Raw genomic sequence first — 70,111 nt, 5'->3', positions numbered from 1 at the left:
TCATTTCTTCGAAGGCTTGGCCGACACTTTCTTCTGCTTGCTCGATGTGCTCTTGCTGGCTGGCTTCTTGGCTGGCTTGACTGGCTGGTGGAGGATTTCTTGGCAGATGATTTAGTTGACTTGGAGGGAGTTTTCTTGGCAGCTTTCTTGGGTGACTTCTTCGGCGCGGGCTTTTGGCTTTCTTCACCATTTTGGCTTTCTTGGCTTTGTCTGCAATCTTTGCTTTCTTGGCTTTCTCGGCTTTCATTTCCCGTTCCTTCTTGGCCTTGATTCTCTCCTTCTCCTTAGCTGCCTTAGCCTTGCGGCAGCTTTCTCCTTGGTGCTGTCAATCTTGAACGTACCGGCGGCTCCCTTACCCTTGGTGCGGATAAGTTCACCTTCTCTACACCAGAGTTGAGAGCATTGCGGATGCTTTTGGCCTTCTTTTCGACGTCTACCCCACAGTTTTCCTGGAGGTACTTCTTGATGGCTTGAGAAAGAGGCGCCGCCTTTGCCCCCTAGAGTGGCAATGGCTTCCTTCACCAACTTGAGAAGGGACGGAGATTTGGTGCTGCAGCAGAGGTAGACATGATTTTGTCACGAGATTTGCTGTTGAACAATCGAGCAGATGCTGAAACTGGAAGACGAGTAATGGCCTCACAGAAAAATTTTGGCCGCCTTTTAACGATACGCTGCGGTCGCGGCGCGGACGCACAACAATGCCCATTCATGATCATGCAAGCCCAACCAGCCGAGGAGCGGTGGCCCTTTCTCGGCATTTCCTCTTATTTTGTGTTTGACATTCCAAGTGTTTTGATTCCTTATTTATGCAGGGGTATTTTCTAGAGTTTGAAACTGATCCAAGCGGCTACTACGTGATTTGATCTTTCCACTGATATAAAATTGTACGTGATTAGTAAAAGCCATATGATATAAATCGGCGTTTTAGACGTGTGGGGCCGCACTTCGCCGCTGACCGGTAATTTTGTATTTTATCGGTTTAGCTGATTCAGTTTTGTTTCCTTCAGCGATATTTCTAGAGTTTGAAGCGGGGCCATCTTATTGTGGGTGATTCTCTCTTTCTAACCGACGACAGGCCCTCACAAAAATGTAATTAATCGTTAAATACTACACGAACTTTGCCGAAATAGGACTGTCAACGATAGTTGACCGTTATAGCGCCCTCAACACTCTTACGGCGGGCGATGCTGCTTGCCTCGGTTTCTTTCCGCGCTGATTCAAAACATTCAGCCCTACCATGGACAAATTATTGGTTTATATTATTAAGGTGAATTGTTGATCTGAAGTTGTTGAATTCACTTTCACGTTATGCCCACCCACCATGATTCTGCAACCACTCTTTTTACCCGCTTACTACGCTTTTTTTTTTTTTTTTTTTGGTGGCGGGGGGTGGGGGGGGGGTTTCTCTCTATCTCTCTCTGGGTTTTATTTAAATATTTATTTTTTGGTGAGGAGGGGCTTAATACGAAACAATTAAAAAAGGAACACTTGAAAATTGTAATCATGACAAATAAAAAATATATAAACATTTCAAAGTGCAGGAAAGGACTATCTCTTTTGTAAAAATGTTGTGGCTCTGAAAAGAGCCGTTTTGGTTTGAGTTTGTGATTCGATGATTCATTTCTTCGAAGGCTTGGCCGACACTTTCTTCTGCTTGCTCGATGTGCTCTTGCTGGCTGGCTTCTTGGCTGGCTTGGCTGGCTTGGTGGAGGATTTCTTGGCAGATGATTTAGTTGACTTGGAGGGAGTTTTCTTGGCAGCTTTCTTGGGTGACTTCTTCGGCGCGGGCTTTTTGGCTTTCTCACCATTTTGGCTTTCTTGGCTTTGTCTGCAATCTTTGCTTTCTTGGCTTTCTCGGCTTTCATTTCCCGTTCCTTCTTGGCCTTGATTCTCTCCTTCTCCTTAGCTGCCTTAGCCTTGGCGGCAGCTTTCTCCTTGGTGCTGTCAATCTTGAACGTACCGGCGGCTCCCTTACCCTTGGTGCGGATAAGTTCACCCTTCTCTACACCAGAGTTGAGAGCATTGCGGATGCTTTTGGCCTTCTTTTCGACGTCTACCCCACAGTTTTCCTGGAGGTACTTCTTGATGGCTTGAGAAGAGGCGCCGCCTTTGCCCCCTAGAGTGGCAATGGCTTCCTTCACCAACTTGAGAAGGGACGGAGATTTGGTTGCTGCAGCAGAGGTAGACATGATTTGTCACGAGATTTGCTGTTGAACAATCGAGCAGATGCTGAAACTGGAAGACGAGTAATGGCCTCACAGAAAATTTTGGCCGCCTTTTAACGATACGCTGCGGTCGCGGCGCGGACGCACAACAATGCCCATTCATGATCATGCAAGCCCAACCAGCCGAGGAGCGGTGGCCCGTTTCTCGGCATTTCCTCTTATTTTGTGTTTGACATTCCAAGTGTTTTGATTCCTTATTTATTGCAGGGGTATTTCTAGAGTTTGAAACTGATCCAAGCGGCTACTACGTGATTTGATCTTTCCACTGATATAAAATTGTACGTGATTAGTAAAAGCCATATGATATAAATCGGCGTTTATGACGTGTGGGCACTTCGCCGCTGACCGGTAATTTTGTATTTTATCGGTTTAGCTGATTTCAGTTTTGTTTCCTTCAGCGATATTTCTAGAGTTTGAAGCGGGGCCATCTTATTGTGGGTGATTCTCTTCTTTCTACCGACGACAGGCCCTCACAAAAATGTAAATTAATCGTTAAATACTACACGAACTTTGCCGAAATAGGACTGTCAACGATAGTTTGACCGTTATAGCGCCCTCAACACTCTTACGGCGGGCGATGCTGCTTGCCTCGGTTTCTTTCCGCGCTGATTCAAAACATTCAGCCCTACCATGGACAAATTATTGGTTTATATTATTAAGGTGAATTGTTGATCTGAAGTTGTTGAATTCACTTTCACGTTATGCCCACCCACCATGATTCTGCAACCACTCTTTTTACCCGCTTACTACGCTTTTTTTGTTTTGTTTTTTTTTGGTGGCGGGGGGTGGGGGGGTTCTCTCTATCTCTCTCTGGTTTTATTTAAATATTTATTTTTTGGTGAGGAGGGCTTAATACGAAACAATTAAAAAAGGAACACTTGAAAATTGTAATCATGACAAATAAAAAATATATAAACATTTCAAAGTGCAGGAAAGGACTATCTCTTTTGTAAAAATGTTGTGGCTCTGAAAAGAGCCGTTTTGGTTTGAGTTTGTTGATTCGATGATTCATTTCTTCGAAGGCTTGGCCGACACTTTCTTCTGCTTGCTCGATGTGCTTCTGCTGGCTGGCTTCTTGGCTTGGCTGGCTTGGTGGAGGATTTCTTGGCAGATGATTTAGTTGACTTGGAGGGAGTTTCTTGGCAGCTTTCTTGGGTGACTTCTTCGGCGCGGGCTTTTTGGCTTTCTTCACCATTTTGGCTTTCTTGGCTTTGTCTGCAATCTTTGCTTTCTTGGCTTTCTCGGCTTTCATTTCCCGTTCCTTCTTGGCCTTGATTCTCTCCTTCTCCTTAGCTGCCTTAGCCTTGGCGGCAGCTTTCTCCTTGGTGCTGTCAATCTTGAACGTACCGGCGGCTCCCTTACCCTTGGTGCGGATAAGTTCACCCTTCTCTACACCAGAGTTGAGAGCATTGCGGATGCTTTTGGCCTTCTTTTCGACGTCTACCCCACAGTTTTCCTGGAGGTACTTCTTGATGGCTTGAGAAGAGGCGCCGCCTTTGCCCCCTAGAGTGGCAATGGCTTCCTTCACCAACTTGAGAAGGGACGGAGATTTGGTTGCTGCAGCAGAGGTAGACATGATTTTGTCACGAGATTTGCTGTTGAACAATCGAGCAGATGCTGAAACTGGAAGACGAGTAATGGCCTCACAGAAAATTTTGGCCGCCTTTTAACGATACGCTGCGGTCGCGGCGCGGACGCACAACAATGCCCATTCATGATCATGCAAGCCCAACCAGCCGAGGAGCGGTGGCCCGTTTCTCGGCATTTCCTCTTATTTTGTGTTTGACATTCCAAGTGTTTTGATTCCTTATTTATTGCAGGGGTATTTCTAGAGTTTGAAACTGATCCAAGCGGCTACTACGTGATTTGATCTTTCCACTGATATAAAATTGTACGTGATTAGTAAAAGCCATATGATATAAATCGGCGTTTATGACGTGTGGGCACTTCGCCGCTGACCGGTAATTTTGTATTTTATCGGTTTAGCTGATTTCAGTTTTGTTTCCTTCAGCGATATTTCTAGAGTTTGAAGCGGGGCCATCTTATTGTGGGTGATTCTCTCTTTCTACCGACGACAGGCCCTCACAAAAATGTAAATTAATCGTTAAATACTACACGAACTTTGCCGAAATAGGACTGTCAACGATAGTTGACCGTTATAGTGCCCTCAACACTCTTACGGCGGGCGATGCTGCTTGCCTCGGTTTCTTTCCGCGCTGATTCAAAACATTCAGCCCTACCATGGACAAATTATTGGTTTATATTATTAAGGTGAATTGTTGATCTGAAGTTGTTGAATTCACTTTCACGTTATGCCCACCCACCATGATTCTGCAACCACTCTTTTTACCCGCTTACTACGCTTTTTTTTGTTTTTTTTTTTTTGGTGGCGGGGGGTGGGGGGGTTCTCTCTATCTCTCTCTGGGTTTTATTTAAATATTTTTTTGGTGAGGAGGGGCTTAATACGAAACAATTAAAAAAGGAACACTTGAAAATTGTAATCATGACAAATAAAAATATATAAAACATTTCAAAGTGCAGGAAAGGACTATCTCTTTTGTAAAAATGTTGTGGCTCTGAAAAGAGCCGTTTTGGTTTGAGTTTGTTGATTCGATGATTCATTTCTTCGAAGGCTTGGCCGACACTTTCTTCTGCTTGCTCGATGTGCTCTTGCTGGCTGGCTTCTTGGCTGGCTTGGCTGGCTTGGTGGAGGATTTCTTGGCAGATGATTTAGTTGACTTGGAGGAGTTTTCTTGGCAGCTTTCTTGGGTGACTTCTTCGCGGGCTTTTTGGCTTTCTTCACCATTTTGGCTTTCTTGGCTTTGTCTGCAATCTTTGCTTTCTTGGCTTTCTCGGCTTTCATTTCCCGTTCCTTCTTGGCCTTGATTCTCTCCTTCTCCTTAGCTGCCTTAGCCTTGGCGGCAGCTTTCTCCTTGGTGCTGTCAATCTTGAACGTACCGGCGGCTCCCTTACCCTTGGTGCGGATAAGTTCACCCTTCTCTACACCAGAGTTGAGAGCATTGCGGATGCTTTTGGCCTTCTTTTCGACGTCTACCCCACAGTTTTCCTGGAGGTACTTCTTGATGGCTTGAGAAGAGGCGCCGCCTTTGCCCCCTAGAGTGGCAATGGCTTCCTTCACCAACTTGAGAAGGGACGGAGATTTGGTTGCTGCAGCAGAGGTAGACATGATTTTGTCACGAGATTTGCTGTTGAACAATCGAGCAGATGCTGAAACTGGAAGACGAGTAATGGCCTCACAGAAAATTTTGGCCGCCTTTTAACGATACGCTGCGGTCGCGGCGCGGACGCACAACAATGCCCATTCATGATCATGCAAGCCCAACCAGCCGAGGAGCGGTGGCCCGTTTCTCGGCATTTCCTCTTATTTTGTGTTTGACATTCCAAGTGTTTTGATTCCTTATTTATTGCAGGGGTATTTCTAGAGTTTGAAACTGATCCAAGCGGCTACTACGTGATTTGATCTTTCCACTGATATAAAATTGTACGTGATTAGTAAAAGCCATATGATATAAATCGGCGTTTATGACGTGTGGGCACTTCGCCGCTGACCGGTAATTTTGTATTTTATCGGTTTAGCTGATTTCAGTTTTTGTTTCCTTCAGCGATATTTCTAGAGTTTGAAGCGGGGCCATCTTATTGTGGGTGATTCTCTCTTTCTACCGACGACAGGCCCTCACAAAAATGTAAATTAATCGTTAAATACTACACGAACTTTGCCGAAATAGGACTGTCAACGATAGTTGACCGTTATAGCGCCCTCAACACTCTTACGGCGGGCGATGCTGCTTGCCTCGGTTTCTTTCCGCGCTGATTCAAAACATTCAGCCCTACCATGGACAAATTATTGGTTTATATTATTAAGGTGAATTGTTGATCTGAAGTTGTTGAATTCACTTTCACGTTATGCCCACCACCATGATTCTGCAACCACTCTTTTTACCCGCTTACTACGCTTTTTTTGTTTGTTTTTTTTTTTGGTGGCGGGGGGTGGGGGGGGGGGTCTCTCTCTCTCTGGTTTAATCTATCTCTCTGGGTTTTATTTAAATATTTATTTTTTGGTGAGGAGGGGCTTAATACGAAACAATTAAAAAAGGAACACTTGAAAATTGTAATCATGACAAATAAAAAATATATAAAAATTTCAAAGTGCAGGAAAGGACTATCTCTTTTGTAAAAATGTTGTGGCTCTGAAAGAGCCGTTTTGGTTTGAGTTTGTTGATTCGATGATTCATTTCTTCGAAGGCTTGGCCGACACTTTCTTCTGCTTGCTCGATGTGCTCTTGCTGGCTGGCTTCTTGGCTGGCTTGGCTGGCTTGGTGGAGGATTTCTTGGCAGATGATTTAGTTGACTTGGAGGGAGTTTTCTTGGCAGCTTTCTTGGGTGACTTCTTCGGCGCGGGCTTTTTGGCTTTCTTCACCATTTTGGCTTTCTTGGCTTTGTCTGCAATCTTTGCTTTCTTGGCTTTCTCGGCTTTCATTTCCCGTTCCTTCTTGGCCTTGATTCTCTCCTTCTCCTTAGCTGCCTTAGCCTTGGCGGCAGCTTTCTCCTTGGTGCTGTCAATCTTGAACGTACCGGCGGCTCCCTTACCCTTGGTGCGGATAAGTTCACCCTTCTCTACACCAGAGTTGAGAGCATTGCGGATGCTTTTGGCCTTCTTTTCGACGTCTACCCCACAGTTTTCCTGGAGGTACTTCTTGATGGCTTGAGAAGAGGCGCCGCCTTTGCCCCCTAGAGTGGCAATGGCTTCCTTCACCAACTTGAGAAGGGACGGAGATTTGGTTGCTGCAGCAGAGGTAGACATGATTTTGTCACGAGATTTGCTGTTGAACAATCGAGCAGATGCTGAAACTGGAAGACGAGTAATGGCCTCACAGAAAATTTTGGCCGCCTTTTAACGATACGCTGCGGTCGCGGCGCGGACGCACAACAATGCCCATTCATGATCATGCAAGCCCAACCAGCCGAGGAGCGGTGGCCCGTTTCTCGGCATTTCCTCTTATTTTGTGTTTGACATTCCAAGTGTTTTGATTCCTTATTTATTGCAGGGGTATTTCTAGAGTTTGAAACTGATCCAAGCGGCTACTACGTGATTTGATCTTTCCACTGATATAAAATTGTACGTGATTAGTAAAAGCCATATGATATAAATCGGCGTTTATGACGTGTGGGCACTTCGCCGCTGACCGGTAATTTTGTATTTTATCGGTTTAGCTGATTTCAGTTTTGTTTCCTTCAGCGATATTTCTAGAGTTTGAAGCGGGGCCATCTTATTGTGGGTGATTCTCTCTTTCTACCGACGACAGGCCCTCACAAAAATGTAAATTAATCGTTAAATACTACACGAACTTTGCCGAAATAGGACTGTCAACGATAGTTGACCGTTATAGCGCCCTCAACACTCTTACGGCGGGCGATGCTGCTTGCCTCGGTTTCTTTCCGCGCTGATTCAAAACATTCAGCCCTACCATGGACAAATTATTGGTTTATATTATTAAGGTGAATTGTTGATCTGAAGTTGTTGAATTCACTTTCACGTTATGCCCACCCACCATGATTCTGCAACCACTCTTTTTACCCGCTTACTACGCTTTTTTTGTTTTTTGTTTTTTTTTGGTGGCGGGGGGTGGGGGGGTTCTCTCTATCTCTCTCTGGGTTTTATTTAAATATTTATTTTTTGGTGAGGAGGGGCTTAATACGAAACAATTAAAAAAGGAACACTTGAAAATTGTAATCATGACAAATAAAAAATATATAAACATTTCAAAGTGCAGGAAAGGACTATCTCTTTTGTAAAAATGTTGTGGCTCTGAAAAGAGCCGTTTTGGTTTGAGTTTGTTGATTCGATGATTCATTTCTTCGAAGGCTTGGCCGACACTTTCTTCTGCTTGCTCGATGTGCTCTTGCTGGCTGGCTTCTTGGCTGGCTTGGCTGGCTTGGTGGAGGATTTCTTGGCAGATGATTTAGTTGACTTGGAGGGAGTTTTCTTGGCAGCTTTCTTGGGTGACTTCTTCGGCGCGGGCTTTTTGGCTTTCTTCACCATTTTGGCTTTCTTGGCTTTGTCTGCAATCTTTGCTTTCTTGGCTTTCTCGGCTTTCATTTCCCGTTCCTTCTTGGCCTTGATTCTCTCCTTCTCCTTAGCTGCCTTAGCCTTGGCGGCAGCTTTCTCCTTGGTGCTGTCAATCTTGAACGTACCGGCGGCTCCCTTACCCTTGGTGCGGATAAGTTCACCCTTCTCTACACCAGAGTTGAGAGCATTGCGGATGCTTTTGGCCTTCTTTTCGACGTCTACCCCACAGTTTTCCTGGAGGTACTTCTTGATGGCTTGAGAAGAGGCGCCGCCTTTGCCCCCTAGAGTGGCAATGGCTTCCTTCACCAACTTGAGAAGGGACGGAGATTTGGTTGCTGCAGCAGAGGTAGACATGATTTTGTCACGAGATTTGCTGTTGAACAATCGAGCAGATGCTGAAACTGGAAGACGAGTAATGGCCTCACAGAAAATTTTGGCCGCCTTTTAACGATACGCTGCGGTCGCGGCGCGGACGCACAACAATGCCCATTCATGATCATGCAAGCCCAACCAGCCGAGGAGCGGTGGCCCGTTTCTCGGCATTTCCTCTTATTTTGTGTTTGACATTCCAAGTGTTTTGATTCCTTATTTATTGCAGGGGTATTTCTAGAGTTTGAAACTGATCCAAGCGGCTACTACGTGATTTGATCTTTCCACTGATATAAAATTGTACGTGATTAGTAAAAGCCATATGATATAAATCGGCGTTTATGACGTGTGGGCACTTCGCCGCTGACCGGTAATTTTGTATTTTATCGGTTTAGCTGATTTCAGTTTTGTTTCCTTCAGCGATATTTCTAGAGTTTGAAGCGGGGCCATCTTATTGTGGGTGATTCTCTCTTTCTACCGACGACAGGCCCTCACAAAAATGTAAATTAATCGTTAAATACTACACGAACTTTGCCGAAATAGGACTGTCAACGATAGTTGACCGTTATAGTGCCCTCAACACTCTTACGGCGGGCGATGCTGCTTGCCTCGGTTTCTTTCCGCGCTGATTCAAAACATTCAGCCCTACCATGGACAAATTATTGGTTTATATTATTAAGGTGAATTGTTGATCTGAAGTTGTTGAATTCACTTTCACGTTATGCCCACCCACCATGATTCTGCAACCACTCTTTTTACCCGCTTACTACGCTTTTTTTGTTTTTTTTTTTTTGGTGGCGGGGGGTGGGGGGGGTTCTCTCTATCTCTCTCTGGGTTTTATTTAAATATTTATTTTTTGGTGAGGAGGGGCTTAATACGAAACAATTAAAAAAGGAACACTTGAAAATTGTAATCATGACAAATAAAAAATATATAAAAATTTCAAAGTGCAGGAAAGGACTATCTCTTTTGTAAAAATGTTGTGGCTCTGAAAAGAGCCGTTTTGGTTTGAGTTTGTTGATTCGATGATTCATTTCTTCGAAGGCTTGGCCGACACTTTCTTCTGCTTGCTCGATGTGCTCTTGCTGGCTGGCTTCTTGGCTGGCTTGGCTGGCTTGGTGGAGGATTTCTTGGCAGATGATTTAGTTGACTTGGAGGGAGTTTTCTTGGCAGCTTTCTTGGGTGACTTCTTCGGCGCGGGCTTTTTGGCTTTCTTCACCATTTTGGCTTTCTTGGCTTTGTCTGCAATCTTTGCTTTCTTGGCTTTCTCGGCTTTCATTTCCCGTTCCTTCTTGGCCTTGATTCTCTCCTTCTCCTTAGCTGCCTTAGCCTTGGCGGCAGCTTTCTCCTTGGTGCTGTCAATCTTGAACGTACCGGCGGCTCCCTTACCCTTGGTGCGGATAAGTTCACCCTTCTCTACACCAGAGTTGAGAGCATTGCGGATGCTTTTGGCCTTCTTTTCGACGTCTACCCCACAGTTTTCCTGGAGGTACTTCTTGATGGCTTGAGAAGAGGCGCCGCCTTTGCCCCCTAGAGTGGCAATGGCTTCCTTCACCAACTTGAGAAGGGACGGAGATTTGGTTGCTGCAGCAGAGGTAGACATGATTTTGTCACGAGATTTGCTGTTGAACAATCGAGCAGATGCTGAAACTGGAAGACGAGTAATGGCCTCACAGAAAATTTTGGCCGCCTTTTAACGATACGCTGCGGTCGCGGCGCGGACGCACAACAATGCCCATTCATGATCATGCAAGCCCAACCAGCCGAGGAGCGGTGGCCCGTTTCTCGGCATTTCCTCTTATTTTGTGTTTGACATTCCAAGTGTTTTGATTCCTTATTTATTGCAGGGGTATTTCTAGAGTTTGAAACTGATCCAAGCGGCTACTACGTGATTTGATCTTTCCACTGATATAAAATTGTACGTGATTAGTAAAAGCCATATGATATAAATCGGCGTTTATGACGTGTGGGCACTTCGCCGCTGACCGGTAATTTTGTATTTTATCGGTTTAGCTGATTTCAGTTTTGTTTCCTTCAGCGATATTTCTAGAGTTTGAAGCGGGGCCATCTTATTGTGGGTGATTCTCTCTTTCTACCGACGACAGGCCCTCACAAAAATGTAAATTAATCGTTAAATACTACACGAACTTTGCCGAAATAGGACTGTCAACGATAGTTGACCGTTATAGCGCCCTCAACACTCTTACGGCGGGCGATGCTGCTTGCCTCGGTTTCTTTCCGCGCTGATTCAAAACATTCAGCCCTACCATGGACAAATTATTGGTTTATATTATTAAGGTGAATTGTTGATCTGAAGTTGTTGAATTCACTTTCACGTTATGCCCACCCACCATGATTCTGCAACCACTCTTTTTACCCGCTTACTACGCTTTTTTTTTTTTTTTTTTTTTTTGGGGGGGGGGGTGGGGGGGGGTTCTCTCTATCTCTCTCTGGGTTTTATTTAAATATTTATTTTTTGGTGAGGAGGGGCTTAATACGAAACAATTAAAAAAGGAACACTTGAAAATTGTAATCATGACAAATAAAAAATATATAAACATTTCAAAGTGCAGGAAAGGACTATCTCTTTTGTAAAAATGTTGTGGCTCTGAAAAGAGCCGTTTTGGTTTGAGTTTGTTGATTCGATGATTCATTTCTTCGAAGGCTTGGCCGACACTTTCTTCTGCTTGCTCGATGTGCTCCTGGCTTGGCTGGCTTGGCTCTTGGCTGGCTTGGCTGGCTTGGTGGAGGATTTCTTGGCAGCTTTCTTGGGTGACTTCTTCGGCGCGGGCTTTTTGGCTTTCTTCACCATTTTGGCTTTCTTGGCTTTGTCTGCAATCTTTGCTTTCTTGGCTTTCTCGGCTTTCATTTCCCGTTCCTTCTTGGCCTTGATTCTCTCCTTCTCCTTAGCTGCCTTAGCCTTGGCGGCAGCTTTCTCCTTGGTGCTGTCAATCTTGAACGTACCGGCGGCTCCCTTACCCTTGGTGCGGATAAGTTCACCCTTCTCTACACCAGAGTTGAGAGCATTGCGGATGCTTTTGGCCTTCTTTTCGACGTCTACCCCACAGTTTTCCTGGAGGTACTTCTTGATGGCTTGAGAAGAGGCGCCGCCTTTGCCCCCTAGAGTGGCAATGGCTTCCTTCACCAACTTGAGAAGGGACGGAGATTTGGTTGCTGCAGCAGAGGTAGACATGATTTTGTCACGAGATTTGCTGTTGAACAATCGAGCAGATGCTGAAACTGGAAGACGAGTAATGGCCTCACAGAAAATTTTGGCCGCCTTTTAACGATACGCTGCGGTCGCGGCGCGGACGCACAACAATGCCCATTCATGATCATGCAAGCCCAACCAGCCGAGGAGCGGTGGCCCGTTTCTCGGCATTTCCTCTTATTTTGTGTTTGACATTCCAAGTGTTTTGATTCCTTATTTATTGCAGGGGTATTTCTAGAGTTTGAAACTGATCCAAGCGGCTACTACGTGATTTGATCTTTCCACTGATATAAAATTGTACGTGATTAGTAAAAGCCATATGATATAAATCGGCGTTTATGACGTGTGGGCACTTCGCCGCTGACCGGTAATTTTGTATTTTATCGGTTTAGCTGATTTCAGTTTTGTTTCCTTCAGCGATATTTCTAGAGTTTGAAGCGGGGCCATCTTATTGTGGGTGATTCTCTCTTTCTACCGACGACAGGCCCTCACAAAAATGTAAATTAATCGTTAAATACTACACGAACTTTGCCGAAATAGGACTGTCAACGATAGTTGACCGTTATAGCGCCCTCAACACTCTTACGGCGGGCGATGCTGCTTGCCTCGGTTTCTTTCCGCGCTGATTCAAAACATTCAGCCCTACCATGGACAAATTATTGGTTTATATTATTAAGGTGAATTGTTGATCTGAAGTTGTTGAATTCACTTTCACGTTATGCCCACCCACCATGATTCTGCAACCACTCTTTTTACCCGCTTACTACGCTTTTTTTTTTTTTTTTTTTTTGGTGGCGGGGGGTGGGGGGGTTCTCTCTATCTCTCTCTGGGTTTTATTTAAATATTTATTTTTTGGTGAGGAGGGGCTTAATACGAAACAATTAAAAAAGGAACACTTGAAAATTGTAATCATGACAAATAAAAATATATAAACATTTCAAAGTGCAGGAAAGGACTATCTCTTTTGTAAAAATGTTGTGGCTCTGAAAAGAGCCGTTTTGGTTTGAGTTTGTTGATTCGATGATTCATTTCTTCGAAGGCTTGGCCGACACTTTCTTCTGCTTGCTCGATGTGCTCTTGCTGGCTGGCTTCTTGGCTGGCTTGGCTGGCTTGGTGGAGGATTTCTTGGCAGATGATTTAGTTGACTTGGAGGGAGTTTTCTTGGCAGCTTTCTTGGGTGACTTCTTCGGCGCGGGCTTTTTGGCTTTCTTCACCATTTTGGCTTTCTTGGCTTTGTCTGCAATCTTTGCTTTCTTGGCTTTCTCGGCTTTCATTTCCCGTTCCTTCTTGGCCTTGATTCTCTCCTTCTCCTTAGCTGCCTTAGCCTTGGCGGCAGCTTTCTCCTTGGTGCTGTCAATCTTGAACGTACCGGCGGCTCCCTTACCCTTGGTGCGGATAAGTTCACCCTTCTCTACACCAGAGTTGAGAGCATTGCGGATGCTTTTGGCCTTCTTTTCGACGTCTACCCCACAGTTTTCCTGGAGGTACTTCTTGATGGCTTGAGAAGAGGCGCCGCCTTTGCCCCTAGAGTGGCAATGGCTTCCTTCACCAACTTGAGAAGGGACGGAGATTTGGTTGCTGCAGCAGAGGTAGACATGATTTTGTCACGAGATTTGCTGTTGAACAATCGAGCAGATGCTGAAACTGGAAGACGAGTAATGGCCTCACAGAAAATTTTGGCCGCCTTTTAACGATACGCTGCGGTCGCGGCGCGGACGCACAACAATGCCCATTCATGATCATGCAAGCCCAACCAGCCGAGGAGCGGTGGCCCGTTTCTCGGCATTTCCTCTTATTTTGTGTTTGACATTCCAAGTGTTTTGATTCCTTATTTATTGCAGGGGTATTTCTAGAGTTTGAAACTGATCCAAGCGGCTACTACGTGATTTGATCTTTCCACTGATATAAAATTGTACGTGATTAGTAAAAGCCATATGATATAAATCGGCGTTTATGACGTGTGGGCACTTCGCCGCTGACCGGTAATTTTGTATTTTATCGGTTTAGCTGATTTCAGTTTTGTTTCCTTCAGCGATATTTCTAGAGTTTGAAGCGGGGCCATCTTATTGTGGGTGATTCTCTCTTTCTACCGACGACAGGCCCTCACAAAAATGTAAATTAATCGTTAAATACTACACGAACTTTGCCGAAATAGGACTGTCAACGATAGTTGACCGTTATAGCGCCCTCAACACTCTTACGGCGGGCGATGCTGCTTGCCTCGGTTTCTTTCCGCGCTGATTCAAAACATTCAGCCCTACCATGGACAAATTATTGGTTTATATTATTAAGGTGAATTGTTGATCTGAAGTTGTTGAATTCACTTTCACGTTATGCCCACCCACCATGATTCTGCAACCACTCTTTTTACCCGCTTACTACGCTTTTTTTGTTTGTTTTTTTTTGGTGGCGGGGGGTGGGGGGGTTCTCTCTATCTCTCTCTGGGTTTTATTTAAATATTTATTTTTTGGTGAGGAGGGGCTTAATACGAAACAATTAAAAAAGGAACACTTGAAAATTGTAATCATGACAAATAAAAAATATATAAACATTTCAAAGTGCAGGAAAGGACTATCTCTTTTGTAAAAATGTTGTGGCTCTGAAAAGAGCCGTTTTGGTTTGAGTTTGTTGATTCGATGATTCATTTCTTCGAAGGCTTGGCCGACACTTTCTTCTGCTTGCTCGATGTGCTCTTGCTGGCTGGCTTCTTGGCTGGCTTGGCTGGCTTGGTGGAGGATTTCTTGGCAGATGATTTAGTTGACTTGGAGGGAGTTTTCTTGGCAGCTTTCTTGGGTGACTTCTTCGGCGCGGGCTTTTTGGCTTTCTTCACCATTTTGGCTTTCTTGGCTTTGTCTGCAATCTTTGCTTTCTTGGCTTTCTCGGCTTTCATTTCCCGTTCCTTCTTGGCCTTGATTCTCTCCTTCTCCTTAGCTGCCTTAGCCTTGGCGGCAGCTTTCTCCTTGGTGCTGTCAATCTTGAACGTACCGGCGGCTCCCTTACCCTTGGTGCGGATAAGTTCACCCTTCTCTACACCAGAGTTGAGAGCATTGCGGATGCTTTTGGCCTTCTTTTCGACGTCTACCCCACAGTTTTCCTGGAGGTACTTCTTGATGGCTTGAGAAGAGGCGCCGCCTTTGCCCCCTAGAGTGGCAATGGCTTCCTTCACCAACTTGAGAAGGGACGGAGATTTGGTTGCTGCAGCAGAGGTAGACATGATTTTGTCACGAGATTTGCTGTTGAACAATCGAGCAGATGCTGAAACTGGAAGACGAGTAATGGCCTCACAGAAAATTTTGGCCGCCTTTTAACGATACGCTGCGGTCGCGGCGCGGACGCACAACAATGCCCATTCATGATCATGCAAGCCCAACCAGCCGAGGAGCGGTGGCCCGTTTCTCGGCATTTCCTCTTATTTTGTGTTTGACATTCCAAGTGTTTTGATTCCTTATTTATTGCAGGGGTATTTCTAGAGTTTGAAACTGATCCAAGCGGCTACTACGTGATTTGATCTTTCCACTGATATAAAATTGTACGTGATTAGTAAAAGCCATATGATATAAATCGGCGTTTATGACGTGTGGGCACTTCGCCGCTGACCGGTAATTTTGTATTTTATCGGTTTAGCTGATTTCAGTTTTGTTTCCTTCAGCGATATTTCTAGAGTTTGAAGCGGGGCCATCTTATTGTGGGTGATTCTCTCTTTCTACCGACGACAGGCCCTCACAAAAATGTAAATTAATCGTTAAATACTACACGAACTTTGCCGAAATAGGACTGTCAACGATAGTTGACCGTTATAGCGCCCTCAACACTCTTACGGCGGGCGATGCTGCTTGCCTCGGTTTCTTTCCGCGCTGATTCAAAACATTCAGCCCTACCATGGACAAATTATTGGTTTATATTATTAAGGTGAATTGTTGATCTGAAGTTGTTGAATTCACTTTCACGTTATGCCCACCCACCATGATTCTGCAACCACTCTTTTTACCCGCTTACTACGCTTTTTTTTTTTTTTTTTTTTGGTGGCGGGGGGTGGGGGGTTCTCTCTATCTCTCTCTGGGTTTTATTTAAATATTTATTTTTTGGTGAGGAGGGGCTTAATACGAAACAATTAAAAAAGGAACACTTGAAAATTGTAATCATGACAAATAAAAAATATATAAACATTTCAAAGTGCAGGAAAGGACTATCTCTTTTGTAAAAATGTTGTGGCTCTGAAAAGAGCCGTTTTGGTTTGAGTTTGTTGATTCGATGATTCATTTCTTCGAAGGCTTGGCCGACACTTTCTTCTGCTTGCTCGATGTGCTCTTGCTGGCTGGCTTCTTGGCTGGCTTGGCTGGCTTGGTGGAGGATTTCTTGGCAGATGATTTAGTTGACTTGGAGGGAGTTTTCTTGGCAGCTTTCTTGGGTGACTTCTTCGGCGCGGGCTTTTTGGCTTTCTTCACCATTTTGGCTTTCTTGGCTTTGTCTGCAATCTTTGCTTTCTTGGCTTTCTCGGCTTTCATTTCCCGTTCCTTCTTGGCCTTGATTCTCTCCTTCTCCTTAGCTTCCTTAGCCTTGGCGGCAGCTTTCTCCTTGGTGCTGTCAATCTTGAACGTACCGGCGGCTCCCTTACCCTTGGTGCGGATAAGTTCACCTTTCTCTACACCAGAGTTGAGAGCATTGCGGATGCTTTTGGCCTTCTTTTCGACGTCTACCCCACAGTTTTCCTGGAGGTACTTCTTGATGGCTTGAGAAGAGGCGCCGCCTTTGCCCCCTAGAGTGGCAATGACTTCCTTCACCAACTTGAGAAGGGACGGAGATTTGGTTGCTGCAGCAGAGGTAGACATGATTTTGTCACGAGATTTGCTGTTGAACAATCGAGCAGATGCTGAAACTGGAAGACGAGTAATGGCCTCACAGAAAATTTTGGCCGCCTTTTAACGAAACGCTGCGGTCGCGGCGCGGACGCACAACAATGCCCATTCATGATCATGCAAGCCCAACCAGCCGAGGAGCGGTGGCCCGTTTCTCGGCATTTCCTCTTATTTTGTGTTTGACATTCCAAGTGTTTTGATTCCTTATTTATTGCAGGGGTATTTCTAGAGTTTGAAACTGATCCAAGCGGCTACTACGTGATTTGATCTTTCCACTGATATAAAATTGTACGTGATTAGTAAAAGCCATATGATATAAATCGGCGTTTATGACGTGTGGGCACTTCGCCGCTGACCGGTAATTTTGTATTTTATCGGTTTAGCTGATTTCAGTTTTGTTTCCTTCAGCGATATTTCTAGAGTTTGAAGCGGGGCCATCTTATTGTGGGTGATTCTCTCTTTCTACCGACGACAGGCCCTCACAAAAATGTAAATTAATCGTTAAATACTACACGAACTTTGCCGAAATAGGACTGTCAACGATAGTTGACCGTTATAGCGCCCTCAACACTCTTACGGCGGGCGATGCTGCTTGCCTCGGTTTCTTTCCGCGCTGATTCAAAACATTCAGCCCTACCATGGACAAATTATTGGTTTATATTATTAAGGTGAATTGTTGATCTGAAGTTGTTGAATTCACTTTCACGTTATGCCCACCCACCATGATTCTGCAACCACTCTTTTTACCCGCTTACTACGCTTTTTTTGTTTTTTTTTTTTTTTGGTGGCGGGGGGTGGGGGGTTCTCTCTATCTCTCTCTGGGTTTTATTTAAATATTTATTTTTTGGTGAGGAGGGGCTTAATACGAAACAATTAAAAAAGGAACACTTGAAAATTGTAATCATGACAAATAAAAAATATATAAACATTTCAAAGTGCAGGAAAGGACTATCTCTTTTGTAAAAATGTTGTGGCTCTGAAAAGAGCCGTTTTGGTTTGAGTTTGTTGATTCGATGATTCATTTCTTCGAAGGCTTGGCCGACACTTTCTTCTGCTTGCTCGATGTGCTCTTGCTGGCTGGCTTCTTGGCTGGCTTGGCTGGCTTGGTGGAGGATTTCTTGGCAGATGATTTAGTTGACTTGGAGGGAGTTTTCTTGGCAGCTTTCTTGGGTGACTTCTTCGGCGCGGGCTTTTTGGCTTTCTTCACCATTTTGGCTTTCTTGGCTTTGTCTGCAATCTTTGCTTTCTTGGCTTTCTCGGCTTTCATTTCCCGTTCCTTCTTGGCCTTGATTCTCTCCTTCTCCTTAGCTGCCTTAGCCTTGGCGGCAGCTTTCTCCTTGGTGCTGTCAATCTTGAACGTACCGGCGGCTCCCTTACCCTTGGTGCGGATAAGTTCACCCTTCTCTACACCAGAGTTGAGAGCATTGCGGATGCTTTTGGCCTTCTTTTCGACGTCTACCCCACAGTTTTCCTGGAGGTACTTCTTGATGGCTTGAGAAGAGGCGCCGCCTTTGCCCCCTAGAGTGGCAATGGCTTCCTTCACCAACTTGAGAAGGGACGGAGATTTGGTTGCTGCAGCAGAGGTAGACATGATTTTGTCACGAGATTTGCTGTTGAACAATCGAGCAGATGCTGAAACTGGAAGACGAGTAATGGCCTCACAGAAAATTTTGGCCGCCTTTTAACGATACGCTGCGGTCGCGGCGCGGACGCACAACAATGCCCATTCATGATCATGCAAGCCCAACCAGCCGAGGAGCGGTGGCCCGTTTCTCGGCATTTCCTCTTATTTTGTGTTTGACATTCCAAGTGTTTTGATTCCTTATTTATTGCAGGGGTATTTCTAGAGTTTGAAACTGATCCAAGCGGCTACTACGTGATTTGATCTTTCCACTGATATAAAATTGTACGTGATTAGTAAAAGCCATATGATATAAATCGGCGTTTATGACGTGTGGGCACTTCGCCGCTGACCGGTAATTTTGTATTTTATCGGTTTAGCTGATTTCAGTTTTGTTTCCTTCAGCGATATTTCTAGAGTTTGAAGCGGGGCCATCTTATTGTGGGTGATTCTCTCTTTCTACCGACGACAGGCCCTCACAAAAATGTAAATTAATCGTTAAATACTACACGAACTTTGCCGAAATAGGACTGTCAACGATAGTTGACCGTTATAGCGCCCTCAACACTCTTACGGCGGGCGATGCTGCTTGCCTCGGTTTCTTTCCGCGCTGATTCAAAACATTCAGCCCTACCATGGACAAATTATTGGTTTATATTATTAAGGTGAATTGTTGATCTGAAGTTGTTGAATTCACTTTCACGTTATGCCCACCCACCATGATTCTGCAACCACTCTTTTTACCCGCTTACTACGCTTTTTTTTTTTTTTTGGTGGCGGGGGGTGGGGGGGTTCTCTCTATCTCTCTCTGGGTTTTATTTAAATATTTATTTTTTGGTGAGGAGGGGCTTAATACGAAACAATTAAAAAAGGAACACTTGAAAATTGTAATCATGACAAATAAAAAATATATAAACATTTCAAAGTGCAGGAAAGGACTATCTCTTTTGTAAAAATGTTGTGGCTCTGAAAAGAGCCGTTTTGGTTTGAGTTTGTTGATTCGATGATTCATTTCTTCGAAGGCTTGGCCGACACTTTCTTCTGCTTGCTCGATGTGCTCTTGCTGGCTGGCTTCTTGGCTGGCTTGGCTGGCTTGGTGGAGGATTTCTTGGCAGATGATTTAGTTGACTTGGAGGGAGTTTTCTTGGCAGCTTTCTTGGGTGACTTCTTCGGCGCGGGCTTTTTGGCTTTCTTCACCATTTTGGCTTTCTTGGCTTTGTCTGCAATCTTTGCTTTCTTGGCTTTCTCGGCTTTCATTTCCCGTTCCTTCTTGGCCTTGATTCTCTCCTTCTCCTTAGCTGCCTTAGCCTTGGCGGCAGCTTTCTCCTTGGTGCTGTCAATCTTGAACGTACCGGCGGCTCCCTTACCCTTGGTGCGGATAAGTTCACCCTTCTCTACACCAGAGTTGAGAGCATTGCGGATGCTTTTGGCCTTCTTTTCGACGTCTACCCCACAGTTTTCCTGGAGGTACTTCTTGATGGCTTGAGAAGAGGCGCCGCCTTTGCCCCCTAGAGTGGCAATGGCTTCCTTCACCAACTTGAGAAGGGACGGAGATTTGGTTGCTGCAGCAGAGGTAGACATGATTTTGTCACGAGATTTGCTGTTGAACAATCGAGCAGATGCTGAAACTGGAAGACGAGTAATGGCCTCACAGAAAATTTTGGCCGCCTTTTAACGATACGCTGCGGTCGCGGCGCGGACGCACAACAATGCCCATTCATGATCATGCAAGCCCAACCAGCCGAGGAGCGGTGGCCCGTTTCTCGGCATTTCCTCTTATTTTGTGTTTGACATTCCAAGTGTTTTGATTCCTTATTTATTGCAGGGGTATTTCTAGAGTTTGAAACTGATCCAAGCGGCTACTACGTGATTTGATCTTTCCACTGATATAAAATTGTACGTGATTAGTAAAAGCCATATGATATAAATCGGCGTTTATGACGTGTGGGCACTTCGCCGCTGACCGGTAATTTTGTATTTTATCGGTTTAGCTGATTTCAGTTTTGTTTCCTTCAGCGATATTTCTAGAGTTTGAAGCGGGGCCATCTTATTGTGGGTGATTCTCTCTTTCTACCGACGACAGGCCCTCACAAAAATGTAAATTAATCGTTAAATACTACACGAACTTTGCCGAAATAGGACTGTCAACGATAGTTGACCGTTATAGCGCCCTCAACACTCTTACGGCGGGCGATGCTGCTTGCCTCGGTTTCTTTCCGCGCTGATTCAAAACATTCAGCCCTACCATGGACAAATTATTGGTTTATATTATTAAGGTGAATTGTTGATCTGAAGTTGTTGAATTCACTTTCACGTTATGCCCACCCACCATGATTCTGCAACCACTCTTTTTACCCGCTTACTACGCTTTTTTTGTTTTGTTTTTGGTGGCGGGGGGTGGGGGGGTTCTCTCTATCTCTCTCTGGGTTTTATTTAAATATTTATTTTTTGGTGAGGAGGGGCTTAATACGAAACAATTAAAAAAGGAACACTTGAAAATTGTAATCATGACAAATAAAAAATATATAAACATTTCAAAGTGCAGGAAAGGACTATCTCTTTTGTAAAAATGTTGTGGCTCTGAAAAGAGCCGTTTTGGTTTGAGTTTGTTGATTCGATGATTCATTTCTTCGAAGGCTTGGCCGACACTTTCTTCTGCTTGCTCGATGTGCTCTTGCTGGCTGGCTTCTTGGCTGGCTTGGCTGGCTTGGTGGAGGATTTCTTGGCAGATGATTTAGTTGACTTGGAGGGAGTTTTCTTGGCAGCTTTCTTGGGTGACTTCTTCGGCGCGGGCTTTTTGGCTTTCTTCACCATTTTGGCTTTCTTGGCTTTGTCTGCAATCTTTGCTTTCTTGGCTTTCTCGGCTTTCATTTCCCGTTCCTTCTTGGCCTTGATTCTCTCCTTCTCCTTAGCTGCCTTAGCCTTGGCGGCAGCTTTCTCCTTGGTGCTGTCAATCTTGAACGTACCGGCGGCTCCCTTACCCTTGGTGCGGATAAGTTCACCCTTCTCTACACCAGAGTTGAGAGCATTGCGGATGCTTTTGGCCTTCTTTTCGACGTCTACCCCACAGTTTTCCTGGAGGTACTTCTTGATGGCTTGAGAAGAGGCGCCGCCTTTGCCCCCTAGAGTGGCAATGGCTTCCTTCACCAACTTGAGAAGGGACGGAGATTTGGTTGCTGCAGCAGAGGTAGACATGATTTTGTCACGAGATTTGCTGTTGAACAATCGAGCAGATGCTGAAACTGGAAGACGAGTAATGGCCTCACAGAAAATTTTGGCCGCCTTTTAACGATACGCTGCGGTCGCGGCGCGGACGCACAACAATGCCCATTCATGATCATGCAAGCCCAACCAGCCGAGGAGCGGTGGCCCGTTTCTCGGCATTTCCTCTTATTTTGTGTTTGACATTCCAAGTGTTTTGATTCCTTATTTATTGCAGGGGTATTTCTAGAGTTTGAAACTGATCCAAGCGGCTACTACGTGATTTGATCTTTCCACTGATATAAAATTGTACGTGATTAGTAAAAGCCATATGATATAAATCGGCGTTTATGACGTGTGGGCACTTCGCCGCTGACCGGTAATTTTGTATTTTATCGGTTTAGCTGATTTCAGTTTTGTTTCCTTCAGCGATATTTCTAGAGTTTGAAGCGGGGCCATCTTATTGTGGGTGATTCTCTCTTTCTACCGACGACAGGCCCTCACAAAAATGTAAATTAATCGTTAAATACTACACGAACTTTGCCGAAATAGGACTGTCAACGATAGTTGACCGTTATAGCGCCCTCAACACTCTTACGGCGGGCGATGCTGCTTGCCTCGGTTTCTTTCCGCGCTGATTCAAAACATTCAGCCCTACCATGGACAAATTATTGGTTTATATTATTAAGGTGAATTGTTGATCTGAAGTTGTTGAATTCACTTTCACGTTATGCCCACCCACCATGATTCTGCAACCACTCTTTTTACCCGCTTACTACGCTTTTTTTTTTTTTTTTTTTTTGGTGGCGGGGGGTGGGGGGGTTCTCTCTATCTCTCTCTGGGTTTTATTTAAATATTTATTTTTTGGTGAGGAGGGGCTTAATACGAAACAATTAAAAAAGGAACACTTGAAAATTGTAATCATGACAAATAAAAAATATATAAAAATTTCAAAGTGCAGGAAAGGACTATCTCTTTTGTAAAAATGTTGTGGCTCTGAAAAGAGCCGTTTTGGTTTGAGTTTGTTGATTCGATGATTCATTTCTTCGAAGGCTTGGCCGACACTTTCTTCTGCTTGCTCGATGTGCTCTTGCTGGCTGGCTTCTTGGCTGGCTTGGCTGGCTTGGTGGAGGATTTCTTGGCAGATGATTTAGTTGACTTGGAGGGAGTTTTCTTGGCAGCTTTCTTGGGTGACTTCTTCGGCGCGGGCTTTTTGGCTTTCTTCACCATTTTGGCTTTCTTGGCTTTGTCTGCAATCTTTGCTTTCTTGGCTTTCTCGGCTTTCATTTCCCGTTCCTTCTTGGCCTTGATTCTCTCCTTCTCCTTAGCTGCCTTAGCCTTGGCGGCAGCTTTCTCCTTGGTGCTGTCAATCTTGAACGTACCGGCGGCTCCCTTACCCTTGGTGCGGATAAGTTCACCCTTCTCTACACCAGAGTTGAGAGCATTGCGGATGCTTTTGGCCTTCTTTTCGACGTCTACCCCACAGTTTTCCTGGAGGTACTTCTTGATGGCTTGAGAAGAGGCGCCGCCTTTGCCCCCTAGAGTGGCAATGGCTTCCTTCACCAACTTGAGAAGGGACGGAGATTTGGTTGCTGCAGCAGAGGTAGACATGATTTTGTCACGAGATTTGCTGTTGAACAATCGAGCAGATGCTGAAACTGGAAGACGAGTAATGGCCTCACAGAAAATTTTGGCCGCCTTTTAACGATACGCTGCGGTCGCGGCGCGGACGCACAACAATGCCCATTCATGATCATGCAAGCCCAACCAGCCGAGGAGCGGTGGCCCGTTTCTCGGCATTTCCTCTTATTTTGTGTTTGACATTCCAAGTGTTTTGATTCCTTATTTATTGCAGGGGTATTTCTAGAGTTTGAAACTGATCCAAGCGGCTACTACGTGATTTGATCTTTCCACTGATATAAAATTGTACGTGATTAGTAAAAGCCATATGATATAAATCGGCGTTTATGACGTGTGGGCACTTCGCCGCTGACCGGTAATTTTGTATTTTATCGGTTTAGCTGATTTCAGTTTTGTTTCCTTCAGCGATATTTCTAGAGTTTGAAGCGGGGCCATCTTATTGTGGGTGATTCTCTCTTTCTACCGACGACAGGCCCTCACAAAAATGTAAATTAATCGTTAAATACTACACGAACTTTGCCGAAATAGGACTGTCAACGATAGTTGACCGTTATAGCGCCCTCAACACTCTTACGGCGGGCGATGCTGCTTGCCTCGGTTTCTTTCCGCGCTGATTCAAAACATTCAGCCCTACCATGGACAAATTATTGGTTTATATTATTAAGGTGAATTGTTGATCTGAAGTTGTTGAATTCACTTTCACGTTATGCCCACCCACCATGATTCTGCAACCACTCTTTTTACCCGCTTACTACGCTTTTTTTTTTTTTTTTTTTTTTTGGTGGCGGGGGGTGGGGGGGTTCTCTCTATCTCTCTCTGGGTTTTATTTAAATATTTATTTTTTGGTGAGGAGGGGCTTAATACGAAACAATTAAAAAAGGAACACTTGAAAATTGTAATCATGACAAATAAAAAATATATAAAAATTTCAAAGTGCAGGAAAGGACTATCTCTTTTGTAAAAATGTTGTGGCTCTGAAAAGAGCCGTTTTGGTTTGAGTTTGTTGATTCGATGATTCATTTCTTCGAAGGCTTGGCCGACACTTTCTTCTGCTTGCTCGATGTGCTCTTGCTGGCTGGCTTCTTGGCTGGCTTGGCTGGCTTGGTGGAGGATTTCTTGGCAGATGATTTAGTTGACTTGGAGGGAGTTTTCTTGGCAGCTTTCTTGGGTGACTTCTTCGGCGCGGGCTTTTTGGCTTTCTTCACCATTTTGGCTTTCTTGGCTTTGTCTGCAATCTTTGCTTTCTTGGCTTTCTCGGCTTTCATTTCCCGTTCCTTCTTGGCCTTGATTCTCTCCTTCTCCTTAGCTGCCTTAGCCTTGGCGGCAGCTTTCTCCTTGGTGCTGTCAATCTTGAACGTACCGGCGGCTCCCTTACCCTTGGTGCGGATAAGTTCACCCTTCTCTACACCAGAGTTGAGAGCATTGCGGATGCTTTTGGCCTTCTTTTCGACGTCTACCCCACAGTTTTCCTGGAGGTACTTCTTGATGGCTTGAGAAGAGGCGCCGCCTTTGCCCCCTAGAGTGGCAATGGCTTCCTTCACCAACTTGAGAAGGGACGGAGATTTGGTTGCTGCAGCAGAGGTAGACATGATTTTGTCACGAGATTTGCTGTTGAACAATCGAGCAGATGCTGAAACTGGAAGACGAGTAATGGCCTCACAGAAAATTTTGGCCGCCTTTTAACGATACGCTGCGGTCGCGGCGCGGACGCACAACAATGCCCATTCATGATCATGCAAGCCCAACCAGCCGAGGAGCGGTGGCCCGTTTCTCGGCATTTCCTCTTATTTTGTGTTTGACATTCCAAGTGTTTTGATTCCTTATTTATTGCAGGGGTATTTCTAGAGTTTGAAACTGATCCAAGCGGCTACTACGTGATTTGATCTTTCCACTGATATAAAATTGTACGTGATTAGTAAAAGCCATATGATATAAATCGGCGTTTATGACGTGTGGGCACTTCGCCGCTGACCGGTAATTTTGTATTTTATCGGTTTAGCTGATTTCAGTTTTGTTTCCTTCAGCGATATTTCTAGAGTTTGAAGCGGGGCCATCTTATTGTGGGTGATTCTCTCTTTCTACCGACGACAGGCCCTCACAAAAATGTAAATTAATCGTTAAATACTACACGAACTTTGCCGAAATAGGACTGTCAACGATAGTTGACCGTTATAGCGCCCTCAACACTCTTACGGCGGGCGATGCTGCTTGCCTCGGTTTCTTTCCGCGCTGATTCAAAACATTCAGCCCTACCATGGACAAATTATTGGTTTATATTATTAAGGTGAATTGTTGATCTGAAGTTGTTGAATTCACTTTCACGTTATGCCCACCCACCATGATTCTGCAACCACTCTTTTTACCCGCTTACTACGCTTTTTTTTTTTTTTTTTTTTTTGGGGGGGGGGTGGGGGGGTCTCTCTCTATCTCTCTCTGGGTTTTATTTAAATATTTATTTTTTGGTGAGGAGGGGCTTAATACGAAACAATTAAAAAAGGAACACTTGAAAATTGTAATCATGACAAATAAAAAATATATAAACATTTCAAAGTGCAGGAAAGGACTATCTCTTTTGTAAAAATGTTGTGGCTCTGAAAAGAGCCGTTTTGGTTTGAGTTTGTTGATTCGATGATTCATTTCTTCGAAGGCTTGGCCGACACTTTCTTCTGCTTGCTCGATGTGCTCTTGCTGGCTGGCTTCTTGGCTGGCTTGGCTGGCTTGGTGGAGGATTTCTTGGCAGATGATTTAGTTGACTTGGAGGGAGTTTTCTTGGCAGCTTTCTTGGGTGACTTCTTCGGCGCGGGCTTTTTGGCTTTCTTCACCATTTTGGCTTTCTTGGCTTTGTCTGCAATCTTTGCTTTCTTGGCTTTCTCGGCTTTCATTTCCCGTTCCTTCTTGGCCTTGATTCTCTCCTTCTCCTTAGCTGCCTTAGCCTTGGCGGCAGCTTTCTCCTTGGTGCTGTCAATCTTGAACGTACCGGCGGCTCCCTTACCCTTGGTGCGGATAAGTTCACCCTTCTCTACACCAGAGTTGAGAGCATTGCGGATGCTTTTGGCCTTCTTTTCGACGTCTACCCCACAGTTTTCCTGGAGGTACTTCTTGATGGCTTGAGAAGAGGCGCCGCCTTTGCCCCCTAGAGTGGCAATGGCTTCCTTCACCAACTTGAGAAGGGACGGAGATTTGGTTGCTGCAGCAGAGGTAGACATGATTTTGTCACGAGATTTGCTGTTGAACAATCGAGCAGATGCTGAAACTGGAAGACGAGTAATGGCCTCACAGAAAATTTTGGCCGCCTTTTAACGATACGCTGCGGTCGCGGCGCGGACGCACAACAATGCCCATTCATGATCATGCAAGCCCAACCAGCCGAGGAGCGGTGGCCCGTTTCTCGGCATTTCCTCTTATTTTGTGTTTGACATTCCAAGTGTTTTGATTCCTTATTTATTGCAGGGGTATTTCTAGAGTTTGAAACTGATCCAAGCGGCTACTACGTGATTTGATCTTTCCACTGATATAAAATTGTACGTGATTAGTAAAAGCCATATGATATAAATCGGCGTTTATGACGTGTGGGCACTTCGCCGCTGACCGGTAATTTTGTATTTTATCGGTTTAGCTGATTTCAGTTTTGTTTCCTTCAGCGATATTTCTAGAGTTTGAAGCGGGGCCATCTTATTGTGGGTGATTCTCTCTTTCTACCGACGACAGGCCCTCACAAAAATGTAAATTAATCGTTAAATACTACACGAACTTTGCCGAAATAGGACTGTCAACGATAGTTGACCGTTATAGCGCCCTCAACACTCTTACGGCGGGCGATGCTGCTTGCCTCGGTTTCTTTCCGCGCTGATTCAAAACATTCAGCCCTACCATGGACAAATTATTGGTTTATATTATTAAGGTGAATTGTTGATCTGAAGTTGTTGAATTCACTTTCACGTTATGCCCACCCACCATGATTCTGCAACCACTCTTTTTACCCGCTTACTACGCTTTTTTTTTTTTTTTTTTTTTTTGGTGGCGGGGGGTGGGGGGGTTCTCTCTATCTCTCTCTGGGTTTTATTTAAATATTTATTTTTGGTGAGGAGGGGCTTAATACGAAACAATTAAAAAAGGAACACTTGGAAATTGTAATCATGACAAATAAAAAATATATAAACATTTCAAAGTGCAGGAAAGGACTATCTCTTTTGTAAAAATGTTGTGGCTCTGAAAAGAGCCGTTTTGGTTTGAGTTTGTTGATTCGATGATTCATTTCTTCGAAGGCTTGGCCGACACTTTCTTCTGCTTGCTCGATGTGCTCTTGCTGGCTGGCTTCTTGGCTGGCTTGGCTGGCTTGGTGGAGGATTTCTTGGCAGATGATTTAGTTGACTTGGAGGGAGTTTTCTTGGCAGCTTTCTTGGGTGACTTCTTCGGCGCGGGCTTTTTGGCTTTCTTCACCATTTTGGCTTTCTTGGCTTTGTCTGCAATCTTTGCTTTCTTGGCTTTCTCGGCTTTCATTTCCCGTTCCTTCTTGGCCTTGATTCTCTCCTTCTCCTTAGCTGCCTTAGCCTTGGCGGCAGCTTTCTCCTTGGTGCTGTCAATCTTGAACGTACCGGCGGCTCCCTTACCCTTGGTGCGGATAAGTTCACCCTTCTCTACACCAGAGTTGAGAGCATTGCGGATGCTTTTGGCCTTCTTTTCGACGTCTACCCCACAGTTTTCCTGGAGGTACTTCTTGATGGCTTGAGAAGAGGCGCCGCCTTTGCCCCCTAGAGTGGCAATGGCTTCCTTCACCAACTTGAGAAGGGACGGAGATTTGGTTGCTGCAGCAGAGGTAGACATGATTTTGTCACGAGATTTGCTGTTGAACAATCGAGCAGATGCTGAAACTGGAAGACGAGTAATGGCCTCACAGAAAATTTTGGCCGCCTTTTAACGATACGCTGCGGTCGCGGCGCGGACGCACAACAATGCCCATTCATGATCATGCAAGCCCAACCAGCCGAGGAGCGGTGGCCCGTTTCTCGGCATTTCCTCTTATTTTGTGTTTGACATTCCAAGTGTTTTGATTCCTTATTTATTGCAGGGGTATTTCTAGAGTTTGAAACTGATCCAAGCGGCTACTACGTGATTTGATCTTTCCACTGATATAAAATTGTACGTGATTAGTAAAAGCCATATGATATAAATCGGCGTTTATGACGTGTGGGCACTTCGCCGCTGACCGGTAATTTTGTATTTTATCGGTTTAGCTGATTTCAGTTTTGTTTCCTTCAGCGATATTTCTAGAGTTTGAAGCGGGGCCATCTTATTGTGGGTGATTCTCTCTTTCTACCGACGACAGGCCCTCACAAAAATGTAAATTAATCGTTAAATACTACACGAACTTTGCCGAAATAGGACTGTCAACGATAGTTGACCGTTATAGCGCCCTCAACACTCTTACGGCGGCCGATGCTGCTTGCCTCGGTTTCTTTCCGCGCTGATTCAAAACATTCAGCCCTACCATGGACAAATTATTGGTTTATATTATTAAGGTGAATTGTTGATCTGAAGTTGTTGAATTCACTTTCACGTTATGCCCACCACCATGATTCTGCAACCACTCTTTTTACCCGCTTACTACGCTTTTTTTTTTTTTTTTTTTTGGTGGCGGGGGGTGGGGGGGGGGGGGGTTCTCTCTATCTCTCTCTGGGTTTTATTTAAATATTTATTTTTTGGTGAGGAGGGGCTTAATACGAAACAATTAAAAAAGGAACACTTGAAAATTGTAATCATGACAAATAAAAAATATATAAAAATTTCAAAGTGCAGGAAAGGACTATCTCTTTTGTAAAAATGTTGTGGCTCTGAAAAGAGCCGTTTTGGTTTGAGTCTGTTGATTCGATGATTCATTTCTTCGAAGGCTTGGCCGACACTTTCTTCTGCTTGCTCGATGTGCTCTTGCTGGCTGGCTTCTTGGCTGGCTTGGCTGGCTTGGTGGAGGATTTCTTGGCAGATGATTTAGTTGACCTGGAGTGAGTTTTCTTGGCAGCTTTCTTGGGTGACTTCTTCGGCGCGGGCTTTTTGGCTTTCTTCACCATTTTGGCTTTCTTGGCTTTGTCTGCAATCTTTGCTTTCTTGGCTTTCTCGGCTTTCATTTCCCGTTCCTTCTTGGCCTTGATTCTCTCCTTCTCCTTAGCTGCCTTAGCCTTGGCGGCAGCTTTCTCCTTGGTGCTGTCAATCTTGAACGTACCGGCGGCTCCCTTACCCTTGGTGCGGATAAGTTCACCCTTCTCTACACCAGAGTTGAGAGCATTGCGGATGCTGTTGGCCTTCTTTTCGACGTCTACCCCACAGTTTTCCTGGAGGTACTTCTTGATGGCTTGAGAAGAGGCGCCGCCTTTGCCCCCTAGAGTGGCAATGGCTTCCTTCACCAACTTGAGAAGGGACGGAGATTTGGTTGCTGCAGCAGAGGTAGACATGATTTTGTCACGAGATTTGCTGTTGAACAATCGAGCAGATGCTGAAACTGGAAGACGAGTAATGGCCATACAGAACATTTTGGCCGCCTTTTAACGATACGTTGCGGTCGCGGCGCGGACGCACAACAATGCCCAATCATGATCATGCAAGCCCAACCAGCCGAGAAGCGGTGGCCCGTTTCTCGGCATTTCGTCTTATTTTGTGTTTGACATTCCAAGTGTTTTGATTCCTTATTTATTGCAGGGGTATTTCTAGAGTTTGAAACTGATCCAAGCGGCTACTACGTGATTTGATCTTTCCACTGATATAAAATTGTACGTGATTAGTAAAGGCCATATAATATAAATCGGCGTTCATGACGTGTGGGCACTTCGCCGCTGACCGGTAATTTTGTATTTAATCGGCCTAGCTGATTTCACCTTTGTTTCCTTCAGCGATATTTCTAGAGTTTGAAGCGGGGCCATCTTATTGTGGGTGATTCTCTCTTTCTACCGACGACAGGCCCTCACAAAAATGTAAATTAATCATTAAATACTACACGAACTTTGCCGAAATAGGACTGTCAACGATAGTTGACCGTTATAGCGCCCTCAACACTCTTACGGCGGCCGATGCTGCTTGCCTCGGTTTCTTTCCGCGCTGATTCTAAACATTCAGCCCTACCATGGACAAATTATTGGTTTATATTATTAAGGTGAATTGTTGATCTGAAGTTGTTGAATTCACTTTCACGTTATGCCCACCCACCATGATTCTGCAACCACTCTCTTTACCCGCTTACTACGCTGGTTTTTTTTTTTTTTTTGGTGGGGGGGGGGGGGGGGTTGGGGTTGGGGTGGGGGGGGGAGGGGTTCTCTCTATCTCTCTCTGGGTTTTATTTAAATATTTATTTTTTGGTGAGGAGGGGGCTTAATACGAAACAATTAAAAAAGGAACACTTGAAAATTGTAATCATGACAAATAAAAAAATACATAAAAATTTCAAAGTGCAGGAAAGGACTATCTCTTTTGTAAAAATGTTGTGGCTCTGAAAAGAGCCGTTTTGATTTTAGTTTGTTGATTCGATGATTCATTTCTTCGAAGGCTTGGCCGACACTTTCTTCTGCTTGCTCGATGTGCTCTTGCTGGCTGGCTTCTTGGCTGGCTTTGCTGGCTTGGTGGAGGATTTCTTGGCAGATGATTTAGTTGACTTGGATGGAGTTTTCTTGGCAGCTTTCTTGGGTGACTTCTTCGGCGCGGGCTATTGGCTTTCTTCAACATTTTGGCTTTCTTGGCTTTCTCACAAAAATGTAAATTATCGAGAAAGGTCTCTCTTGCTCCCATTGACGTGATATTTGTATTCTTTGGTCGTTGTCAAATTTAAGCAGAGCTAATATTACTCTTAGGGGAAAGAACACCTCGAACTAAAAACACTGAACATCGGAAATCTTATCAGAACCAAATCCAAGAAATGAAAATGCCTATATAGCATTTATAGTATTTTGAGAACGATGAAGCAAGCAAGCAGTACCCTCTTGTATTGTTTCTGAATGGCATCTGGTAAACCTCCATGCAACCTCAATCCCCCACTGTAGACGAAACTGTTCTATTTTTTTTTAGGGGGGGGGGGTGGGAGGGGAAGATTCTTGCATAGGCCTGCTCAGGTACGGCCTACGTGTTGCATTGGTATGGGTACCCATGATGAAAGAAGTCCGGAAAATATCCGGCCTCGAAAGCTAAGGCAGGGGACCGGAAGCCACACTCTTGGAACCCAGTGCGCAGACGGGTGATCAGAACATCATGGAAAAGGTTAACAGAAAACAGTGTGGAAAAATTCCAAGAGTCTTCGGCCTAGGCCTGCATAGAAAGTAATGTTAGGTCATAAAAGAACACACTCGGCATGACTATTGTTGATGTACCCTATTACGCTAACGTGGCGCTGCTATGCCCCTACCGTGGCGCACTTTGGTTTTTCGCCTGTATGTACCGCCTAGCTAGAGCAAAAGTTTTTACTCAAATTTCACAGAAAGTGACATTTCATCAAGTTTTAAACACTCCCGTTCATAAATCACAAGTTTCTACCCGTCACAAAGTTAGAAGAAAAGTTTATTTCGGTGCAGTGATTTTCCGATTTTATTTCAAAGTGCACCGTGAGTGAACCCAAAATGTCCCCCCAAAATAAGAAAATAGTTTGCTGACAAACTTCTAGTTGGGTACGTAAGTAGAGATAATAATGGTTTATCAGAATTTATCAACTTTGGAATTTTCCGAGATTTATTCAAGTCAGCCACACGTTGAGGGAACACTCGGCCGATTTTGTGCTCAATTTCCGGACACCACCGTTTTTGAATTTCGGATTTAATGTCATGACACCGAAATTGTTCACAGAGGCTAAATAGCAAGCATTTATAAGGTAAAAGTACCAGTATAAATTTCACTGAATGAATTTGAAGTTTGTCAACAAAGAAGTTTGGCAACACTACATGAGAAAAGTCAGAGTAAACGTCCGAAGTGCGCCACGTGTTACACCGGCACTTTACACTGCTTCAAATTTCCAATATTTTGCAACTTTTAACTCCTGTACGGATGTAATACATAGAAGGCATGACCACAGCCAAATGCTCTCTCTTAACCGGCGTTCACGCCAGCGCCATGCACTGCATGCAATCACTGATCTCTATATAAGAGATCAGTGCATGCAATCATCCGACCACGCGACCACGTACGCGGCCGGCGTGCTCGTTGTAAATATTGGCGCCATTTTGTATGGGCTGCCGTAAGCGCATAAATTGCAGCTGTGGTTGGCAACATATTTTTCCAAAAAAATACTCATAACACCATCAACACATAGTTAAAAGACATATGTGGGAATTATTTTGTAGTTTTGTTGAAAGTGTTGTATTTTCAAGTATCAAATAATATTTTGGTGATCTGTAATAACTCTTCTTCATTATTGCAGTGTTGTACGTTCCATAGTTTTGCAGGCCGTGGTTGGCAAAAATGCAGTTTGCCAACCATGCATATACCAAGCGCAGAAAGGTCTATAATGCGATATCCCTTTGCCATGTGTGGATGTATTATGCATGCAGGAACTTCAGTAGTCAGTACATGTGCATGTGGTACATGTATGTTGTTGTTTACACATTACGATGGCCTCAGTAATGCTTCCAGAGGTGACATTTCAACTTGATGTGAAAGAACATTTAGAAAAATGTTTCTTGAATGAAAAGGTAAAAACTATAGGAAAGAATGTTCAACTTATGTTGCAACCTGACGCCACTTTTAAATTTCTTCACAGGCTATCATCATGGAGCTATATCATCAACTTGGACATAAATCTGGGACTGAGAAACATTTTCATTTTCAATGTTGTTTCTTGACTCTCCATAGACTTTGTACACAACGGCTGAAGTGGCGTCTGGATACTAAATTCTTTCCAAAGAAGTCCAAACTATAGTATAAATGTTAGTCTTACTCTTCTTAGACCATGGTTGAAGCATGGAGGAATTCCTCCATGCCATGGTCAGGTGATGGTCTTAACTATTATTTTTACTCGCTAGTTGCAGCGTATAGGCCCACTATCTCAGGCATTAGAACTCCTTTTTGACATTATTGCAGTGGATATTTAGTCAAAACCGGTTTTCTTGGAGTAAACTGGTGCCAGCCAATCCACTGCGTTATTTTGATCGCAGTGGCTATCGTTACGGCAGCCGTAACGCAGTTTTCAACTGCTATTGTTACGGAATTGTCTGGTTCCCTGGCCTTGTAGTATTCAATGTCAGTATGTGGCTGTTGGAACTATCAAGCGAATAGTTTTCAGACTTTCATTCCCTTTTAAAAAAATCCTCCAAAGGCACTGATTTCGGGAAAAGATCCATACTCGGACGTCAATTTATCTGCTGCCAAACATATTAATTGTCACCTCACCTTGTCATTTGAACCAAGAGAAATCCAGGAAGCTGTGTTAAGGTAAAAACAATGTACTCAAAATGTGTTTTTAGAGCACATTTTGGATGCATACGTCGTGCAGAAACTAACTTGAAGCAGCCGGTCAAAACTGATTGTAGTGGCTGAAAGACAGCGGTACGTTATACACGTGACATCAACAACCATGACGTCGCATGAGCCTGCCAATGATAGTGCAATACGTCATTATGAATATTTATTTTCTCATGAATATTTAGTTTATTTCAATGGATACTTCAAATACGTCCAAAGATTGATTATTGCAACAGCGATCGTGCGCGGCCTAGCGGTTAAGAGTCTCGTGTATCAAGAAAGCGTCAGAGGTTCGAATCCCGATGAAGTAACTGACTGATTAATAAATAGAAATTAAGGAAAGGAGAGGGTGAGAGTAGAGGAGGGAAAGTGGAGGAATAACCATAAAAGATGTAACTTTTGGCGCTAGAAAATTAATTGAAAAAAGTGACGTCCGAGTACGGAATTTTTTCCGTGATTTGTAATTTCCTAAACAGATTTCAAGACAAGATATTCTCAAACTTTTCGTAAAAATTACTTGGAAACCAACCATATAGATGTCCCCAACTTACATGTAGATGTGAACATTATTTTGTATTATGTTTACAATGGCTTTTACATAAGCTACTGAATCAGATATACTGAAGCCACATCTATTGATTTGATTTCAGGCCATAGCCCAGGTTGGTGAGGATGTATGTAAGGAGAGATGGACTAATCTACTGACTGCATTGAGTTATCCTCCTGCTTGCACTGTACTGAGAGTCAGTACACTACATCATAGTAAGGAAGATACCAAACAGTATCTCAGTCAAGTTCTGCACCAGGTAAACACTATGTACACAGCACCATTTCACTGTGACGTGCTTGGAGTCACATCAGGAAAATGCATGAAGAGATGGATTTCTAGGAATTCTAGGAAGATGCACTGCACAATATGAATCACAAAAAATGCAAAGATCCAGTGATATCACTGTGCATGTATAGCATTTTTTTTTTCAAAGAAATTTTCTTATAGAAATTGACAGCAATTCATCTCCAAATGGTCCCAAAGATATTATGATTTTTTTGTGTTTTGAAATTTATCAAGACTTTGGACCGAAATATAAATCATTCCATTGTGCCCAAGTGCACATTTGGCAGAAAAACACATTGCCTGCTCACCCTGATGAGCAGTGCCGTGTACAAAACTCATTGCATTTGTATCTGCAGTATTCTTTTGATGATAAAAGGGTGTTTATTTGTGGGAGTGGTAATCAGGAAACACAAAATACTGCAAAATCTTTCTGTCTTTAGTTATCACCTTGCTATGTACATGTTTTTAATTAGTTCAATATACTTTCTGTTGTCAGCAATATAGTCTTAAAGATAGACCGCCTGCTGATGTGAATGATCATACCAACCTAGATGACACAGTGGTGATATCATCCAGCAGTGTAGCTGGTACCAGCAGGATACCAGTGATTCCGTCCTCTAAACAAGTCATAGTAGATAGACAGTGTGGCCTGGCTGTCATGAGAGGGGCGGATATATATGCCCCTGGAGTTTTAGCAGCTTCAATAGGTTCGTGCACTTTGTATATTTAATAAGAAATGGGACTCACAAGACAGTGTACATGTGTTCCCTCTGAGAGGCTACTTTCAACTTTATGATTGACCTGCTGAACTTATGCTGCATCCAAATTACTTGGCTATGACTAGAAATATCACATGCGTCTATGGGAAGTGGCTGCAGCTACAATGTACTTCCATACGCGTGTGTGTAACTCCTAGCCGTAGCCAAGGGGGCAAGCTCAATCTTCCATCAGGCTCAGCCGCTTCCATACGCGTGTGTGTAACTCCTAGCCGTAGCCAAGGCGGCAAGCTCAATCTTCCATTAGGCTCAGCCGCTTCCATAAGCGTATGTGTAACTCCTAGCCGTAGCCAAGGCGGCAAGCTCAATCTTCCATCAGGCTCAGCCGCTTCCATACGCGTGTGTGTAACTCCTAGCCGTAGCCAAGACGGCAAGCTCAATCTTCCATCAGGCTCAGCCGCTTCCATACGCGTGTGTGTAACTCCTAGCCGTAGCCAAGGCGGCAAGCTCAATCTTCCATCAGGCTCAGCCGCTTCCATAAGCGTGTGTGTAACTCCTAGCCGTAGCCAAGGCGGCAAGCTCAATCTTCCATCAGGCTCAGCCGCTTCCATACGCGTGTGTGTAACTCCTAGCCGAAGCCAAGGCGGCAAGCTCAATCTTTCATCAGGCTCAGCCGCTTCCATAAGCGTGTGTGTAACTCCTAGCCGTAGCCAAGGCGGCAAGCTCAATCTTCCATCAGGCTCAGCCGCTTCCATACGCGTGTGTGTAACTCCTAGCCGTAGCCAAGGCGGCAAGCTCAATCTTTCATCAGGCTCAGCCGCTTCCATACGCGTTTGTGAAACTCCTAGCCGTAGCCAAGGCGGCAAGCTCAATCTTTCATCATTTTGGATGTGAAAGATTGGAAACAAAACCTAGGAGAAAACTAAAACATTTAAATTTAACAAAGGAAAACAAAGCAAACAATTTCAAAGTATGTGTGTCTAAAAGATTTTAACAATGGCCAGGCCTTGTCTATTGCTAATGAATAGCATACGGCAATGTCTCAGTGTTTTTTCCCATGATGCACTGCAGGTGAATCAGGATTTGCAGTTCATTAGAGATTATTTCGTGTTATGTACTGTATCAGTGCTTGACTTAGTATTGTGTGTTGGGCTGTTTTAATTGTAAATTGAAAGATTGGGGTCCTACAAATTCAATTCTGAACCTTACTGCTGTGCCATGTTGTGTGTTTTTTTTTCAGACGTGATTTTCCTTTAAGTTAAATGAATGTTTATTAACCCTAACCCTCTAGGGTGTTTAGGCTAGAAACCCTGCTAAATGCAGCAATAAGAACTCCTGTCAAATTGAGAAGCCCTAGCTACCAATGCAGTAAGATCCATTTGATAAAAAATCTCAAGGCCAAACTGCCTCAGAGTCTGTAGTCACCAACTGCAGCAGGACACAACTGTGGCAATGTTCAATGGGACTAGCTCTCATTGTCTGAGAACTGTCAGTTTATGCATTGGTGTTGATGGATGCGACCAGACCATAGAGCTATATTAAATTACTAGAGCGCTAACTCTTCATTCATGTGTGTGGAGACGCTTTGAAGCCGCTGTGGGCGCAGACATTTTGAATTAATGTGCGTGTTTGTAGAACACAATCAAAATAGATGGATTGAATTTTATAGGTGTACTCTAAATGCAATGCGCAAGTAGAAGATAGGCAAACAACTTAAGCGCGTCATGATGGTTAAAAAAACTTTGTGTAGAGCAAAATGACATGCTTGTTTGCTGATCGTGCGTTTCGGTTATGGGCTTATCGGCTTCGATGGTGCACCGGCATGGAATACAAACGCAGACTTGCAAATAGACGTACAAAAGACATACACAATTTCTAGTTCTCCATAGGTTTGTGTACAAACGTGTGGATGCACCCATCAGGCATCACTTTCTACATGATCGAGTTAGCGCTCTAGTAATTTAATGTAGCTCTATGGACCGGACCCAACACCTGTTGTATTGTGTTGTGTCTTGCAGGGTTTGGTCTAATTGTTGCCAAACGGGGCCCAGTTTCATAGAGCTGCTTAAGCAGAAAATTTGCTTAAGCACGAAAAAACATTGCTTAGTAAAATTAGGTTACCGGCCAAAACTCCATGTGATGTACATTGCTTGTGACTGGTATTTAGCTGTTGTTTACTTAGCATAACAATCGCATGGAGTTTTGGCCGATAACCTGATTTTATTAAGCAAGACGTTTTTGTGCTTAAGCAAATTTTGTGCTTAAGCAGCTCTATGAAATTGGCCCCAGGACCCAATATATCAATTTCCCACTCATTCTCAAAACTCTCTTTTGTGTTTTTGGTCTGCCAGATATGGTTGAAGGAGACAATGTGTCTGTTTATGTTGATGTCAATGGCTTGTGTCGACGAGGATTGACCAAACCATTTGATGGAGCTAAGGTATTCCTGGGCAATGGCCATGTGGTCATGAGTAGGAGAGAACTATTTGTCACCAATAGTGAGCCAAGGTGAGTTCATTATGGACCAGCAGCTGTCCAAAAAGAAGGCTATTATTGAAGGGGGATAAAGAGCTCAATGTATTTTAATACCAAATTTACTTGCTTTTTGAAATGAACTGAAATGAGTGGAAGGGAGGGGGGCATTTCCTTCCCTCCCAGTCCCCCCTCCCCCACCCCGTTATCTCCTAACACTTTATCAACAAATAGATTAATTATGTTTATTTCTTAGCTGATTCATAAAATGTGGACACATTTTTGGCCAATGAAAGTACACTATACAGTACATTGGCACTTTTGTATATAAAACATTCCACACATGCATTTGTACAGCCGTAGATAGTGTGCAGCCAACGTCTTTGTACATTATTTGGTATACATTTGTTATACACCATTCTGCGGTTTGATACAGTTCTCATTCATAAAAACAACTACACTTCTAAGTTGCTCTAGTGGCTTATTTCCGGACCATTGACAATGGGTATGCCCTCGCATACACAGGTTTAAGATCTTATTTTGACTGCCCCTAAAATATTTCCTTGCCCCCAATTGTCCCCCCCCCCCACATTCAGAGTCTGGCGCCGCCACTGTTCAATCGTGATACCACATTTGGCAAATGATCCCTAGACTTTTACATTCAACATGTTTGTTTCTATATTATTTATATTTGAATCTAGAGGCGTTGCAGTCAGGCTGTGTGAGCCAGTCTTTGACTGTCCATCACTGAATGGCATACTGACAGATAGACTCTTCCTACAGAATCTACCATCCATTGTAGTAGGTCATGTCTTGAATCCCGTAGCAGGCAACAGAGTGCTTGATATGTGTGCTGCTCCAGGTAGGCAGCTATGAATGGCTGGTCATGTCCATAGCGGGCAAGTCTTGCCAGTTCATTTTTAGTTTTGAATTCAGTTAATGTATTCAGTCATTAATCATGCAACATTAACTAGTCACAATTTATCTAAATTGGATTGGGGCTAATTACAACCCAGAAACAAGTATCATTTCCTAAAATACATAATATGTGAGGATCGTTTAGTTTCAAAAACAATATATCATGCATGGAACTGTTTGTTTTGTGTCCCTAAAGCTGCCCTCGGGTCAACCTTGCGACGATACTGACCAGTCGTCGACTGACTATTCAGGATCAATCTGCGTCTAAGCTACGGCCACGATATTAAGACAATCGGAATTAGTCAGCGCTCAAAAAAATCAACAGTCCCAAGAGTAGAAATATTTCAACTTCTACGATATGTTCCCGACAGGCGGAATCAATTGCAATCGACCTGTGTTTGAATTCACAATGTCGTGCGCGCATCCTTTATCATTGTGTAGGCAATCAGCACATTACACAGGCGCTTGGAAATGTATAATTTTTGACTTGTGTCGATTTTTGGACTCAAACATTTTAGACCGTATCAGGGGAATGCGCGCTGATTATGGCCTAAGCCAAAACAGCTAAGCACATATTTATTCCCTTATTGTTAAAGGAGTCACATGACTGTCTATGCCGTAGAATCATCGTGGGGTCATGGGCGACATGAGCATGGTTGTGATTATTTTGCGAAATTGCGTCAAGATGCCACTTGTTTCACAAGAATCGATTTCTCAGTTTTGTGACTTGAGCATTATTTTTCTGCTTGATGCTGATGGTTCCGTCGTGGTGCAAGCAAATCGTGGGTTGACATGAGGCTGGCTTAAGTCTGTTTAATAGAACTGCCTATCCACCAATTCATCTATTAATTATTTCAGTTCATACTTAAAGTTATGTTCCCCATGCCCTTCAATTAATTCAAATTTTTGTATGAATAAATTTCCAACTTGTATGTGTATTCCAACCCCAACAAACTTTTTTATCCTTTTTTTGGACATCTGCAACCCTTAAAAAAAAAAGGGGTTTTGGGCACAAACAGATCCGCTTTGCAAGCAGACTGTCTCCTGGTCTGAACGTTATCGCAGCCAATAATTCAAAGTTGTACAGTAATAATTATATAACCAAACATTGGTTGATTTTTTATTCGGCCCATATATTTTGCATTGTATTTTCGTACAGGAATTTAGAAAAGGAATCTATTTTTCGTGATGAAACTTGAAAAATGGGATGGGGAATACACCTTTAGGGCAAAATAAAAGTGAAGGAAGTTTGCTACTGCAATCTCACGAACAAACTTGGCCGACTCAAAATATATCATATATGCATGATGTATGAACCATGTGTATGCGATTGCTGCTCAAAACAATGCGAGAGCTACATTGCTTGAGACAGTCCAAGCATGCCTGGACTAGGATGAAAGGATCTGTGGGTTAGCTGCAGCCAAGTGTCTCTCCAGCCACATTTACACTTGCTGCTACACACCACACAGTCATGAATATCTTATGTTACCTAGAGCTGTTTGTGGATAGCCTTTCTAGTCTGAGGTGGTAAAATGGTAGTCATTGCTGTTTTTCAGGACATCCCTATATCTCTCCTATTGTCCACAATGAGAACACTGACCGGTTGAAAAGCTAGCGACAGTTAAAACTAATGCCATTACAGTCTTGCACTTTACATTTTGTTCTGATCTGTGGATTGATACTGATATGGTCTAATAACTAGGAACATTGTGTTTGTGTTTCAGGAGGAAAGACTACACATTTAGCATCTTTAATGAAAGATCAAGGTGTGCTGATTGCCTTAGATAAATCACAGAATAAACTCAACAAAGTCAAGCAAAATGCAAGAAGACTCGGTCTGAGCTGTATACAAGCCTTCTCATATGATTCAACCAAAGCGTGCAGTAGAGATATGGTGAAACTTTCAAATCATGATACAGGTGAGAACAATCACAGTGTGCTGTGTGGTATGCAGTATTGCAGTTGTTTCTTTTTAAAGACTTTCCTATCCTAGGCCACATTTTAAAGGCTATGAGTTGTTTGAAGAATACTGACATATTTCAGTCGGCATTCAACAGAACAGATCTGACCCAAACCTCACACTAATGTTTTTACAGAATGATAATGCCAGATTCAAGTCAAGACCAACATGAATGAGGATAGACTCTGCATCACTTGAAGTGGAACACACAAAATCACTGGTTCAATGTGACTGTTGGATTTACGACAAATGTTTCATGATAATGGATCTCATAAAACGAGAAACCCTCACGTTGAAAAGCTCATTATTTTCTTAAAGCTACAGTCCATCATTTACAGCTATTCAAAAAGTAACTGACGTAATTATTGTTGAAAAGCATACTTGGTTGAAAGATAGTAAGGGGACTAAACTCCCTGTGAAATTATTCTTTCTGGAAAGCTGTCATTTTGAAGAAATCAACGAAATAAGGCCTTTCCAACCTTGCATCTTAAAATGCACCGTTTGAAATTTCCATTAGTAATTCGTTTTTTTATTTGGCGAAGCGCGCAAGCGTTGACACGACGCACACGCGCGCGCGGTTGCTTTAATTCGTTGTATCAGTGCACGACAGCGGGCAGCTGCAATCGGCTCAGTGAGAACGTGTCTCGGATGCTGAATTCAGGCCAAATTGAAAACATGATTCAGCAACTTTAGATTTGAAATCGAGATCCTAGAATGTTGTTTTTCTCGAAATACATGTAGACAGCATTCACTGAGCTGAAACTTCATCAGCTTAGTTGGTCACCACCCTTCTTCAATTTTGAGCATGTTTGTTGTGTTGGACCCAACACAGAGAGTTGGGATAGTGTGAAAGTCCTTCAAAGGCTGCCCAAGCTTTTGCTAGTGCTAAAAACATGTGTTTTGCATGTTTGTCTTTAGAAATCAATGCACCACCGTACCCTCCTGAAACATTTGATTGTATCCTCTTGGATGCACCATGCAGTGGACTAGGACAGAGACCTCAGATATGCAACCAATTACAACTCAGTGAACTGAAATCTTACCCCGCCTATCAGCGAAAGTTCTTGACCACTGTAAGTATGCCATGTTGTCTCTAAACTAAAGCCAATATACAATTGTTGTCTGCTGGGATGTAGTCCATGGTATTTTCTATGGCGGAAATTAAGTGTGGGATTTGGTGACATTTGCTGACTGAGGATTTACTAAACCCACAGATTAGTTAGAAGTTACCAGTGTTTTGTTTTACTATGGTCTTATTATTATAGCTGTTTAATAATGTTTAAAATCTTGTTGACGGTAGTGCACACTGCACAGACCTTTTATTTTCATTGTGTTAACTGCTGGTCAGTGAATTGCAAATAGGTTCCTAAGATGCCAAGACATTGTAGGAATTGATTGTGGAAAGCCCTCATTTTGTCCTGGAAAAAACTCCTGGAAAAGTCATGGAATTTTGGTGGTAGGCTTACTTTGAAAAAATATTTCCATGAAAATTGCTGCAGCTGTAGTCCTCTTAAAGACAACCCTATCTAAATTCATGCATGTTGGAAAACTGCAAATTCTCTAACTGTTTCTATTATTTCTTTTTTGTTTGATTTTCTGACCTTTCTCAGGCTGTTGAGTTACTGAGGCCAGGAGGAACACTTGTGTATAGCACTTGTACAGTCACACTAGCAGAAAATGAAGGAATGGTAGAGTGGATTCTCAACACATTCCCACAACTTGCATTATCTCAACAGGTCAGTTACTCATGGATTTACCTACTAACGTAATTATTTAAAGCTATAGTCCATCATTTGCAGCCATCCGAAAAGTAACTGGCGTATTATTGTTGAAAAACATACTTGGTTGAAAGATAGTAAGTGGACTAAACTCCCTGTGAAATTATTCTTTCTGGCAAGCTGTCATTTTGAAGTAATCAACGAAAGAAAGCCTTTCCAACGGTGCGTCTTAAGACGCACCGTAGGAAAATTTAAATTAGTAGCTCGTTTTGTTATTCGGCGAAGCGCGCACCCTCATTGGCACGATGCACACGCGCTTAGGGTTGATATAATTCGTCGGATCAGTGCGCGACGTTGCGTATAGCTGCAATCGGCTCAGTGAGAACGTGTCGCGGACGCTGAATTCGGGCCCAATTCAAAACATGATTCAGCATCTTTTGATTTAAAATTGAGATCCTAGAAAGCTGTTTTTCTCGGAATATACAGCTGAAGCAGAGCTGAAACGTCATCAGGTTTGTTGTTCAGCACCCTTCTTTAGATTTTGAGCACTTTTGTTGCTTCAAACGAACAAAATGTTCAAATTACAAATGATGGACTATATCTTTAAAAGGAGTGTATCACTGAATTACTAAAAGCATTGTTATTAAGATACTGAAGATATTTAAGATTTGGAAATGATAATTGAACACAAATAGTATCGTACATGCTAAGGACACTCTGCATGAACACTCATGAAAACTTTGTGTGTGGGACACACTCAATGTGCAACTGATTTTCATGTAGCATCTTTGGTTCAGTGCAAAAGACCAGCAGCTGATTTCATAAAACACTCCACTTACACTTTTGCATAACTTGTGCAATATTTCCCGTTGCGCAACATTTCGGTTATTTTGAACACACATTTCACGAATGTTTAAGTCTGTGACTTATGCAACAAATTATGCACAACTTTTAGGTGGCTAATTACATGTACCTTATGGCAATGTGATTGAAAATTGACTATTTTATTGAATAATCACTCCACTTATCAAGGTTGATACAGGAAACTCACAAGTTACAACGTGTATTTGCTTCAAAGCTAACTTGTGAGTGAAAAAAAGTTTTAGAGTTGCTGCAAGATTTTAAAGAAAGTCAGAAAAAACTGTATTCAAAATATTTTGTGACTGAACAATTTTGCCCTTCACTGACGTATAAACACTCTATACTCAGTGTGTTACCTCCCGAGTGAAAGTTGGAAAATTGTTTACAAAAGTGCCACAATAAAGGCTGTTATTAGCCTCATCCAAGATGTTTAGAGTATTAAAATTTTATGCAGCTCTGCCAAGTTTTCATGAAATCAATCGCAAGTTTATTGCCCAGCTGCGAAACAAATGCGGCGTAAATCCTATGCATGGCGGTTGTTACGCACTGTTTCATGAAATCGGCTGCAGGTCATGCTTTACACAAAAGGGCAATTCCATTGATGCGGGCATTTCATTCCGATCCAAGGACCAATTTGAGAAAAAGCAAAACATCGCAGTGAAAACAAATTTTATATAATCAGTACAACTCTAGCTTGGGCCTGAAGCTTACAAACACCTTGTCAATGACTGTTATTGGTGTTATGCTTTAAGACATAGTTTTTTGTTTCATAGTACAGATCACCACTATACATGTGTGTGTGCATGTGCGTTTGTTTGTGCGTTTGTTGTGTTTGCAAAGTGGGTAACAGGCGGTAAAGCGTCCCCCCCCAAAACCCCCCCCCAAACCCCCCCCCCCAGAAAAAAACATACCACTTGCATTTAAAACAAGATGCCACAATGACTAATTAAAATCTATATTTTTTTTGCACCAAAGCCAGTTTTTTTCCCAAAAATACATTTTACCACATTCCATCTCACTGGCATGCCACTCAAATAAAAGGTCTTATAATAAAAGGTCTTACCCCCTTTTATTTGATACCACATTTGAGGTTGTGATGCTTGTAGTTCTGAAGATGTCATAAATTTTCCACATTTCAGCCATGTCCACTTTCCGTGGAAGTGCCCAAAAGCAAAAGCAAAGTGAATTATATGTCTTGAAATGAAATTCTGCTGAAGTACAGTATGAACTTGCCATAATTCCCTAACTTTGCAATGTGTGAGTCTATGTTGCCCCTCAAATTCATGATAATTAATTAATGTAAACATTTTTAGGTGTTTTGAAGGTAGAGGAATGCAGTAGATTTCATATTACATTTAATTTAGAAGCCAAGCCTTTGGCTACTATGTATACCTCTTTATGATTTATTGTACCAAACGTTGCAAAGTAATTTGCGTGAGAAATGAAGGTAGATTGATGTTGCCTTTCAGATTCCTCATCTTGGTGGATGTGGGTTTGAAGGTACAGACCTAGATGTTCAGCATCTGAGTAAGCTCCAGCGATTCCATCCTGTAACATCATACACCTCAGCCTCTCCAACACACTGTAATCTAGATACCATCGGATTCTTCATTGCCAAATTTATCAAACGTATGGAATGTGAACAAACAGGATAACTTGTACTCTTGAATTGAGCACAGATTTGTTTCATATTTGCAGTGTACCTAGTCAGTTTCCCACATGATGAATGAAATGGTCATTTTGTTCTTTTAAAACACTTGGGTTTTTTAACAGAAAAGCTTCAAATTTTTGTTATTGATCTTTTTACCAAAGTTGTCTGTGTTCCCTTGTACATGGTATGTTCAACCCGTCCAAAAGGGTCCATAGTGAACCTCACAGAGGTTTTGTGACAGTATTACTACACTGTTGTTGCCATGGTTTGAGCAGTCAGGATTGATGATACAAATTGGTCCAGTGAGTTGTATTTCTTAAAGCCACTGTTGTAAACATGCATTTTACTGAACTTGTATTCATACCAAACCTGAAGTTTAATTTTTAAAAAATGGTCATAAATTAAATGTTGATTCATATTTTTGGAATAGGGGTAGTGGATTAAAGCTGCATTCCATCGTTTGCAGCTATCCAAAAAGTAACTGTTGTAATCATTGTTGAAAAGCCTACTTGGTTTAAAGATAATAATGGGACTAAACTCCCTGTGAAATTGTTCTTTCTGGCAAGCTGTTAAATTGTTTTGAAGAAATTAATGAATGGAGGCTATTCTACGATGTGTCTAAAGATGCACTTTTGTTGTTTCAAATGAAGTAATGCACAAATTACCAAACGTGTTAAAAAAGGCACTATTTGTTAAACACGCTAGTCATGGCAAGTGTTATAATTGATTTTCCCATATTGCCAAATTTCAAGGGGCATGTGCCCCCCAGCTAAGCCGCTGGACATAGGGGAACAGTTGTTTGCATTTAAGACCATTTTTTTCATCAAATTTGTCACTAGTATTATATTTGCTTCTGAATCATATCCTGATACAGATGCTTGGCTCATAATTATAGGTGCGACACAATAAGAACTTGGACAGTCTCAAAGTAACAGTTTTATACAATGAAATCATGATTATTGAGGTGTGATGTGTTCGTTTCAGGGGCGAATCCAGGAATTTTTGCGGGGGGGGGGTCATCAGCAGATAAATGCTGAAATGTAGACAGTTTGTCCGGACACTTCAGCCGTGTGGTTGCGATCGCCAAAGCGTGCCGGTTGTTAAGCAAAGCTAATTTTGCCTCCGTAAAATCAATGGGGGGGGGGGGGGGGGGGGGATCATCGTACCAAACTTACAATGGGGCGCTGTTCAGATCCGACGATCGTTATTTTTATATTATGGAATAGTGTACAAATACCCCCGTAACCCAGCTGGCTCTGTCCGACTTTTGTGCACAGGCGGATATTATTACAGTATAATTTTTGTGGGTGTCGGAGCGGGGGGGGGGGGGGGTCACAATACATGCATTTCTACTGGATTTCGGTGAACAAAATTGGAGTCAGAGCTGGGCCCCACCCATCTGCGGCTGCGTTTTGAATTTGACTCTGACTAAATATTTTACCCCTATTAGTGCAGTGCAAATATTCTGGAATTGTGGAAGCGGCGGAGGTATTAATTAGCTTCGTGTGCTGAGAATAGGAAGTTTGTGAAAATTGTAATATTGGGAATGTTTTTGAGAGGTATATTTTGAGAAGTGAGTTTCACTTAAATGTGCAACTCATTCGGTGAAGTAGAAGGTATGACTGTCTCTCAGGCCTCGGTCAAATCAGTGAACACCTTACGACTTTTTATTTCCGCTTACATTACTTCCTCCCCCAGTGGCGCACCCAGGATTTGGCATGGGGGGTCTCACAATTTTGTTGTTTTTAATTTTGTTTTATAAATTTGAATTTTTTTCAAAAAATGTTTTGGCTGCAGAATATAATTGTTTTTTTTTGGCGGGGGACGGACTGTTTTGACGTTGGTGGCGTCATTTTTACCCCTATTTTGCTACTAGAAAATAGGCCACATACCACGGTCAACTAAAACAATTTTGACAACCTCTGGGGGGGGGGGGGGCTCAAGCCCCCAGAGGGGGCCCCCCTCGGGTGCGCCACTGCCGTCCACGTTGTGACAGAAAAAATGGTCGGGCATTTCTTGACTATTTTAAAGCTCGGCCACTAAAATAAGACAACCACATTAATAAATCAAACAGAATCACAAATTCTGCAGAAACTATTAAAACTTGTTGTAATCCCTTTCTCTTTAAACTCGTAAAAACAAAATGTTGAAATAGTCATGCTTCTCTTAACACACTGCTTGGGTATAATTTTGTGCAGGAGAAACGGAACTCGTTTCCAAGAAAAGGAACTCGGTTCCCAGAAACGTAGCCTAGGTTATATTATTGGCCAAAATTCCGTGGTGTGGGGCAATCCCCAGATCGGAAAAACCCCTGACATCTGCTGAATAGTGATTAATTACAAAAAGAACATTTTTGGACGATCAGGTTTCTGTCAGTGTATTATGATACTCTGTTTCTCTCCCCGAATTTTAAAATGAATTTACGCCACTCTCACTTAATAAACGTAAACATAGACTTAATGACGTAATGGCTTTGTTTACATAATATGCGCTTTCCCATGGGAGCTAATTAAAGGGGCCGTCTACTACATAGGAAAGCGCACATGTAAACAAAGCGTGACGTCATTACGTCTCCGGCCTATTCACACAAACAAACAAACTTAAATGGTGGCTTCTTTGGAGAAAAGTTGAAAACCCCTTTAATAATATAAACATTTAATTTGTGTTGACTGTCTTTTGCTATAGTTGGGCAGTCCTATTAAATTTGAAACCAACTTCATGTCTTCAAAGTGTACCAATCCATAGTGACTTCAATATCAGGCGCCGTCCCGCACTTCTCCAATTGTTCACCCTTCGATGTTTTATATTAGATGTTCAAATCTGTCAAAAAACAAAACAAAAACAAAAACAAAAACAAATTGGGTTACATGGGCTAATAACTGATCAGTTGAGATCAGTGGTTCGTTCGTTGTCGAAGACTTGTGTGTATAGGCCTATGAGTACGGTTTTATCATGCGTCTCACGCATATTCTGCGACGCATCACTGGGCGGCAATCCCGGGAGGGGCTGGGGGCTGGGAAGGGGGTGTGGTAATGGCGGTGTCCCACAGTAATCTATCCCAGTACGAACAGATTTCAGCCCATTTTACCTAAAGTTGCACTGTATTTTCCCTGCACCAATCTTTACGTTCCATTCATTCGCACCCCTTATTCTATGAATACCATTCGCTTCTTTGGTCCTTGTGTATGGAATACTATATATGAGCGCATCAGATCTCTGCGGTCCGTGGGTCTTTTTAAGTCTTCATACAAGCAAGCTCTCATCTCCCATTATGCATCTTAGCCTTCTCTCCTGATTGAGTCTACTGCGTTTCTCTTTCCCTCGAGCTGCCATCTATTCATCGTATTGCCTCTGTCATCAGTATACATGTATGTTCCCTGTCTCGTGTCAGCTTACCATTGTAATGTCTTTGTTTGTTTGTTTGTTGGTTTTGTGTTTGTTTGTTTGTTCGTCCGGTGTTGTTTCTGTCGGCTGTTTTCCACAAGCTTCTGCTTATTAAAATAGCTCCATGCTCTATTTGCTTCTTTTATTTTGCTGTTAATTTGATATTTACTGCTTTATTGTTTAATTAAATGTGATTTATAAAATCTACTTTTTTAAAAGACGGGCCTTCAAAATGACTTTGTTGCATATTGTTAACGTTTAAACTAAAATTTCATCGCTGGTGATGTTTGAAGACAATTGTAACGACGATTGTTGAAATCGCATTTTTGGGACGAGACAGGTTTTAGGGTCATTGTGTTTAAATGGTGATATTTTTTGAACGGATTGACAAATTTTAGTAATTTTTTTCATCCAAAAGTAGCTTATGAAATTGGCTTTCCAGTCATTATTATTTTGGGGGCCAAATATTTTTTTAAATATGAAATATAATTGTTGGGGTTTGGGTTCCGCTTTTTTGACTCACCATGAGTGTACATACATTTTGGAACAGCACGCTTTATAGTCAAATTGTGTAAATTCCCCCCGCCCCACACTTTCCGATCTCCCGAGCCGCTAGTTCCCCCCCCCCTCGTGTTGACAAGAAATCGTCGCTGCTGCAACGACACACCAAAAACCTGAAACTAAATTACTCAAAAACCTCTGAGCTTAGGATCCGACTTGATGTTCTTGCAACCAGTACAACAAAAATATGCAGATTGACCAGGTGCATGGCCACTGCTTGGAAACACCCCACCAAGCAAACAGGGTCATTTCATAAAACAGTTTATTAGGTCTAATTCATCTGTTTCTAATCGTGAGCTCATTTTTCCCGATTAACATCTCAGTAACTTTGGTAGGACTCTCAGAACGCGAGGATCTAGGATCTAGAATACAACGTACTATTTATAATGATCTATCACTTTGCAGGATAGGCTGAGACTATTATTAGCCGTCACAAACATCCAAAAAAAATTGAAAGATACCTGTTTCGTCGTTTTCATTCATGGCGCTGAGGACTTCCTTTTTGACATCGGGGTCTCCAATACGAGCAAGAAGATTTGAATGGTGACGTAAATGTCTGAGAAGAAGACCTAGGTCGTATGGATCATTGATGTCAACAGGAAGGTCAATCTTCGTAGATTCCAAAAGGTCACGCAGCTCCTTCATCACTGTCAAAGCAAGGTAGGAATAAATTATTTAAATTTATTTAATTTATCATAAAATTTGTTCTAGTTTGACACTTCAACTATAGGACCAAAATTACACTTTTTTTTGGTGTCGATGCATTTTCGAATTCTAAAGTAAAACTTGCCAAGCACAACTTTAGTTCCACAAATTTCTTAAAGCTACAGTCCATCATTATTTGCAACTATCCAAAAAGTAACTGACGTAATTAGGCCTATTGTTAAAAAACATACTTCGTTGAAAGATAAGAGATTTTTCTTTCTGGCATGCTGTCATTTTGAAGAAAGCAACGAAAGTAGGCCTTTCCAACGGTGCGTCTAAAGACATGCGTCTAAAGAAATTTCCGTTTAGTTCTTTTTTTTTTTATTTGGCGAAGCGCGCGCAAGCGTTGACACAACGCACACGCGCCCTCGATTGCTTTAATTCGTGCGCGACATCGCGTAGCTGCAATCGGCTCAGTGATGAGAACGTGCCTCGGACGCTGAATTCAGGCCCAATTCAAAACAAGATTCAGCAACTTTTGATTTGAAATGGAGATCCTAGAATTTTGTTTTTCTCGAAATAATTTATACAGCTGAAGCTGAGCTGAAACTTCATCAGGTTAGTTGTTCAGCAGCCTTCTTTAGATTTTGAGCATGTTTGTTTCTTCAAACGAACAAAATGCACAAATTACAAATGATGGACTGTACCTTTAACTTGAACTTTACAGCAATGCTTAATTCAAGCAAAATAAGACTGCACGACATAAAACGGAATGAACCAATTTTTGTTGCCATGCACGATTAACCTGAACGAAGATCTGTGCACAAAAAAGGTCTGCTCATGCGTATATGTCCCATATCTGTGTTGAACAAACGAACAAACTTCGTGACTACATTGCAAACATAATTGAATGATGGATTTAAAACATCCACAAATTTGACTTGCATCGAAGCATACCGAAACAGCTCAAAAGGAATCATAAAATAAATAATTGTTACTAAAACTTACATTTCTCATCAATTCCTGCTAGTTCTTCCTTTGGTTCAGTTGGTTCTTCCTTTGTTTCAATTTGTTCCATCTCAACTTCCGCTGGTTGTGACTCCGATTCCACCGGTTGTTTTTCTGGTGGCTCCTCGATTTCAGTTGCTTGGCCAAGTTCTGGTTCAACGTTTGTTTCGACTTCTTTTTCCTCGGCTTCAACTTCCGGTTCTGTCTTTGGTTCTATCTCAGGTATAACTGGTTCCATAACGGGTGCTTCAACCGCTTCTTCCTCGGCTTCTTCGACTGGCTCTGTTTCTGGTTCGACTATCTCTGTCTTCGGTTCAACTGGTTCTACTTCTGCTTCGATTGGTTGTTTTTCGGTCTCTGTAAGATCTGTTTCTGGAATTACTGGTTCCACATCTGGTTCCATAACTATTTCTGGCTTTGGTTCAACTGGTTCTACTTCTGCTTCGATGGGTTGTATTTCGGTCTCCGCAATATCTGCTTCCGGAATAACTGGTTCCACAACCACTTCTGTTTTTGGTTCAACTGGTTCTACTTCTGCTTCGATTGGTTGTTTGTCTGTCTCTGTTAGTTCTGTTTCTGGAATGACTGGTTCCTCATCTGGTTCCATAACTATTTCTGGCTTTGGTTCAACTGGTTCTTCTTCTGCTCTGATGGGTTGTATTTCGGTCTCCGCAATATCTGCTTCCGGAATAACTGGTTCCTCATCTGGTTCCATAACTATTTCTGGCTTTGGTTCAACTGGTTCTTCTTCTGCTTTGATGGGTTGTATTTCGGTCTCCGCAATATCTGCTTCCGGAATAACTGGTTCCTCATCTGGTTCCATAACTATTTCTGGCTTTGGTTCAACTGGTTCTTCTTCTGCTTTGATGGGTTGTATTTCGGTCTCCGCAATATCTGCTTCCGGAATAACTGGTTCCTCATCTGGTTCCATAACTATTTCTGGCTTTGGTTCAACTGGTTCTTCTTCTGCTTTGATGGGTTGTATTTCGGTCTCCGCAATATCTGCTTCCGGAATAACTGGTTCCATAACTATTTCTGTCTTTGGTTCAACTGGTTCTACTTCTGCTTCGATGGGTTGTATTTCGGTCTCCGCAACATCTTTTTCCTGAATAAGTGGTTCCACAACCACTTCTGTTTTTGGTTCCTTTTCTATTTCTGCAGCTTTTATCTCCGTCGGAATGGCTGGTGTTTCTTCAGTTTGGATTGGTTTTCCTTTCTTTCCCTTTCGTCCTTTCTTTCCCTTTCGTCCTTTTTTTCCCTTTCGTCCTTTTTTTCCCTTTCGTCCTTTCTTTCCCTTTCGTCCTTTTTTTCCCTTTCGTCCTTTCTTTCCCTTTCGTCGTTTCTTTCCTTTTCGTCTTTTCTTTCCTTTACGCCCCTTCTTTCCTTTCCGTCCTTTCTTTCCCTTTCGTCCTTTCTTTCCCTTTCTCCTCTTCTTTCCTTTGCCCTTTCCTTTTCCTATTTTTAGCTTCCTTTCCACTGGTTTAACTTGTTCTACTTCTGCTTCTTTTCCGGTCTCTGTTAGTTCCGTTTCGGGAATAACTGGTTTCATAACTATTTCTGTTTTTGGTTCCTTTTCTAATTCTGCAGCTTTTATCTCCGTCAGAATGGCTGGTGTTTCTTCAGTTTTGATTGGATTTCCTTTCTTGCCCTTTCGTCCTTTCTTTCCCCTTCGTCCTTTCTTTCCCTTTCGTCCTTTCTTTCCCTTTCGTCCTTTCTTTCCCTTTCGTCCTTTCTTGCCCTTTCGTCCTTTCTTTCCCTTTCGTCCTTTCTTTCCCTTTCGTCCTTTTTTTCCTTTTCTTCTTTTCTTTCCTTTTCGCCCCTTCTTTCCTTTCCGTCCTTTCTTTCCCTTTCGTCCTTTCTTTCCCTTTCGTCCTTTCTTTCCCTTTCTAACCTTCTTTCCTTTGCCCTTTCCTTTTCCTAAGTTTAGCTTCCCTTCCACTGGTTTAACTTGTTCTGCTTTCGCTTCTTTTCCGGTCTCTGTAAGTTCCGTTTCTGGAATAACTGGTTCCACATCTGGTTCCATAACTATTTCTGGCTTTGTTTCAACTGGTTCTACTTCTGCTTTAATTTGTTGTATTTTGGTCTCCGCAATATCTGCTTCCGGAATAACTGGTTCCACAACCACTTCTGTTTTTGGTTCCTTTTCTATTTCTGCAGCTTTTATCTCCGTCGGAATGGCTGGTGTTTCTTCAGGTTGGATTGGTTTTCCTTTCTTTCCCTTTCGTCCTTTCTTTCCCTTTCGTCCTTTCTTTCCCTTTCGTCCTTTCTTTCCCTTTCGTCCTTTCTTTCCCTTTCGTCCTTTCTTTCCCTTTCGTCCTTTCTTTCCCTTTCGTCCTTTCTTTCCCTTTCGTCTTTTCTTTCCCTTTCGTCGTTTCTTTCCTTTTCGTCCCTTCTTTCCTTTTCGTCCCTTCTTTCCCTTTCGTCGTTTCTTTCCTTTTCGTCCCTTCTTTCCCTTTTGAGGTTTTTCCTCTGCGGCACGTCGTGCCCGAACATGAGTAATTTTACCGAGGTCCTTTGAATCTGAATGGTCGGACGTTGAAACTGATCCTTCGTCTTTCGGAGTAATAGGTTTTGGTTCCAGCGCTGTTGGTAGATACAATGACCTAGAAGCTGCAGAGATACAACGAAAATGTGTAATGAGTCACCCAAAGCCATTAATCACCTGTCCGTGCATACTGTCTTCGATTTCTGCATGTCCATTAATAATAGTCAAACTGGCAAACTAATCAAGAATTGATCAATCGCAGTTAGTAAGATATCCATGCTCCAACTCTGACGCAAATAGTTGACGATCATCTTTTTGTCAAGGGTAAATTTGCCCTGTACTTTTTATATGTTTAAACATTTAAATAAAGGAAAGAGGCCAGACGAGCAAAGAAAAAAAAACACCACCAAAAAAAGCAAAAACGAACAAATTTTAAAAGAATATTAATTAAAAATTTCTCAAACTCTTATGAAGGTTGCATAACAATAACTTGTTGAAGTTTATCAGCTTAGTTTGAGAAAAGAGAGAAACGTTTGCACAAGTTTTAGTTTCTTGTAACTGGATTCTGTGGCTAACGCACCAAAAAAAAGTTGCCGCGAGCAAACTTTCTTCAATTACGTTCAATGATTGTTTTCTTCCGGATATCTGACCATTTCAGGCGGAATATTTCACAGGTTATTTGGTACTATGCAGTTTTCACTTTGAGCAAGGATTTTCTCGTTTAATCGGTCGTTTTTTCCGGGTAATTGCACATTTTCCTACGTTCCTTTACGTGCAATCAGACCGAAGTTGTAGCCTAGGTATGAGATTGTTACACTTACAGCATAGCAACATGAGTTCTAGAGGCGAATGTAGATCGAGATCCAGTCCCTGCTGTTTACACGACTGACTCGTCAGGAGTTTGATGACATGATAGAGATCCACACCGTTAGCGTATGCTGCCTCCGCCATGTTCAGCAGATCACACGAACAGGATAATTCTTCCTCGTTCATAACCCTGTACGAGACATGAATTCATCAACACATTTTAGGACCACGCAGGATTTTCGAAAGGGATCATTATTTTCAAGGTCTACACTTCACCAAATGATATTTCTTTTTACACCATACACCATTTTAACTTGCTATTTTAAAGGCATTTTTACCAAAGTTAGTCAAATGAATACACTATACTAGAACCAGTCCAGCGAATCTTTGTGTGCATAAAAGCTACCCACAATATGGGCCTTTATAACAGAGGGTTGCAGACGCCACAAAATTAATAGGATATTATGTAGTTTGTTCTTTTAAATTAAACACGCAAGTTGAAAATTTCGTGGGAGAAACAACTATCGAATTCGTTGACGAGCACGGAATCATCTTGAAGCAGAAACGAGATTTGTTACAAGACTAAGTTTCAATCATACGTTCTCGGCAAACTAAGCGGGAATTCATTTTGTTTGTATATTTATTGGGTTTTTCATGCCTTTTGAAGTTGTGTTGCCGTGCTCTTCAACAAATTCGTTTTTGGACACAAACACCATCTCTTTGCGAGCAGACTGGCTCCCGGGTCGTACATTGTCGATAGTGATTGTTGCCTATCCCGCGAGATCGGTTACCGGTATTAATCGAAATTCTATACAGTCGTTTTCCTAGTTCCGGATAGCAAACATCATTCAGGCTGCTTTCGGCTCAACTACTCCAGGAATTCAAGTGACATTGGTTTAAAAGTTTACCTTGAGTGATGGAGAGACTACAAAATAATCTTCCAAATTTAAGCTCTTTTTATTATGACTTTACGACGTCAAAAGTACCGATGCCGCTTTTCCTAGTTCCGGATCGGTTCAATCAGTTCCGAATCGATCAAAAACTGATTCGTGCGAGAAAAAAAAATCGCGCGAGAAAATCAATTTTTCAGCCAGAACCACCCCGAATCAAGCACATTTTCTGATTAAGTATTATTTAATTTTCCAAAAATAGTTCATTCCAGAGAATTCCAGTAAATTTTCAAAAGAGAGTTAACGTAAATAATTTTGAAACTTTTGTCTACAGCGCAACGGCACGAACTCACGCACGGACCGAAAACCTTGCACACGGCACAGAATACGTCACACAAAATCGATTAACGCGCGTGTAGTTGGGTCGTAAGTGCACGCGCGATCCGGAACTAGGCAAAGCATACGGTCATTTGTTGGCTACAACTTATTTTGATTGAACACACATTCGATGGAAGAGTTTATACGACTGCAGTGAATGACAAAAATATTCGAAACCACACGGTACGAGAGAAATACTGAGGAGAAAATTCATCGTTGATTTGCAGCTCCCGCGATTTTCTACAAACGGTCCAAACATGTCAAAGTGCGAGTCGGAAATGTGGCCAAAATTCCATTTCTAAATTTGTTTTCGAAAAAATCTGTGTGTATCAGGAAGCTTACATTTTCCTTTTCAAAATGCACTTCGTCAGAATATTTTTATTGGAGACTAGTCCAAAAGAGGTAGGTTTTTATTTGAAGCCATCCGGAACTAGGGAAAATCCGGAAGTAGGAAAACGACTGTAGTGCAATAACTAAACATTTGCCATTTTCCGGTCGATGTCTCATTTTGGGAAAGGGAATTTTTAAGGATAACGTTCGAAAATAGCGAACCTGTCACGTCAGCTTTAGTAAGATATTTATTCAACAAGTACATAAATACTCACAATGTCTTGAGGCTTGCTAATCCAATGAGCACTTTCTGGAGTTTATGAAGTCCTTCGATGGTCCTGTGATACAAGTATCAAAATAGAATCGTCCAAAATGAATCACTAAAGATGTGACGTTAACACATTGGGGTGCGTTCGAGCGTGCTACTCGTGTTAACACGAGTATACTCCTGAGCTCCCGAACGGCAGGAATACCACCCGCGGGTTAGAAACAGTATGTGCTGTCTATAATTATGCTCTTGCACTGAGAGTAATGCGCACGCAACATTTCCCTACACTCGTGGGTAGCAAGAGTAACACGCTCGATCGAACGCACCCTTGAAGTCTGGTTTGTACTCGGCGCGAAACTAGCGAACGCGAATTTATGACTCCACGGCAAGTATTATTTTTTTGTATTAATTGTATTGTATAGATGACTTAAAAGGTCTCTCTCAAATAACGTCATTTCCTACAGACCAGCCACGTGCATCGGCATTTCGAGCGCATGGGCGTCGCCAGGATCATTTGTAGGGGGGGGGGGGGCAAAGCACATTTCCCCCAAATCCCTGTACTTTTCCAGCATATTCTCAATTTGTTTTTGGGTAGTCAGGCTGGCGTAGCGGTACTTCCCGAGGGATCCTTGGTTTCATTACCAGAAAGAGAGGCCAAAAAATAATTAAAGTCATTTCGTGTAAATACTTCATATAAGTGTCCACGCTCAAAAAATCGATGAAAGGACTTGAAAGGGAGCAAGTAACCAAATAGACTTTTTAAACTTTTATTTTGCCCGTTGCCATGGTTACGGGCCATTATGTGTTTTGGCAATTTTTGGTCCATTTTTAGGCTGCAAAAATTCATTTTTTTTTGCGTTATTTTCAAAGGTCATCCTGCCAAACTGCGAAGTAATGTCACAAAAGTAACTATATCACGACAAAGTATCATCGTTACCCTTACAAAAAAAAAAAGAAACACTTCTGAAAAATCTCCTTTATATTATTTTTGGACCCTATAATACAGCATGTTTTTACAACTAGCAAAATTGCATTTTTTACCCCATTTTTCAACCTCCAAAATGGCACTTGTCATGGCACTCAGAATAATTCCCCTTAGGCTACAGTTAGTTCAGACATTGGTCTTTTCATATCTGGTGAGAACATTTCGGGTTATTGTATATCCTTTGTGCAGTAGCGCTCCAAAAATGGTAAATTTCACAAAAACCTTAAAAAGTGTATTTTCAGTGTTTTCCTTTGTTTTGAGTAATAACTTGTATAATTGGTATTGTTCATGAATCTAGCACATTTTCACAAACAGAATCAGACTGTGTATCATTTTTAGACCAGTGGATGAATAGTAGGTCGTGTACTCTCCCACACACCTGGCTAGGCCCCGCCCACTCCCCGTGCCACCGAATTTTGAACTTGTATGTTGCATAACGAAACAAATGTAAATATATAATATGCAAGTGAACACTTTAGAAATAACATAGACTTCCTTTTCACAGCCTCCCCTTCTCCATTCCGGGGGCATTGCTTGGGGTTGAGGGTGGGGTGAGACCACCCACCAATAAGTTGGCATTGTCGGTAAAATCATTGTCTCATGGGCAAAACTCCTGTGTTTGCAAGCCGCAATGAATAATAATGGCCATATCCATTGTCCTCTAATCTGATTGAAGTGCATTCATTAGTTAAAATAATGATGTCTAGTCTTCCCCTCCCAGCTAGGCCTTGCACAATGCCCCTTCCCTTGCCACCAAATTCTGATTTCGATTGCTACTTGTATTTGCCTACATTAAAATTGTAAATAGATATAAATTTGCAAGTGAACCTTTCATAATTTACACCAACAGGCGTACCCGTCTCACAGCCCACCCCCTGCCATCCCTCTTCCTACTCCAGTGCTCATTATGAGCAACTACCCCTCCCCCTCCCAAAGAATTCAACATGTATTATTGTTAAGGTATTGCCTTGCGGAAAGTCCACATATTTATATGCACTATGTAGGTTTGGCTATTTTTTTGTCAACGTGGGAGTGGTTTGGAATATCTGGAAAGCGGCGGGGGGGGGGGTGTAATATGGATAAATGTACATGGTACATGTACATAATACTGTAATTTTTTTAAAACAAAATTGCATTTATTTTATTATTTTCAATACAGAGAAGTGATATGGCGATTACGAGAGCAAATAACTCCTATTTTATATTAAAATACATGTAGACTACTTTAAAACAACTGTCACTCTAGTGAAAACTCAAAATGGCCTATATTTTGATTGAATTGTCTTGGCCCTACGTGTAATGGTCAGATCCAGCACATATAAAGTCGAATATAGTACCGTTGTGGGTGCTGCTATTACCCTCCAAAATCGTGATTTCGTAATCAGCATGACATTTTGAGTCTCTTCCAAACTGTCATCAGTGGTCAACATGGCCACACTTCTGTGGTGCATCCATTGTTGCATGACAAGCAATTTAAATGTATTGGTGCTTATAAATTACAGGTTTTTTTTGTAAACAAGCAGGGAATGTTTTGTTAATTAAAAAAAATACCAACTTCCCCCCCCCCGAACCACAAGTGCTTACAGATTTTAACCCTTTCTGGCGGGTAGTTGTTTTTTTTTTCTGAAAGGGAGGGGTACAGCACACTGTGATCCCCATGTTGATTTGCATATACTTTGACCGATTTTCCTACAACTGATTTGGCAGGAAAATATTGGTTGACCATTACTCTATAATATGACATTCTTGGTTCTATTGCTGTTACCACTAGAGGTGTTTTTTTTAAATATATTTTTCCAAACTGTTGTCTAGATAACATTTTGGGCATGATTTCTGTATTTTTGTGTGTAAACATTCATCCCAGTCAGGCAATTGTATGCATCCATTGTCACTGCCATAGGGACTATATACTTTCTGATTTTATTCCAAACAAATTGTGGGTTTTCAACCCGAATTGGCAAAACTAAAGTAAATATTCATAATTGTGGTGATGTTATTTAATGCTCTGCAATTGATTCATGTAATAACTAATCAGAAATGTACATCAAAACAAAGAAAACGGTACAGATTGAAAGGTGAAAATTACATGGGCTTCTCGCACCAATGGCGGCCATGTTACATACTGAGCATGTATTGTTGTTAATTATATAGCCATGAATTTCAGTCTAAATATAATACTTTCGTGATAGGTTTTGAAAATTGAAGTATATTTGACTTTAGTTTATGAGCACAGATGTCTTTACAACGGTTGCCATGGTAATAATGAACACACTACAGAAGTGTGTCTGGTGCCATGGTGACCACTGTTAAAAGTCACAAAATTTCATGTTGATCAGGCAAATACAAATTTGGAGGACACTTCCACTAACAAAAATACTTCAGACCCTAACTACATGTATATAGCGAATGCAAGTCAGAGTGAAATTCATGCAATCAAATTGATGCTGTGCTCTCTCGGAGTTTTCACTGGAGTGATCCTTGTTTTAAAGTACATGTATTTCAATATAAACAAATAAGAGTTAGTTGCTCTCTAAATCGCCAGATCTTTTTCGTTTTGAAAATAATAACATAAACGTCATTTTGTTCACCACACCTTAACTGTAATTCCAAAGTAACTTGCAATAAAAAAATGTTTACAGTGTACATGCGTGTGTCCAGATCACCCTTCCCACCCCCCACCCACCCCTGCGACATACACACCCCTTCTTCTCCTCGCTTTTCGGATATTCCAAGCTGCCCCGTGTTGTAAAAAAAAGCCACCTTACATAATTCAGACGTTCCCCAAGGCCATGCATGTAATATGTAATCTGAACAAAATTGTACTTGCTGACTTGTTGGGGGAGGGCGTGGTTCTCTTTTGAGCTTTGTGAATGGGGGTGGCAGGGGAAGGGGAAAAAAGGCTGTTGGTGTAGATTGTAAGAGGTTCACTTGCAATTTGATATCTAGTATTTACAATTTAATTTAGGCAAATACATGCAGAAAATCTGAATTTGGTAGCAAGGGAAGGGGCGGGGCCTAGCTGGGAGGGGAGGACTGGACATCATTTTGAATAATGGTGTGCTTCAATCAGAGGACAATGGATATGGCCATTATTATTCATTGCGGCTTGCAAACACATGAGGTTTGCCCATGTGACAATGATTTTACCGACAATGCCATGTTATTGGTGGGAGGTCACACCCCACCCTAAACCCAAAGCAATGCCCCCGGGGTGGGGGAAGGGGAGGCTGTGAAAAGGAATGCAACATACAAGTTCCAAATTTGGTGGCACAGGCCGGGGAGTGGGCAGGGCCTAGCCAGGTGTAGGGGGAGTACACGACCTACTATTCATCCACTAGTCTAAAAATGATACACAGTCTGATTCTGTTAGTGTGACAATGTTGCAAGATTCATGAACATTACCGATTATACAACTTATTACTCAAAACAAAGGAAAACACTGAAAATACACTTTTTAAGGTTTTTGTGAAATTTACCATTTTTGGAGTGCTACTGCACAAAGGACAATAACCCAAAATTTTCTCACCAAATTTGAAAAGACCAATGTCTGAACTAACTGTAGCCGAAGGGAAATTATTCTTAGTATCCTGGCAAGTGCCAATTTGGAGGGATAAAAATGGGGTAAAAAATGCAATTTTGCTAGTTGTAAAAACATGCTGTATTATAGGGCCTAAAAATAATATAAAAGAGATTTTTCAGAAGTGTTTCTATTTTTTTCTTGTAAGGCTAAGGATGATACTTAATTTGTCGTGATAAAGTTACTTTTGTGACATTACGCAGTTTGGCTGGATGACCTTTGAAAATAACGCAAAAAATGAATTTTTGCAGCATCAAAATTTTGCACGTTTGTTGCTTCAAACGAACAAAATGCGCAAATCAAAAATGATGGACTATACCTTTAAAAGGGGGCTTGTTCAGAAAAAAGGCACTTGTTGACAAAATAAGGGCACTCTTTACAACTATTGGGAGGGGGGGGGGGTAAGCGCTGGTGAAAACAGGGCATTTTAATGGAATAGGGCAGTCTTTTCAAAATATTGGGGGGGGGGGGGTAAATACCCCCTTTCCCCCCGCTCGCTACGCCTATGAACAAGCAACGTTTTCCGAGCCGTATACGTATCCCGGGTGTAACAAGGCCCGGTTGGCTGTAGCTAGCTGTGCATCCTCGACATGCGTGAGGGTCGAAACTACAACGTGCTGCGTATTATGGGCGGAATCGACGGTCAAAACACGACTGTTCGGTAAATTGTACTCAAGTCTACGGGTTTTCCGAGAAAAGGACGCTTTTGACTCACATGATCCTTTGTCCATCATCTTGTTTGGTAATGCTGTCATTTTTTCCATCAAGCCCTTCCAGGTGATTAAGCCTTTAGAGGGAAAGAAATGGCAATTTAGAAGGTGGTGACCATAGAGGAATGAAGAGTTGGGGCAAATAATCGAATAGGCCGAAGTCAATTCATCGTGAAGTGTTAAAGGGCTTAGCTTAGAGTTCTTTAAGCCAAAGTTCTATACATTGTCTAAGAAAACCTTAAGCTCAATTATCTTTACCGTGCCAGAATCACCTTTAAACGTAACTTTTCCTAAATTTTGTGTCGAATGGAAGAGTAGGCTTTATTGAAGAAAGTTTCGCAAATATGTAAAGTTTGACCTTAGTTTGAAGCAAAACCGAAGTCGACGCAAGAAATATTACAAGTGACCGAAACGAGTGTTTTTAACATGCAAAGTCGCTGATTCCGGTAGCCGTCGACGAAATCATAAACACAATATCTTTAAAATGCACTTCAAATAAAAAAAAAATAGTCCTTAACTAGAGGTCAAGGCGTTTGTTGAGTTACAAACGCAGAGTGGTCGGGCCGACAACTTTTTCATTAGACACAGCCCAGTTAGGTTATGAATAATTTTTATGTCAGAACGAAGGATCACGAAAATTTAACCTTTCCTGTACAACCAATGATTTTGTTTTATAACAAAAAGGTATCATTTTTTTCAGTAAAAAAATAGCATTACGACGTCATCATTTGAAAGGGCGCCCTCTAGCGGCACATCAAATAGGGTTTCCTTTTTTTATTTAAAAACCATCCCTCAAAATTTAACCAAATCGCCCCTGGATTTTTTTTTATCAACTACATAAAACTTCATATAAAGAGGTTTCAAAATTATGACGTCATGAGACCGGAAGTACTGTAGGGAGAATTTGAAAATGATCATTTTTAAAAATTCCATCATACGATCCCCGTCTTATGACTTTGTTCGTAGCCCAAATAATGATATCCGTTACAATGTTGACCTTTGGGTATTTAATGCTGTGACGTCATCAAACCGGAATTTGGGTGTTATTAATACATACACTCACATTTTCCATATTTTCATACGTTATTTTAACTTAATAGTGAACATACATGTGTCCCCTCCAAACTAAATCAATATTCACTTTCCCTTTTTGGACTGATGACGTCATCAAACCAGAATTAACTTGTACGTGTACATAAAATGTGTACTGAAATTTGATACATCTTTGTTTAAACAAAATCATTGCTTGTACTGGAAAGGTTAGATTTTCGTGATCCTTTGTTCTGACATAAAATTATTTATAACTTAACTGGGATGTGTCTAATGAAATAGTTGTCGGCCCGACAACTCTGCGTTTGCAAGTCACCAAACGCCTTGTACTCTAGTTTGTGTATGTTATAGATGGCCAATTCCGGCGTGACAGACAGACAGATTTACACTACCTTTTTTTTTTTTACAAAGGCCTGCCACAACCAATATGTATGGAGTCACTATCTAATTTATGTATAAAGTCAAAGCAAACCCTCTATATTTCAATTAAAAAACAGTCCATGAAACTACAGGATTCAGTGGCTGTAGTGACAAAGTAAATCCAGCGTGACAGACGGGACGGAAATTACACTCCATTTTTTTGAAAACGACTTCCATTGGAAAAAGCTATCCGTTCCAATGAGAAATTTAATATTTTTTTTCCTTCAATAATCAGTGAAGACTTTACTTAGTAATTCAAAACAGAGAACTGGAAACACCAGGCTCATTAATGGTGTGACAGACGGGACGTGACAGACGGGAAATTTTTATATACTGAATAAATGTAGGCACAAGCATTATTATTTTTAAGGAAATGAAATATATTTATAAAAACCAGAGGAGTCTACGAAAAAAGTGATGTTTGACTTTTTTTTTATCTTAGAGGTGATTGAAAAAAATGTGACAGAAGGGACAAAAAATATAACAAATTGGTAAAATGTGACTGACGGGACAGAGTTTGAGATGCAATATCGGATCAACTATCAAAGGATATTTTTATGTTACTTTCTAGGTGAGGGCACCTTGATAGCAGTTAGGAATTAAAGTTTGAATCAAAAAATCTTTTCATGTAAGAAAAAAACAACTTTTTCATGTTTTTTTTGTGTGGCAGACGGGACATTGCAACATGTTTTTTTTTCTTCAAAATGGTGCAAGACTGTCATGTTTCATCTTTTGGTTTAAAATTCTATAGTGGTGGATAGGGACGGCAGAAGACTTCATTGTCAACCAAAAATTAAATCTTCGAAGCATAAGAACTGTAACAGATGGGAACTCAAATTTCCATCACAAAATAGAGGAAAACGCTACTTTTGTTTCTCAAAACTTAAAGCCTTGATAAAAATCCAAGTGCAGTAGCAAAAAAACAAGAACTGTTTCTGAAAGCTTGGTTTGTCTAAGTTTCCAAGAAAAAATGATTTGCGTGTAGAAAATGTACTTTGAAAATTCATGAGTTTGCAACTATTATCCAGAATTAACCAGGAGTGATTTTGTTGCAATTGTTTTCAGTGGTTTCACTCTTCACATTGGATTACCCTATTAGCATAAACAAAAACGAATTCAACAAATTGATGTCATTTTTCAGTTTTACAATGTTGAATATATTTACTGCATTATATTGTTTATTCAATTGAACAAAAAATAAGTCAGCTTACATGAGATGTTCCAGTTGTGGCATGCTACGGGAAAGAGCTTTTAGGACGATCGGATTAGCTGCATGTAGTTCCCTAGAAATAAAACAAACAATAGTTTAAAAATCAAGACTTGAAAATTAGAAAGCTCAAAGTGGAAATATAAGTGAAATACCATAAATGTAGTTTAAAGTTGCTCTCGCAGTACTATTTTCGAATTTCACCCAAAAAGTATGTTTTCAAATTGCTAATTTTCTAAAGTAGAACAAAAGATATTCACTTTTGAATAGACGTTGAACAAAAAAGCCACCCATGCACCTTTGTTGGAATATTTACAATCGCATTATTTACGGCCCGCCAAAAAAACCAACGAATATTTTGTGCGCTCTTGCCGCAAGAACAACCAAAATAAAACTCATTTTCAGAGGGTCGAAAACGGCCAAAGTATAAAAAGTAGCTGTTTTCCGGTACAAATATAGCATACATATTAGAAATAATGTTGAAGAGCATGGTAGAGCAATTTTAAGAATCATCTTTTCAAGTGTGCCACCGAAAACACTGATCTGCTTTTTCAACATTAAACATCTTCAGTACATGCGTTTTGCGTAAGTTTGGGCACAAAGAGTTACCTTCACAAATGGAAAGTGCTCTAAATTCAATAAAATTGAACTGCATGGGTTTCTATTCATTTTATTAAAATTCCAAAGAGTTGTTGTTACCAAGTATTTAGTATAATGCCTTTCTGCATTCGCATCAACTTTCTTGCGTATTCTGAGGCAATTCAAGAAAGGACCTTTAGCATTCCATTTATTATTTTTGTATTTAAGTATCATAACGGTTGAGGGGGGGGGGGCCTACTGTTTTGAATGCCACAGTTGTCGAGTGAGAGGGGCCGACATTTTGTAATGCTCCAAAACTTGTCTAAGATATTTACTACAGTTGTAACTGTCAGTTTAGGTTTGACTTTCTTTTGATATTCGAGAATAAAAAAGCCCTCTAAATCTAACTCTTGTAATGGGCAAACCATTTCCAAAAAGATGTGCAATAAATCTTTACAATTGGATCTATAATAAATTTGCAAGTCTCCTATCCTATTTTTCTAACAGGAGCAACTCAAAAACGCACAATTCAGGTCAAAATGATGGCTGTGGCTGTGAATATTGCCAAATTACATGCTCTGTAAAAGTTAGCTAAAGGGATGTCTAACCTTAAAGATAAAAAAATACATCGTTGATCCTCTAGGTGCAACATTATTTATGTCATATACCCGTATCGGAATAATGTTTAATTCAAACTAAAATTTATCCTACATCAACTACATACTTTGGAAGTTTTAACTGTTATTGTTTGATATTTAACTGTTATTTGTTTGGGAGCCCGTGCGAAATAAAACATTTTACGAATTTTGTTTTGAAAGTATTGATTGCAATTTCACGGTTATTTCTTGGCCTAGAATAAGGTATTATATTTCAATTACAATTAGCACTGAGTATTGACAAAGTTGACTGAGAAAGCATATACCATGATCAACAGCCAAGTTTTACATGTGTTCCAACTTCGTGCAATGATCATTATGCCAGATGAAATAACTTCACACTTGCCATTTGTGTGAAAATGTTTCGTGCAAAGACAAAATATGCCCAAACATGCATGTCTATGAACTGTATGTAAAAGGGGCATTTTTTAAAGGTTTATGTTAAAGGGCACTCCTTCAATTGTTTACAATGTACATGAGGTCACTCGGAAAACTTATAAAGAACCAAACAACAAACAAAATATCCCTCCTTGTCTTGACTTAAAATTATGACTGCGTTGAATTTGTAGATATTCCTTGTAGAGACTATACTTACAATTTCCTAGTATGACTAGGAAGAGGTTGAGTGCCATTGTAGGGTTTCTGACATGATGCCTTTCCAATACCACATCGACATCCTGCAGGACATGTAGTGTCTTCAGCTTGGCACAGTAGACTCATTAACACCAGTGCCGTTAGTGTTGCAACAAGTTGCATCGGCCAATCCATTTTGGCAATGGTTGACTGTAAGACATTCAATTATGAAGGTTTGTCAGAAAAATATTTGGCAATGCTCCACCTACAAAGGGCCTAGACCCATAACAAAAGCGAACGTTAACGTTATAGTCCTATAATAAACGTAGCCTAATGTTTGGAGACGTCTCATCGTTGAATATCGCACGCACTGATCAAATGTATAGGCTATAGGCGTATTTTCCGAAGAAAACAAAATGTAATTTTGAGAGACGGGAAATCGTTTTCTGAGTTTTGTGTTGTGAAGTCTCAGGCCTAAGTCCAAGACGACCTTTAGAACGGACATTGACATTTTATCCTTTCAGCAACCAGCTCAAACGACCGAACAAAAAAAAAAGTAAAAGGATTGAAGAAGGCCGATAGACCTATATTACAGTCGTTTTCCTAGTTCCGGATGTTTCCTGTAGCCCGGGATCGCTTCAAATGAAAACCTACCTCTTTTAGATTGGTCTCCAATGCTATTTTTTTCTGACAAGTGCGTTTTGAAAAGTAAAATTTAAGCTTCTTGATAAACAAATATCTTTTCGAAAAAAACTCACTGTGTGCACAGTGATGTTCTATATGGGGTCGTGGGGTTTTCGGTCCGTGCGTGTTCGATCGTGCCGACGCGACGCGTCGCGCGCGCTGTGGACAAAAGTTTTTAAACTCATTTAGCCTAGGCCTACGTTAAAGATGTAGTCCATCATTTGTAATTTGTGCATTTTGTTCGTTTGAAGCAACACAAGTGTTCAAAATCTAATGAAGGATACTGAACAACTAACCTGATGAAATTTCAGCTCAGCTTCAGCTGTATATTCCGAGAAAAACAGCATTCTAGGATCTCAATTTCAAATCAAATGTTGCTGAATCATGTTTTGAATTGTTTTGAATTGCATCTATACGCGATGTCGCGCACTGATCCGACGAATTATCCGGTTCGTTAGTGTGACACTATCTCAAATCAACCATGCGTACATCACACGGTGTAGACTAGCACGAATGGAACCGGACGTTAACGCACCTCGAGCGTTTATCCAATGGGTGCTAGTAATCAGTGGTGCACGCGCGTGTTTGACGTATTTACTAACGAACCGGATAGCAACTGCGCGCGCGTGTGCGTCGTGCCAATGCTTGCGCGCGCTTTGCCAAATAACAAAACGAACTACTGAATTTAAATGTCTTACACTGCGTCTTAAGACGCACCGTTGGAAAGGCCTTCTTTCGTTGATTACTTCAAAATGACAGCTTGCCAGAAAGAATAATTTCACAGGGAGTTTAGTCCACTTACCATCTTTCAACCAAGTATGTTTTTCAACAATAATTACGCCAGTTACTTTTCGGATGGCTGCAAATGATGGACTATAGCTTTAAAGTTTAATTCTCTTTTTTAAATTTGCTGGAATTCTCTTGAAGGCCCAGTTTTCGAAAAACTAAAAAGCCTAGGCCTAATGGGCTATTTAATTTTTCGAAAAACAGTTCAATCACGAGTAGGCCTACTCCAGCAAATTTTGAATAGGCCAAGATAATTAACGTAGGCCTAGGCTAGGCCTAAATGATTTCGAAACTTTTTTTCTCGAAAAATTAGGTAGGGTGGGACACCGTATACTACATGTACTATTATCGCGGTACTTATCACGTTTCTCGTTCGGAATCGAGATTGCCCACTAACCTACCCGAATTGTCCTGTCTTTTATGTTGTATAACTCTTCCTTTTCAAATTGAAATAAACAAAACCGACGGTGGTGTCTTTTTTTTTCTGTGTTCGAAGCCTGTGAAAATAGACATGCTTGGAGTGTGCAAACGGAGGTGTACTCCGTATTATCGCGGTTGGCGGTTTTTCTAATGATCTCAGCTTTTTTTCATAGTTAATGTTTGACCAAAACTTCCCATGATTAAAGTCTGATATTTTCCCTGTAACGTTCAAGTTGATTAGAGACTAGCCTATATGCCTATGCCTATATGCCTGCAGGATGATTTCTTAAGACCATGTCCCTGACCCTTCCCCGAAAGGAGAACAACAATCATTGAGGCAAGTCTACTGATTGGCGATTGGGGGCGCCATTCACTTTACACGGTGTGCCGTTTTATTATTTTGTTAACGCGCTGTCCTTATTTTGATCCCGCAAAGGTTTTCCGATTTCGCGGTGGAAATATCGTCCTTTGACTTCATTTTGTGTTTGCAGCTGTAGAATGGGAACCAGACAATGGAACTTTCATGGACAGAGCACCATTAAAGATTTATGTTAAAATAAAGACGGTTAGTTTTAGCAGACACGGTGAGGGAAAATTGCAAGTTTTGGAAAACGTTAATAGGGCCTAGCCTAGGCCCTATTTATTAAAAATAGACACAACATTTTTTAATCGTCCTTTTTATACTCGGTAAAAAGTCCTTAAATGCATGGTGAACTGGATAAAAATCGCAACTTGAAGGAGTTTTGGCAACGCAAAAAGGAAATTTCCTATAGGCCTAACTATTGGGATGCCGCGATAATAGGGAGTCCGACCATAGGCCTATTACTTTATCAGAAAATGTGCTTGGTTCAGTCAGGGTGGTTCTAGCTGAACAATTGAGTTTCTCGCGTGATTCAAATTTTTTGGCGCGAAGCAGTTTTTGATCGATTCGGAACTGATTAAACCGATCCGGACTAGGAAAAAGGGCATCGGTCATGTCGGTGCTTTTGACGTCGCAAAGTCAAAATTAAAAGAGTTTCAATTTAGAAAATTATTTTGTAGGCTAGTAGGCCTAGTAGGCCTATAGCCTATCTCCATAATTGAAGGTAAACTTTTTAACCAATGTAATTTGAATTTGTGGATTAGTTGAGCCGAAATCAGACTGAATAACAATTAGGCCCTAGGCCTAACATGATAATGATTGCGATGCGAAATTAGGAAAACGACTGTAGGCCCCCTAATAATTAGGCCTATATCCCAGATAGGCTTATTTAAACTTTCATTTATGTAACAACAGAAACGGCAAGCTTGCAATGCTTTATATGATTTGTCCTTACCTTTAAGCTTCGTTAAATAGTCGTTTGCAGTAATATTCTTCTTCAGTGATAACTTTTAGGTGATGGTCCTCCTGCATGCAAAATTCAACTGTGATCGATCGTTCGTCTGATGCGCGTAAAAATGCTAAATTTTCAAACGATGTCCGCGTTCCTGAAAATTTGCACGCGTTTTCCAATGAAAAATAGCGCTTGGCGCTCAATATTGCGTAGCCCGGGCGCGTGGGCGTCATCACTGCGTTCGCGTGTGAGACGCAAGCAATCGGACGCGCAAGCATGATGGGGCGGCGTGCGCGCACGGATCCTCTGTGTACGTGTAGAAGATCCGTGCGCGTTCCTTCACTTTAGATCGCTAAAGGATGCAAACCACTAGAAACTGCGAGGCCATTTATATTTTGTGATCCCACAGGTACTTTTGAATAAAAAAAAGCTGCACCCTCTGGTTGCCATGAGGCATCCATGTCCTGTTTGTGTCGAGTAACGATGTACATCCTTATACTACGCAAACTAGAAGGAATAAGGGTGCACCCAATCAAATAAATTCCCATGGACAACAGTGATAAATGCCCATACTTCAAAATTCTATGAAAAATAATACTCAAAACTCTTACAGGTGTTCAGGCTGCACCGAAAAATGTTGATCAACATGTCATCTTTCATCTTCTTTTCAATTTGGTGGGTTGACCAATGACGTTTCGTGAAATTCTCACCCAAAAAAGACGACCCCTAAAACGAGTGAGGTGGCCCAAAGTAGAAAAGTAGCCATCTTGAAAACGGATCCCTCCACAACATGGCTAAATAGCGCCACTTTCGGACCCAATTACATCCAAAATGCCCTGAATTGGAAGCCCCAAATCCGGGCCTAAGGGTGTATTGCCGGTTACAGCCCGATAGTCCGACGGTTCGATAGTCCGAAGGTTCTTTAGTCCAAAGGGTCATTAGTCCGATGGTTCGTTAGTCCGAAGATTCAATAGTCCGAAGGTTCGATAGTCTGCAGGTTCGATAGTCCGAAGGGCCCATTAGTCCGAAAATAGAATAAGGTTAATTAATCCGAAGGTTCAATAGTCCGAATAGACGATAGGGTTCGATAGTCCGAATCGACAATAAGGTTCGATAGTCCTGTGACCCTGGGTGTTAAGAGTCGAAAAGTGGGAAGAGGACTCGGCGATTTGGTTTCTGTTTTGTGCTGGTTTATTCTGCATAAACGGGAAAAGGAAAGCAAATTATGACATGGTCTTTCCTCGTCTCCGGTCAGCATTGCAATCACAATTAATATTTACAAACACATAATTCAATGGAATAAACAAAACGAAATTAGAGTGCAAACTATCTGCATCTATATTATTTCTAGGAAACACTTAACTATTAAGTTAACGATACGATTAAAGAAAAATGGAAAATGGCGGCTTTTGGTGGTTTCCCGCCAAACCGTATCTTACGGCCGCCATCTTGGAAAATTAAGGTTTTTACTGAAAATAGCATCAACATCCAAGATAATGAAACAAAATACTTCAAACTACTCGTTCCACAAGATCAAGAAGATAATGCAATAATAATTTACAGTAAATCTAGACTGAATAAGATTAAGAATAATTCAAAACTGAAAGTAAGCGGGAACATGTTCACA

General features: G+C 41.8%; 2 protein-coding genes across 3 annotated transcripts; one reads left to right on the top strand and one right to left on the bottom strand.

The window, feature by feature from the left end:
• The first annotated feature begins 32,653 nt into the window (after positions 1-32,653).
• On the top strand, positions 32,654-45,700 carry LOC119719344 (tRNA (cytosine(72)-C(5))-methyltransferase NSUN6-like). 2 transcript variants are annotated; one of them, XM_038188761.1, is made up of 9 exons: positions 32,654-32,868; positions 34,288-34,443; positions 34,969-35,179; positions 37,540-37,696; positions 38,362-38,522; positions 40,303-40,497; positions 41,457-41,611; positions 42,149-42,274; positions 44,587-45,700. In XM_038188761.1, exons 1-9 carry the CDS (start codon positions 32,788-32,790, stop codon positions 44,770-44,772), a joined length of 1,428 nt encoding a protein of 475 aa, XP_038044689.1. In that variant the 5' UTR covers positions 32,654-32,787; the 3' UTR covers positions 44,773-45,700. The 2 variants fall into 2 exon arrangements, with proteins under 2 accessions (XP_038044689.1, XP_038044690.1); XM_038188762.1 differs by lacking the exon at positions 34,969-35,179 and having other exon boundaries at positions 34,288-34,399.
• A 1,151-nt stretch (positions 45,701-46,851) lies between these two features.
• On the bottom strand, positions 46,852-68,597 carry LOC119719343 (titin-like). The gene is made up of 9 exons (XM_038188760.1): positions 68,488-68,597; positions 65,304-65,491; positions 63,478-63,549; positions 60,802-60,873; positions 55,532-55,594; positions 53,673-53,848; positions 50,367-52,976; positions 49,175-49,360; positions 46,852-47,588 (listed from the first exon to the last, which is right to left on the bottom strand). The coding sequence occupies exons 2-9, from the start codon at positions 65,474-65,476 to the stop codon at positions 47,575-47,577; spliced, it is 3,366 nt and encodes a 1,121-aa protein (XP_038044688.1). The 5' UTR covers positions 65,477-65,491; positions 68,488-68,597; the 3' UTR covers positions 46,852-47,574.
• Positions 68,598-70,111: the final 1,514 nt, after the last annotated feature.

Source organism: Patiria miniata, unplaced genomic scaffold, assembly GCF_015706575.1.
Source record: "Patiria miniata isolate m_02_andy unplaced genomic scaffold, ASM1570657v1 HiC_scaffold_8, whole genome shotgun sequence".
Classification (NCBI taxonomy): domain Eukaryota; kingdom Metazoa; phylum Echinodermata; class Asteroidea; order Valvatida; family Asterinidae; genus Patiria; species Patiria miniata.
This window is presented reverse-complemented; position numbering and strand designations above follow the sequence as displayed.

Bases quoted from the DNA above. Each gene is read 5' to 3' on its own strand.
- LOC119719344 (XM_038188761.1), top strand. From the start codon at position 32,788: ATGGCCTCAGTAATGCTTCCAGAGGTGACATTTCAACTTGATGTGAAA. The intron at 38,523-40,302 runs GTAGGCAGCTAT...TTTGTGTTTCAG, and splicing joins TGATATGTGTGCTGCTCCAG to GAGGAAAGACTACACATTTA. The intron at 42,275-44,586 runs GTCAGTTACTCA...GTTGCCTTTCAG, and splicing joins AACTTGCATTATCTCAACAG to ATTCCTCATCTTGGTGGATG.
- LOC119719343 (XM_038188760.1), bottom strand. From the start codon at position 65,476: ATGGATTGGCCGATGCAACTTGTTGCAACACTAACGGCACTGGTGTTA. The intron at 63,550-65,303 runs GTAAGTATAGTC...TTTTATTTCTAG, and splicing joins CCTAGTCATACTAGGAAATT to GGAACTACATGCAGCTAATC. The intron at 55,595-60,801 runs GTGAGTCAAAAG...CTTGTATCACAG, and splicing joins GATGATGGACAAAGGATCAT to GACCATCGAAGGACTTCATA.